Here is a 72,089-nt window from a genome sequence, read left to right on the forward strand (position 1 = left end):
CTGAGAATACAAAGACAAAATGGAAAATGGTTTCTCAAGTTATCTCTTGAAGGAGATGGATATAAACAAGTAAATAGGCATATAAACGTGATTGTTTGGGAAGGAAAAACTACTAACAATTAAGGGGAATCATGAAAGGCTTCCTGTAGGAGGGGGTACATGGTCTGAGTCATGTAGGAAGCTAGGGATTCCAAGAGGTAGACATGAAAAGGGAGTGCATTCTGGGCATAAGACATAGCCTGGAGGTGGAATATTGCATTCAGAGAAAAGTAAGTATGCCTGTTTTGGTTGGAAAATAGTGAAAGCAGTACAAAATAAGACTGGAAAGGTCAACTGGACTGTAAAGGACTTTAAATACCAAGTCAGTGAACATTGGACAGGTTGATTAAAGCCAACAGATACTTTGTATGCCCACTGAGGACAGCTAGGTTGCACAGTGGATAGAGTGTTGGGTCTGGGATCAGGAAGACTCATCTTCTTGAATTCAAATCTGACCTCAGATATTTACTAGCTCTGTGATCCTGCACAAGTCACTTAACCCTGTTTGCCTCAGTTTCCTCATCTGTAAAATGAGCTGGAGAAAGAAATGGCAAACTACTTCATTATCTTTGCCAGGAAAATCCCAAATAGGGTCATGACAAGTTGGACATGACAGAAAAATGACTGAACAACAACAAATGCTCATAGAACACTGCCTATGTCCCTCTCTCCAAGCCAGCCCCATCTATGTCTGTAGCTGTGCCAACAAGGCTTAGGTGAGTTTCTACCCATAGATTCTTGGAGAGTTTGCTCTCTCTGCTTTAACCATCATCATCATGATCATTTATTTCTGATTAGAGATCTACATCTTCAGCCCTGACCTCACACTTTCTATATGTCCAACTGCTAAGCTGACTCTTCACTTTAAGTACCAGCAACCTTTGTGACCTTGGGTAAGTTGCTTAGGTCTAAAATGAGAAAGGTAAATGAGATCAAATGCTATTCCTCTGAACCTTGATCTTCAGGAGGTGTAAAATCCCCAATTTAGAGCTGTAAGGGAACTTAAAGATCTCCTAGTCCAACTCCTTCATTTTACAGATGAAGAAACTGAGGCCAGAGAGGATAAATGACTTTTCTAAGGTCACATAGATCTAAGGTAGGTCTGGGGTCTCTGACTCTAAATTCAGTACTCTTTCCACTACACCACATCCATAAGAGGTGAGAGGGCAGGTCTATGAAATAGTTTTGGTATTAGCTCTGACTGATCCATGATGTTGCAGTCAACTTGGGAGCCTCTACTTTTATAAAAGGCAGGGACCGAGGAGGTGTCTGGATGGTTGGTGTGCGTCCACCTCAGCTCCCAGTCCTAGAGTGCCATCTTTACACAGCTCCAGGAGCTTGTTGATTAGGGTACTTCTTATAAGATGACCTGTCCCAGACAGTTTTATGCCCCTAATTGACACCATGATTCCACAGACGCCACCAGCCATCGCAAGGTAACTTCCTTTCTCTCTTATCCGTTACTTTATATATCTCAGGCCTGTGACATTATGGGAAAGCAAATTTTTCTAATTAGCTCATGAGGTAGATGGTGCAATGGATAAAGCACTGGGTCAAGGTTCAGGAAGCCAGTCTCAGACACTTAGTTGCTGGCACAAGTCTTAACTTCTATCTACCTCAGTTTCCTCACCTATGAAATATAGGGCCTACCTCATGGGGTTGTTGTGATGATCAAATGGGATAATATTTGTAAATCACTTAATAGATGCTTAATAAATGTTTATTTCCTTCCTCCTTTAGTATCTCCAGTGTTGAGTGCCGTGTCTGGCAAAAGTAAGACCTTAACAAATACTTGTTCCCTTCTCATTTTCCCCTTCATCAGATGAATCAATATTTGTTGATGGAGTGTTTATATTTGTATTTTCATTTGGGACACTCATTGGACATACTGGCTCCTTTCCATTATATCTGCCCTCATTTCTTTCAGCGTTTGGCTTATATCAACCTGTAAACACACCACGCTGTTGCCCACAAATAATAACAGCCAATATTCTCAGCGAGGGTACATTCATCAAGTCTTAGTCACTGACATTTAAGTAGGCTGAGTAAAAAAAAGTCTCCCTCCTCAAGCTTTTCACATGGCTCGAGTAGGTGCCTCATGTTCTTTTATTGTTAAAGCTCCAGCTCCCTTCTTTGCTTCCAGTTTTTCTGCAGATGCCAAATATAGCAGAGAAATTAAGGTGTATGTGAAAGAGAGACAGAGAGAGAAAGAGAGAGACAAAGATGGATGAAGGGAGACACAGAGAGAGGGGAAGAGAGAAAGAGAGACAGAGTTAGGGTCAGAGAGACAGGAAAGAGAGGAGAGGAGAAAGAAAGAAAGAGAGAGAAAAAGAGAGAGAGAAGACAGACAGAGGTAGACAGAGACAGAAACACAGAGAGGTGAGGAAACACAGAGAGAGAGGGAGGGGGGAAGAGAGAAAGAGAGAGACAGAGTCAGGGGGAGAGACACACACAGAGAAATAGAGACAGACAGAGATAGAGGAATGAGACACAGAGAGGGGGAGAAGATAGAGAGAGGGAGGGAGGGAGGGAGAAGAGAGAAAGACAGAGACAGAATTGGGGGAGAGACAGAAAAAAGAAAGGAGAGGAGAGGGAGAAAAGGGGAGGGGAGAAAGGGGATAGGAGGGGAAGGAAAAGGAGGGGAAAGAGAGAGGAAGAGAAAAAGAGAGAGAAGGAGGAGATGGGGGGGAGACAGAGAAAGGGATTGTGAAGAGAGAAAGACAGAGACAGAATTGGGGGAGAGAGACAGACAAAGAAAGACAGAAGCAGAGACAGAGAGATAGAGAAAGAAGCAGGGAGAGAGAAGGAGAGAGAAAAGAGAAAGAGAGAGAAGCTGCTTTAGGAATGCTTAGACCCCAGCTAGCAGTCTCCCCGGTCCCCTTTCTGGTTACTTATATTTCTGGGCTCCATTCGTAAACAGTCCCCATGGACAGCCTGACTTATACTTATTTTCATGGCTGGTATATCTAAAGGAATAATAATGACAAGAATATGAAGCAGAATGACACCACAGGAAATGGATTGGAACCACAAAGAACCAGGTTCAAGTCTATCTTCTGACACCTACTGGGTGTGTGACCACAGATCAGTCACTTAACCTCTCAGTGACCTCAAGCAAGCTCACTCAGAATAAGCTGTTCTAGATGAATTGCCAGTCTGTTATCTGTGGAGAAAATCTCCACACTGGGAACTTGTTGTACCAATGAAATAACTGAGGTGGCTTTCCCATCTACTGCTGCTGCTGCTGCTGCTGCTGCTGCTACTGCTAGTGCTGCTGCTGCTACTGCTAGTGCTGCTGCTGCTATTACTACTGCTGCTACTATTACTACTGCAGCTGCTACTGCTGCTGCTACTGCTGCTGCTGCTGCTGCTGCTGCTGCTGCTGCTAGTGCTGCTGCTGCTACTGCTAGTGCTGCTGCTACTATTACTACTGCAGCTGCTACTGCTGCTGCTACTGCTGCTGCTACTGCTACTGCTGCTGCTACTGCTGCTGCTGCTACTGCTGCTGCTGCTGCTAGTGCTGCTGCTGCTACTGCTAGTGCTGCTGCTGCTATTACTACTGCTGCTACTATTACTACTGCAGCTGCTGCTGCTGCTGCTACTGCTGCTGCTACTTTTACTATTACTCTCCAACGTTTATGAGTGTTATGAATGCCTTATGGTTTCCAAAAAAGGTTTACCTACTTAATTTCATTTGATCATCATAATGACCTGTATGAGGTGGTAGCTAGAACTGCTGCCTCCACTTCCAGCTAAGCAGTAGAGGCACCCATCACAAGTGTGCGCACACACACACACACACACACACACACACTTTTCTGTTGCTTTTGCCATCTGTAGAAACACTGGAACTGAAGAAGGATATGAGATAACGTAATACACCTACTCTTGGCCATGTAAAAAGGGAGACTTTACTCAGCCTGCTTAAATGTCAGTGACTACAACTTGATAAATTTACTAGCCAAGCACACTGACTGTTATTTGTGGGTAACAGCAGAGATGTTGACCCCCCCCAACCTCCTGTGTGGCCTGTTAGCACATAACTATACCCTCTCACTTCCACTCCTGCCATGTCATGACCCAAATTATATCCAGATTTTTACTGTATCTGCTCTGAGTTACAGGTGCAAAATAAACTTGAACTATGCAAGAGAAAATTTTTTTTGTGAAACAAGGATGTTGCCAAAAAGATCCCTGGGGTTTACACAACCATGCTCATACATCCGGTAGAGAAGCAGCCTGATGTAGCAGATAGAGCCCTAGACTTGGAGGTAGGTAGGAAGACCTGGGCTCAAATCTTGCCTCTGAGACTTACTAGCTGTGAAACTATGGACAAGTCACTTAACCTCTCTGAGACTTAAACTCTCCAAGGCTGTAAAGAAAGGAGGCTGTGTTTTGAAGCTCAGAGGGTTGTGATCTGTAACTGCTAGGGAGTTCCCAACCTCACACCAGTGAAATCACTGTCTTTGACCTATATTTCTTTACAGACAACTACAGTCTGAGATCCACGCCCAGGAATTTGTGTTCCATAGGCAAAGACTGAAGATTGTGCCTCTGGAGACCTTTCATGGTATTACAAAATAAATAACCCATTATCAATTGTGCATGGAATTTTCTAGCATTAAAATATGTAATGATAAAAAGTAATACTATAGTAATTGTAAAAATAACATTAAAAAGAATTCCTCATTGCAGTCTCCTTGAATGGGTCTCTTCTATTAAATTGTAAGTTTCTTGAGGGCAGGGACAATCTTTTTGCTTCTTTTTGTATGCCCAGAGCTTATCACAATGTCCGGTACATATTAGGTATTTAATCAATGTTTCTTGATTGATAGATTGTGCTTTAAGCTGCTGCCTCCTTTGCTTACCCCTGGTCCTAGCCTTTGTTATATGGTGAGGATAATCGGCAAAGCACCTTCCTTCCCCGAGTAAAACAGAATTCTGGTAACTTAATTCATTTCTCTCCCTCCACCTTCCTCCCTCACTGCCCTTTGAAACTCCTTTTAAGTTTGAGATTTTTCATCATTAAAACTAAAGTGATTCCCACCCTCCTTCAGCCAGACAACTGCTAGTCAATACACATTATTAAGCATCTACTATGTGCCAAGCACAGGGCTGAATTTTAGGGATACGAAGAGAAGCAATCACATTGGACCCTAGGAGAAAGCGCCATTTGATCAGCAGGAACATCTTCTAGGGGCAGAGGCTCTTTATCATCCAGGAATTTTGTTATGGGACCCTGGAGCCTTCTTAAGCTTATTTCTCCTAGGATAATTTCCTCACAACACAAGAAACTGAAGCTTAGAGACTTGTCCCCATGTCTCCTTCATCGGTAGTAAAAAGGGTCAGGACCAGATGCAAAGGGCCAGTCCGCCATTTTCCCTGCTCCATTTTACTTAAGGGAGCCCTGGGTTTTCTAAAGATATAGGAATTCAGATGCCCAAATTCTCCAGGATCTAAGGAAATTGCCTTTTGTGGTCCTTCTCCCTCAAGTGATGGCACAGATAAAACTGTCAATCAATCTACCACCAATCAACAAATAGGAATTGGGCATAGCTTCTGTCCCAAGCATCTGCGAGGCACTATAATATATATACATATATATATACATGTATGTGTATATATAATCAGATTTTATCATTTTTCTGGTTTGAAACAAGGCAGCATAGCAAATATACCCACTGAGTTCTTTCTGGGTCCAATCTGGGGACTCTGCCTCCTGTTTTCTTACAGAAATGCCAGCTCTTTAGCTAAATATTGCCATCCGTTCCTCATGGCACCCTGCCATGGACCAACTAAATGCAATTGTGCCAGCAGCTTATTTTAGGGTTCATTAATGCCTCTTTTCTTTTCCAAACAAGAAGCAGATTGGCAGACAAGTACCAGCAAATGGAGCTCGTACTGGAACCAACACCTTCAGACTCTAGGCAGAGGGCTTGGTTCTTTCCACTATCCTATACTGCCTTTAAAAAAAAGAAAAGAAAAAAGATGCTCCTCAATTAACCTAACCTAATATTTATCTGATTCAGCTAATTGAGTACTTCTCTGCTGTTCTGGAATGGAAAAATATTAAAAATTGAAAAAATAAGAACATTGCCTTCTTTTGTCTTTTTTGAGGCAATCGGGGTTGAAATGACTTGCCTGGGGTCACATAGCTAGCAAGTATCTGGGTCTAAATTTGAACTCAGATCCTCCTGACTCCAGGGCTAGCTGCCTTCTTTTCTAAAAGGTTACAGAGTCTGAGAAGTCACTCTCTCAAATAGATTGTGTCCAATTTTTAAATGCATTTTCATAAAAATAACTGACTAAAACCCCCCAAATCCATAAAATGGTTCACCTTTTCAAAAATGAACAGTCACAAAACCATTAAGGTGAAGGTCTGTTTATAGCATGTTCCTCAAAGATCTGAGTTCTGCCCAAACCATATTTCCCTCAAAGACTTTGTCATAGGATACATTAACAATACCTTCTAGAAGATGAAGGGGATGAGGATGAAGCTTCCCTTTGCTTCTGATCTCTTTTGTTTTATTTTATCCAACATACATTGATTAAGTACCTACTACACACAGAACACCCAGGTGCTAAATACTGAGGGCATACAAAATTAAAATCAAACAGTATCTGCCCTAATAGAGTTTATATAATAGAGGGGTGGCATTTTTATGTATGTCTATATCTATCTATCTATCTATCTATCTATCCACATAGGTACACACATATGCATATATGTATGTATGCACATATACATGCAGATATATACACATATACACACAGTACATTGTTATTGTAGGGCAGAGGGGTCAAACCTGTGTCCCCAGGCTGCATGAGACCCATAACACTCCTGAACAGAGCTTGAAGCAGATTAAAATATTATTGGGAAATACTTAACAAAATAAATTAAAGCCCAACAAAACATAGAGAGTAGTAATATGTGGTTTCCTAAGTCAACATGTGCCCTGCAAGGATCCTTATGTATAATTTAGTGGCCTCTTCCCCGCTGCTATTTGAGTCTGACAGCACAGGGTAGGGGTCCAGAGTGCTGTGGGCCAGGGAGGCAGATGGAATTCCTTGGCTCAGGGAAGTTTTCTTAGTCACTGTGGGAAAGCAAAGGGAGAAGTAGCTGAAGGTGGCAGTATTCTTCTTGGGGTATTTCAAGAAAGGGCCTGGTCTGCAGTGGTTTGGCGGTATGTGAAGACTGGTCTGTAGGTGTAGGTGAGCAAACATTTGCTAACAGGCAAGGCATGGTGACAGTGGTAAGAGCAGTGAAATGCATGAAGAGAAGAGAATTAGAGGCATCAGATGTTTGTGGCAAATGCGGTGTTTAGTCCTGGGTTCTCCCTTTTGTAGTCATTGTGGTGTGTGCTTGGGGAGGTGGGGGGTAGGAGTAGTGTTTGTGGTGTACTGCCTCACTGCCCACACATAGTGGGAATCAGAAATGGGGAAGTAGGTGATAAGGAAAGGCATGGTCAGATCTGCCCAGTTCCTGCTCATAAATTTAAAAGGGTTTGGGAATTGGAAGACCCTTGAGAGCATGGGCTAGATAAATCATTTAACCTCTTCTTGCCTAGTTAAAATGAAGGAGCTGGATTTTTTAGAAGAATATCTCTGGACAAAAGTGACAGAAATAATCCAGCAATCTTACTTTATCTTAATTACATTTGATCCATGAAACTGGCAATCTTTAAAATATGAATACTGTAACATTCAATGTTTTCTTGCATGATGGAGTTTGGAACATTCCTAGACCACCCAATATGAGGAACCTACTTCTTAGAGACAGGAAAACTGGGTGCATTCATGGATATTCTGTTTCAGCTTATCATGTGGTTGGAAATAGCCTCTTTCCATTGTCTACACAGTTGGAACCTGCTGCTATTGGACTGGGACAATCTCTGCCTTTAGTTCAACATTCATGTCTTTGAGTGGACTCATTCATTCACAGTAGGCCAAATAGCACAGTAATGAAAGCCACTCCTCCCCCGGGCCATGTGGCCCCAAACAAAAGGGTTGGGGTTTTGATGTCTTTGTCCTTTTAATTTCTAGGTTCAGGGAGTCTGTGATTCAGGCTTGAGCCCAGGAGGTGTCAGAACCTAGGATTCCGGGTCAGATGTTGCTGCCAGTCCAGGAGGGAAGCCCTGAGAAGTCGGGGTCCTAGGAGCTAGCTCAAGGGTTGGATAGTTTGACCATGGCGAGACTAATGCTACGTAGGAAATACATTAAGCTCCTGCCCTAATCTCTCTGGTCTTTTGTGAGATAAATGTGGTAGAGGGGAAACTATGTTTGCAGCTGAGGTGTTGGAAGAAATGTTTATTTGTTCATGTTATATCTTTGAAGTAAATGTTCCCTTGTAAAAGCTAATTGGATTGTCAAATGGTTAAATGGTACTGGTGAGGTTGGGGGAGCATAATTGGTGCTAAAATTGAAGGAGCACAACTCATAGAGGCTTGAGCCTATGGTTAAGAAGAGAGACCCTCCCAACCCCTTGAGGGTGCTGGAGAACCCTCGGAGAAAAGTGTAATGTAACACAATTGTAGTAGCTAGCTTTTCTCTAGCACATCAAGGTTTGCTGAGCTTTTTACAAATATTCTCTTGTTTTATCTTTTCAACAATTCTGGGAGGTAGGTGCTATCATTATTCCCATTTTTGCACAGGAGGAAACTGAGGCAGACAGAGATTAAATGGCTTGCCCCAGGGTCACAAAGTTAGTAAGTGATTGAGGCTGAATTGGAACTCAGGTCATCCTGACTGAAAGTCCAGCATTCTATCCATTTCACCACCTCTCCACCAATCAATGAAAATTTATCAAATACTTATTATGGACCAGGCACCATGGTAAGTGCTGAGGTTACATAATGAGGCACAAAATAATTCCTGCCCTCAAGGACTTTGCAGTCTAATACTAGACCCTTAGGCACTAGAAAGGAGTGTGGAGGGGTAATATTTGTTGCCTTTGACTTGTATTCTCTAAAAATGTTGTAAAATATTTGATTTAAAATAAATTAAAAATAGAAGTATGAAAATAAAATAAAATAAGGAGGCAAGAGAGGCAGCATGGCTTAGTGGGTAGAGTTCTGGGTCTTGGAGTCAGGAATATCCTACAATCGGACTTCAGACAATTATGAGAGAATTAGGAGAAGGGAACAAGCATTTTTAAGTGCCTATTATATGTCTGGAACTGTGCTAAGAACCTTATAAACATTATCTCATTTGACTCTTACAAAGTTGGAGCTATTATTAACCCCCATTTTACAAGAGGAAACTGAGGCAGACAAGCTTAGTGACTATGAGTCACTGAAATATATTCAATTCAAAGAGAAGATAGAGTTGTCAGCATGGCTACTTGAGGGCTTGGACATGGTTTCTATCTTTCTTTGTGTCCCCAGCCACATTGCCTGCCACATAGTAGGTACTTAATAGATGATTGTTGATTAACTGATGGACTGACTACATTCCCCAGGGTTGTCTTCTGGAAAGCTGAACCAGGAGTTCTCCCCATTGATAAGTCATCCTCTCTGGTATAGGAACTTTGCCTCTGCCAATCAGCCCCAACCAGTTGACCCAGGATCTTTGGACCTCTTCCCAGGCTTGCCTCCATGGCTGATCCATCTCAGGATCACCTTTGGTTAACTATACTCAAAAAAGTAAACACAAAGCAGAAAAGCCAACTGGGCACTCAAAGACCCAGTTTCAGCTTGCATAACTGAGCAAATGTTCTGGCTGCCATGTGAAGGACAACCCCACTCCTCATGGTCACTCCCTTTTAAAGATCCTCTGAGCCTGGTCCGGGGCATTTCTGCTCACTGGTCACTAAGGGAACTACTTTGTCATCCCCAAATGCCCAATAGCACTGAGCTATGTCCCCAGAAATGGCCAGGATATGAGTCTAGCACTCTAGAGATATACTCTAATCTAACTATCACTATGTTACCACTTCAAATTTCCAGGCTTGCACCCAGAGTTACATATGCTTAAAAACAACTGTACTTAACTGAAATTGACAGTGCTTTTACTTTTGGTGTAGAATCTATAAATAATAAATAGTATGTAACAGGAAATGTTGTCGTCCAGTAGTTTTAGTTGTGTCTGACTTTTCATGACCACATTTGGGATTTTCTAACAAAGATACTAGAGTGGTTGGCCATTTTCTTCTCCGTTCTCATTTTACAGATGAGGAAAATGAGGCAGAATTAAGTGATTTGCCCAGGATCACATAGCTAGTGAGTATCTGAAGTCAGATTTGTACTCAGGTCTTTCTGACTCCAGGCCCAGTGCTCTATTCACTGTGCTCCTAGCCAGTGAATGGTTGCACATATATCCCTCTCCTAGACCCTGGAATTCCCAAACAGAAGCTGCTTCTAATCCTGGAGGTATAAGAAATACATATCCAGTCCCCTGTGAGTAGGCAAAGGATTGTAGGTAATTTTAGCCAGTTAAAAACTCAGTGTTCAACTCATGATTCCAGTGAGGTTTACATTCAGATGAAAATACCCAAACCATGGACACAAGACTTGTCATAAGGGGGAAAATGGACACAGGTACTCCCAGTGTTTTGTGTTTTTCTTGGTCTTGGTTGTCCTGTGGTAGGCAGAGACCTCATACTGCTCTATCTGGGGCAGGGTCAGCCTCAGGGATCAGAGAAAGAGGTGAATGTGCCCAGTGATGTAATCCAGCAAGGACGCTGACACCACCATGCTCATCATCATTCCCCTTCATCTCAGTGCTCTCTCCTACTTCCCTTTCACTTCCTGGGAGCAACTAACCCAAATCCTAAGGGTCCATGAAACAGAGAGAAGGCGAGGGCTGGAGCTACCAATCAAGGGATATTACACACAGATGTACACAGGTCAAATTGATGCAATTTAAGAGGTTCAGAGACCCCTCAAGGACTGAAATATGGGAGAGGGTCATCTGGAATGAACTCATGGACTGGCAAAGGTTTATTGTAATGCCAACATGGCAAGTAGAACTCCTTAAGGAACTTGCATTCTTTAAGGAACTTGCAACTTAACAGGAATGATGCTAAAACTTATATAGGAAATGTAGTAGATTATCTGGCAGATATGCTAATTAGGTGATAACATAGAAGCTTGATCACAGGCATTATTCACTACTGGAAACCAGGGGAAGGGGTTTCTCAGGGGTGTACTTTCGATCTGCTACATCTGTAGCAAGATAGCTTTGAGAGCTGGTGTACATAGCTTGATCTCTGGATTGAATATGATAACTTTGGGAATCAGTGCCTGATAAGTCTGTGATTATAAGTTAGTTCTGTTTTTACAAGAGAAATTCTACAGAGGTCAGTTTGCAAACAAAGATAGTTTGTTTTACTGGGGTCTGTTCATGAGTAATTGTGAAAGACAGTTTGTCTTACTGGGGCCCATTCATGAGTTATTGCTAGGCACAGCGTCCTTGGGCTGAGGGGATAACTGTCAAGAATAGTGTTTTGAAGCTAGGGAGAAATGTAATCTTGGAGTTGGGTTCCAAGCACAAGACCCAAACACCCCATCAAAATGATTCACCTAAGGTAACACTGAAAATAAGTACCAACAAGGGACTCTGAGACCAACATTCTTTCCTCTCTACCATGCTTCCTACCCCTACAATAATGATGCTATCTACTTTCCCCACATTTATTGTATTGAAGGATACCCCAGCAGACACAATTTCTTCCTATTCAAAGCTTGAATTCTTTCAGGACTCCCTCTTGCCTCTAGGATAAAATGCAAATTGCTCTGTTTGGTCCTTGAAATTCTGGCTTAATAGTCCTTTGAGATTGTCCTGGATCATTGTATTGCTGAGAATAGCCAAATCACTCACAATTCTTCATCTTACAATATTGCTATTACTGTGTACATCAGGTATCCTGGTTCTGCTCACTTTGCATCAGTTCATGTAAATTTTCCAGGTTTTTCTGAAATCATTCTACTTATCTTTTCTTATAGCATAACTTATCTTTCTAGACTGTTTTTACAATTACCCCTACTGCATGCATTCGAGAGTCAGGTAAAAGGTTCAGGGATAGAACACTGGACCTGGAGTCAGGAGGACCTGAGTTCAAATTTGGCTTCAGATACTTACTAGTTGTGTGACCCTAAGAAAGTCACTTAGCCTGTTTGCCTCAGTTTCCTCATCTGTAAAATGAACTAGAGAAGGAAATGGCAAACCACTTGAATATCTTTGCCAAGAAAATCCCATGGACAGTATGGTCCATGGGGTCACAAAGAGTCAGATATTACTGAAAAACAGCAGCATGCCCTTGAGATTAAGAGCAAATTGGTCTGTTTGCTGTTTCCAGCTATGATATTCTGTCCACTCTTTTGAACTTCCTACTATTCCTAGACTGAAGTATTTTTCCAGTTCTAACTTCATTTGCAGAAATGAGATGTGCTGGACAGGTCTTGAGTCCATTGCATGATAAGATTTTAGGTAATCAACCCCATCCTCTTACCATCTTATCATTTAATAATTCATTCACATTCTCTTTATCCTCTCTTTTCCTCCTACTTAGAAATAGCTTCCACTTCTAGTTTTCTAAAATACTCTTATTATGGGTTTATCATTTTTTAAAAAATCTTTTAACCATACAGCAATAATCCAGACAATTTCCACCAACAATAAGGGAAGGGTCTGTTCTCTACAATCATTGATAAGAAGTACTGGGTAAGCCACTTCCTACACATAAGGATAAATATAGTTTTAACATTTGGTGCCTGCTGCAGACATCACCTGCCTGTCCTTGTGCTGAGAGACTTAAGGAAGTGGCTTGTCAACCCACGTTCCAACAAGAAAATGCCTGTCATGAGGTAACCTTTTGCTCATACAAACATAGGCAAAAGCCCCTCCTCTCGTCCCCAGGGAGATTTCAAATCAGGCATTCTCACTTCTCATGTGAAAACAGAGATGATCGTTCCTCATGCATTTTCATTTCTCATGCATTTTAATTCTCCAATTTAATATCCAGGTAATTTTTACACCTAGTTGCCTAACCGAGGCAAGTTCTTCCATCTCACCAGATTGTGCAATTTGTCCCCTGAAAGTGGTCTTATGATACTCAAATCTAGCTATGGAGTGGGCATGAATGAGCCACTGCTCAAGGTCCTAACACTGCAAGGGACTCTGAAGCATTGTACCAATGTCTCACTAAGAAGATGAACCTAGTGATGCTTCAAATTATCCCAATAATAGATCTGACCCTGTCATCCTCTGCTAAAGAAGCTTCGACAGCTCTCTCTTATCTCTTCGATAAAATACAAACTACTCTGTTGGGCATTTTGTTGTGGTTATTCAGATGTTTTTCAGTCATGTCCTATTTTTTGTGACCCCCATTTGGGGTTTTCTTGGCAAAGATATTGGAGCAGTTTGCCATTTCCTTCTCCAGCTCATTTGTAGATGAGGAAACTGAGACAAACAGGGTTAAGTGACTTGCCCAGGGTCACAAAGCTAGTAAGTATCTGAGGCCAGATTTGTATTCAGATTTTCCTGATTCCTGGTGCTCTAGCTATAGAGTATTGAAGTATAGAATAGGTAGACTCCAGACCAGGCTACCCCTCGTGCCACATTAGTCACTTAACTAATGTTTCTTGAATGGAAAATAATTTGAATCTGGGAATTGACTACCTTTGTGACACTAATTTAACCTCACTGGGGTATTTCTTCACCTTGAGCTCAGGCTCTCATCTCTTGCCTCAGCTTTTGCCCAGGCTGTTCCACATACCTCTTTATGTTAGAATCCTTAGCTTTCTTCAAGGCTCACTTCAGGTGACATATTGGCTGAGGCAGTTTCTAGGACCTTTTGGCCTCTAATGGAGGCACTAAGGTAGAATGGATAAGATACTTGCCTGGGAGTCAGAAAGACCTAGGTTCAGATCTTACCTCAGACACTTACTAAGCTATGTCACCCTAGGCAAGCCATTTAACCCTCAGTTTCCTCATCTATAAAATGAAGAGGTTACTGCCTCTAAGGTCCTTCTCAGTTCTAAATCTATGAATCTTCTCCTATTATCTTCCCTTAGATGGTAGTCTGCTTGAGGACAGGCATTCTTCTTTGCTCTTTTTGTCTCCTCAGCACTTAGCATAGCACATAATAAGTGCTGAATAAATGTTTATTGATTGATCTGTTGTATTTACATATCATTGGTATAAATGTTGTGCCCCCAACCACCCCACCCCACCCCCAGTAGCATGCAAGCTCCTTGAGGTCAGGGATTGATTTTCTTGTTGTCGTTCTATTCCCCACACCTAGCATAGTTCTTTGATACTTTCTGAAGAGAATTGAATGAGATGTATGAAGAAAGGAGGTTGGTCTAGAGTATTTCTAGGGTTTTCACTAATAATAAGATCCTATGTTCTGGGATTAAACCATTCTGCCTTTTTAAGATTTCTTCACAGACTGGCCATTTTCATCTACTGTTCTATGCTGTGCTATTTAATTCAGATCAATAAAGGTTTCCTCTCTTACCCTCAGAGAGGTCCATTACTAATGGAGAAACAGTCCTGCCTGGTCTTCTGCTTCTGACTGAAACCTCTCAGTGCCTGAGTCTTCCTCAACCTGGGACATCCAGAATTGTCTGCAGCCTTCTAGCCCTGAAACTTCCCGCATTATGGCAAGACCTTTCTCCCACTGGAGACTTCCTCTGGGGCCTCTATTTTGGTGAGGGGTTCAGGCCAGCAAACCTTCATTCCCTATGGCCTGTGCTTCTGACTTTCTATACTTCAACATCCCATTGAGATCTCCCTTGCCTTACCTACTCTATACCCCAAAGCTCTCCACATCTTTGCTCTCCTCATCTCCTTTGCTCTTGTCCCCAAACATCCCTTTTGTGTCCTCTCTCTTCGAGACCAGGGCCTCTCTTTCTTTGTGCGTTTATTTGTACCCCCAGTGCTAAGGACAGTGCCTGGCACACAGTAAGGGCTTAGTGAATACTTGCTGCCCTATTTTGCGTTTTCCCACTTGTCTGAACCCAAGCTACAAGAGTTTGGTGTCTTCTGCTTTCTCTTCTCCTCTCCATCCTTCCCTTCTGTCCATCAAGGGATAGGAGCAAAACTGAGTCTTCAGTAAACACTACTATCTTGCACACTTCATAAACGAAGGCCTAGGAACAGACTTTGGTCCTAGAAGGCTTCCATCAATTTCTGCCCAAAGTTAAGGACATTATATATACATGACTTAAGAGAGAAGAGATGCCTTGGAAAATTCTCTTCTCTTTTTCTCAATCCCAGAATGTACCTAAGTGACAAAGGGGCATTTGGACTAAGGAAGAACTCTCTGGGACTGAGTCAGGCAGATGACATCTTCTTCCCAAAGAACATCACCTCTAGATGCACTGTTAGGAGAAAAGGTGTCAAGTTCTCTGGCACAGTTACTTTCCTCAGGATACAGAGACACTTCAGTAAATATACCGCACAGAGCAGAACTCAAAGAACTCACTGGTTTACTCCCTGCCTGACTGTTCTTCCTAAACCCCAGGCAGAAAAAGACTAGTGAAGAAAGCCTAGGAGGAAGCAACAAAAAATTAACAAACAAACAAAAAAGGGGTTGTCTTGAAAACAATGTGTAATAGTTGTTATATGGGTTTTCATGAAATAGAAATTTGTTTTATACTGAATCCTCTCTTATGTTCTGCAGTGTTCACAGAGATGTTCTTTTTTTCCTTTTCTTGTTTTGTATTTAAGTTTAAAATGAATAAAACATTTTTAATAATAAAAGGACTAGTGAAACTCCTGGAGCCCTCCCTCAAGGGAACTGACAAGAGGTTCATCCCCTGGGTGTGTGAGCAAGTCAAGGCCACCCTCAGCCCCCTCTCAGCAGGTCTTCTCCCTTCAGCACCATCTCACTGGAAGCTTCCTTGCTTTTCGTATTCCACACCTCAAGAGGTCTCTACACCTTTGCTGTCCTCACTTCCTTTGCTCTAGGCTGTGAGGAAGAAGAGGCCCTTCTCTTGGACATTCCAAAGCCCTTTACTGCGAGTTGGCTAAGCACTGCATTGGATAAACTGTTGGATCTGAAATAAGGAAGACCTGAGCTCAAATCTAGCCTCAGATACTTCCTACCTATGTGATCCTGGGCAAGTCACTTAACCTCTATCTAACTCAGTTTCCTCAATTGTAAAATGGGGATAATAATAGCAGCTACCTTGCAGGGTTATTGGGAGGATCATATGAGATAATTATTGTATATTCAGTATAGCTAACACATAAAGGCACTTAATAAATGCTTTCTCCCTTCCCTTCATTTTGTTGGTGCGCTTGATTCTGTTTTCTCCTCCATCTCATTTTCAGTCTCTCCCCATATATTTGCTGGCTCCTTTCTCACCATCTATACACATTCCCAGGGAGATCTCATCTTAGAGGCATCTTCTTCATCCTTTACAAACTGCAACTTTCCATCCTACAAATTCCCCTTGTCCTTTAGACCTACTGTTTTTAACAGTCAAGTTCCTGGCTATGCTCACCATGTCCAAGGAAGCCTGTTTGCATAGGTTGTACCTTATTTTGACTGTGCCTTATTTTCATGCACCAAGATGCTACTGAGATATGGATCTCTGTTTGTGAAAATGAGGCTAAGAGATGAATCAAACATGTATTATTTTTACTTTTGCTGTTGTTACAATTACTGATTGCACACCCAAACTTCAAGCACAAACCCCATTTGGGGAGATGACTTTCCAAAGTAGCAGACCCTTTAATATTTCCTTATTAATATTATTTATATTAAGTGTGGTTGATTATGACTTGTTTTGCTTCAAAGTTCATTTAATACTTTTCTTTGAAACATCATTGCTCTAGCCTTTTAAGTTTACTTGTTGGAAATGTAATTTTTTTTTCTTTTTTTCTAACTTCTGCAAAAGTTTTTCCTTTCCCTGCCCAGGATTGCAGTTGTTTTTTTCAAGATTACTCTTAGGATATTGATCAGTTATTTGAGTTGAGGACACTGCCTGTCCTGGGAGAAGCACCCCTTCCCAATGTCACTGACTTCTCCTCATACTGACATCATCCTTAGATTAATTCTAAGGGCTCGTTCACTATAGGTTTCCCCTCTGGACAGCAGGAGCTAAGGCTCCTGAGTGTCACAGACCAATCATGAGTGTGGAAAGGACCGTGTGTGGATTAGGCTCTTGTGCTTGGGCCAATGAACACTCAAAAAAGACTGGACACAAGTTTCAACTTGTGCCACCTGGCCAGCTAACACTCGTAAATCTCCAAGAGCACTTAAGGAACAAGGTGCCTCATGCTAAGAACTGATGCCAAAAGTGAGGCTTTTTCGCTAAATAATTGGATTTCTATCAAACACATCCTGATACCCTCTATCCGATATGGGTACTTGTGTTCATATAGAGAAGGCCGGCAGATGACGGGAAGAAACTTATAGGCCCAAAGTTACAACAATAATACTTAGAAGCAAATTTGACATCAAAGAAAAGAATAAAGAACTCAGTACCTCACCTGGAAATACTCAAAGTAACTATGAGTAGCATTTGCCCTATAAGTTTTTAACATCCACCTGAGGTCCATTTTGCTGCAATTCATCTCTATGATAACATATATCCTTCAATAAATCTAACTGGAATATGTGAATTCTGTTTTGAATTTTGTTTTCACATTTTAGAGGTTGTTGGGCTAACATTTATCACATTCACTGCTAAATGTTGGGAAATGGTAAGGAGAGCATGGTCGTCTCTCCAACTCTTGGAATTAGTTCCATGAAGTTAAAAACATGATGCCTCCACTTTTGTACCACTCACCCATTCCCTTTCTCAGCTCCTTACAACTTGACTTCTGATGCCAGCACCCTAACAGAACTATTCTCCCAAAGGTTATCAACAAACTCTTACCTACTAAATCCAGTGACTTTGTCTTAGTCCTCTGGGACACCTATGCTGCTTTTCCCCACCAGGGTCAACCTCCCTTCCTTCTGGAATGAGGACGGCACTCAAATCTATATATCCAGCCCTAATCTCTCTCCTCAACTTTAGTGCTATATTTTCAATTCTTTTCTGTCCCTCTGAACCTGAAGTTTCCATCAGTATCTCACACGCCACATTTCCAAAATGGAATTGTCTTCCTTGCCCCTTAAAACCATATTTTCTCAAAGGTTTCCTGTTTTTCTTTCTTTTTGCCATCCTCGTCACCCAGGTTAGCAACGTTAGCATCGTTCTTGATTCTCCCTTTTCCTTTACTGTGCTCCTCCTTACCCCAATATCCAATCAGGTGCCAAGTCTTGTTAATTCTGTCTCTACAATATCTCTTCCATCCACTCCCTTTTCTATACATATACAGTCTAGTTCAAGCTCTTATCATCTTTCACCTGGACTATTGCAACAACATCCTAATGTGTCTCTTTGCTTTCCGTCTTTTCTGTATCCCATCTTTTGCATAGCTGCCAAGTTAGTGCATATAAAACACAGGTTTGACCTTATTCAAAATTTTTAGTGGCTCTCCATTACTCCTAGCATAAAATGCAAATTTCTAGCCCAGCATTTAAGATCATCTCTAATCTGTTTCTCTACCTTTCTGTTCTTACTTCACACAACTCCCATCCACATGCTCTTTGTTCCAGTCAAATAGATGACTTTCTCTTGAACTCAAGATTCCATCTTTTGCCTCTATACATTTGCACAGTCTAACTAATTTATGGAATAAAATGAGCATTTCCATAACATAGTATTATAATAAAAAGATGGCTCCACATGATACTACTTCTGCTTAACCTTCACCTCTCATAATCCTTACCTTCTTTTAGCTCAGGTGCTCTTTCTTCTGTGACACCTTCCCTGAAACTCTCAGTTGCTACAACTTTCCGGGTAGTTATTTATCTGAGTATTTGTTGAATCTCCTAGTAAAATATTAGCTGTTTTAGGGTAAGTCTTTTGTGTTTTTTCTTTGCTTCCTTTGGTTCCCTAGCACAATGTATTGTGCATAATAGTTCATCAATAAATATTTGCTGAATTAAGTTGACTGGAACCCCTAGAGAACCAAAAAACATTCATATAAGAAGGTAGGAACCGAAACTTCTTGATATCACCAATGCTATCCTGAATTCCTGAATCAAAGACTGCTCCCCAATCTCTCTTGAACACAGACTACACTCATTTGTATTTGGCCTTGGCAGAATGGTGGTCAGCTATTCAGTTCAACACACAATTTAACAAGTATAAAACGTATTCGATATACTATGCTAGGCATCAAGGATACAAATATGAAAAACAATACAATCTCTAAAAGAAAAAATAAGAAATGTACAGGATAACTGTATTCTACATTTTAAAGGAACAGCAAGTTGTAGATAATAAATCTGTAGTATCATGTGGAGCCATCTTTTTATTATAATACTATGTTATGGAAATGCTCATTTTATTCCATAAATTAAAAATAAAGTAAAAAAAACAAAAAAGGAACTTATAATGTAGTGAGGTGGGGGGAAGATGAGACATGTACACAAATAACTATAGTATACATTAAGAAATGATTAAATGAATAGGAAAGGTCAAACAGGACAGAGAGATTCAAGTGCGAGAATGACTTGCAGCTTGGGCAGAGGGGTCGGGGGAGTTTCATGGGGGATGTGAAAATTAAAATGAAGAAAGGAAAGGATTTCATTTGGTAAAGGCAAGGGTCATGGGGTATCTGGTCTAGGTATGGATACACAAAGGACAGAATAAGAGTATACCAGTCTCGTTTGGCAGGAATAGGGTGTGAAATAGAGTAAAACAAGGCTAGAAAGAGAAATTGAAGCCAAATGGGGGGGAGGGGGAGAGTTCCAGGGTTCTTGGATCCTAAGGGAATAAATTTCTATTTTATTTGAGAATAATGGGATTTTTAAAAAAAAAGGCTAAAGGGAAGCCATTGAAAATCTTTGTGAAGAATAGTTATGTGACTAGGTTTGTCTTAGTTTCAAATCACTGGCTGCCTTTTGCTTCTGTAGCCCACATCAAACATCCTTTAGACATCCTATGGTTCCTTCCTGACCTCCGTGAGGCAGAATTCTGATAGGCGTCCTTGTCCAGTGACAGCACCTGTGTCCGTCTCCTTCCCTTTCTGGTGCCCCCTTCAGATTCCCTACATCCCCGCCTGCTGCTGACTAAGGAGAGCAGTCTTCAAACTAATGAACTCATTGGACAAGATAGAGAGGGGCCGTTGCATGACAATGAACTTTTTCATGAAGCTCACTGCACAGAGCATTTGCTGGCCAATAGATAGTATTTGCAAAAACTCCACCGAGTCTCTTCGGCGTGTCTGATTGATTTCTATCATTGCGGTCCTCTCCTCCACCCTCCACGGTAGTAATTCTGACATTTAACAAGCCAGAGGGGACAGAAATCTGAAGACCAGGACTTTCATTCTTTCTCTTGCATGGCCCCCTTCTGTTATATGGGGATTAAAGCCATCATCCTGTTCCAAGGCAGCTGTCATGAGGATCCACTAACCTCCATGGGACCATTGGTAAGGGAACTGAGAGGGTCTGGATGGAGGCCTGCCTAGGATCTTGGGTGAGGGCAGCAACATTTACTTTAAAATACTTTTATTAATATTGTTTGTGGTTTAAAAATATATTTTATTGAAATTTTTTTACATTACCTACATTTCCCTCTATATCCCTCTCCCCCAAGAGCCATCAAATACAACTAATAATTATTTAAAGGAAAATTTAGTAAAACCTATTAAACATCAAAAAAAATTCTGATACATTACCTATTGACCTCTCACCCCTGCAAAGCAGGGAGAAAGAACAGGTAGGGGGAAGTATCTTCTCATAAGTCTTCTTTGGAGCCATGTCTGTTCTTTGTAATTTTGCATTATTCATTTTCTTTTCAAAAATATTTTGAATAAGTAACCTTTGTTTTTACGTTATCTAAATTTTTCCCTGTACCCTTCTCCTTCCAAAAGAGCCATCTCTTAGAATAAGATTTTTTAAAAGAGAAAAATTCAGCAATGATGATCAACATAAAGAAACAATCTAACAACATAAGCCATGTCCTGCATCCATAGCTCCCCTACTTCTGCAAAGGGATGCATATCTTTTCTTTAGGGCCAAACTTGTTCTTGTGATTTTGTCCATTTACGTTGTTGCTGTCATCGCATATATTGACTCGCTTAACTCACTGTACATCAATTCATGTAGATCTTTCCATGCTTCTCTGAGATCTTCACATTAATCATCTGTTTAGCTATTCCCCAATACATGGACATCTTTGCAATTCTCTGCTACTACAAAAAATGCTGAGGACAGCAGCATCTTGATGTTCAATGGCAACAGCTGTAGGAGATCCTAGAGCAATGAATCAGCCATAGGGCACAGCTATTCCACTCAGGCTTAGGTATAATGGTTCTGCTTTCACTTTTTGGGGGTTTTTTCTTGCTTATTTGGTTGTTTTTGTGCTGGTTCACCAAGACCTAAAATCCACAATGGGAAGGAAGGTGAATTCTTTCCCTCTTCATCTCAGTGTTTATCTACCCTGGATTAAAGATGATGAGATGATTGAGTTTAGAGCAGAAAATCTAAAGAAGTTAGTTCATATCCATCTGAAGAAAGTATGAGTCCATAGCCTACAACTGGTCAGATGGATGAGGTGGAGGGGTAAGACTCTACACAATTTAGAGACATCAGCTCAAATCTGATAAGATGAAATTTAATAGGGATAACTTGGGTTCCAAAAGACCAACTTCACAAGTCTATGATGGAGGAGGAATGACAAGCTAGCAATTTGCCCCAAAAGAGGCACATTTGAGTGGATTGCAAGCTCAGTACGAGTCCTTGGTGTGGAAGCCGAAAAGCCTAATGTAATCTTTAGGAGATGTGTATCCAAATGAGAGAAGTAATATTCCTCTGCCCTCACTGGGTCTTCTTTAGATAATGGTGGCCAGTTGGCTTTAGGAAGGATATCTTTTTTAAAATTAATTTATTTGTTTTCAGTTTTCTACAATAACTTCTATAAGTCTTAGATTTTCTCCTTTTCCTTTCCTCCTCCTCCCCTCCCTCCCCAAGACAGCGTGCAATCTTATATGGGTTCTACACATATATTCTTATTAAATACATTTTCACATTGGCCATGTTGCATAGAAGAATTAAAATGAATGGGAGAAACCATGAGAAAAACCAAACCAAAACAACAGAAAATTTTCTGCTTCATTCTGTGATCCAATTCCATAGTTATTTCTCTGGATGTGGAAGGCATTTTGCCTAAAGAGTCTATTGGGAATGTTTTAGGTCCTTGCATTGCTGTGAAAGGCTAAGTCTATCAGAAAAATTCCATGCACACTGTGGTTGTTACTGTATACAATGTTCTCCTGGTTCTGATCCTTTCACTCAGCATTAGTTCATATAAGTCCTTTCAGGCCTCTCTGAAGTCTTAGGAAGGTTATCCTATAAGTGTAGAGCTTAAAAGAATAGGTTGAAAAAAGGGGGAGATGTTTAGCGTGAAGAAGAAAAGACATGATAGCTGTGTTTGAGAATTTAAATGCTGGTTATGTAGAAGAATGACTAGACTCACTATTCATGGTTCCATAAGTCAGAAGTAGGAGTAAATGAATGAAATATGGCAAAGGAAGACTTGGGCTGGTTGTATCATTTAAGGAGAACCTCTGTAACAATCAGAGCTACCTAAAAAGATACCTTAGGAGTTTCCCTTCTCCAGAGGTTTTCGAGTCAAGCCTCAGTGACTACTTATCAAGTACTTTGTGGTGAACATTCTTTTCCAGACGTGGGTTCCTCAAGATGGCTTGCTGTGGTGCCTGACAATTCTGCGACGATGTGGTTCTGTGAAGCACTCTGGGGTCTTAAGGTTCAGGCTCATAAAGTCAGTTAGGTTGTGTTAGAACCTACTTCCCCCATCAGCCCACCTGCTATAGGCAATTTGAGACCTCTAGTCATTTCAAAAGGGCAAGAACACCTCACAGAGGGGGTGGTCTAGGGTAGTGTCAAACACCTCCAGAAATATATTTATTACTGTTATTGTTAATAATAACAGCTCCGAGCTGCATTCAAAATTCTTTCAGTTCCTGCTGAGTTAGTACAACGGATTTAGGAGCTGCACCTGGGATGGTGAAAAGGTGACATTTGAGGTTGCTATGGTAACTCCCCAGGCTGCAGCCCTGTTGTCTTTTTTAGTGAAGTGAAAGAATGGGGAGTGGGTTGGAACTGTTGGGGGAAAAGATGTTTGGGAGTGGGTTGTAGCCCCTGCAGGATGTACTTGGGCATCTAACTCTATGCAAGGAGGAGTGAAAACTATGGAATCTATAAAACATGCAGGTGAGGTAAAAAAAAAATCAGAGAGGAGACATCAATTCAGTTAAACAACTGTATACTAAGTACCTACTATGTGCAAGGCAAGGCAAGTTAATAAAGATTTATTAAACATCTACTATGTACAGGACAGGCACTGTGCTGAGCTCTGAGGATATTCAGACAGGTGGGAATTTATTGTAATTTGAAGCAACTCATCCCAATTTCAGTGTTTTTGAATGTGCCCCTCACATATTTCATCATCCACCATCCACCACACCAAACCAAAATGTTTGTACTAATGCTTGGGTTTGATATTTTAATAGATTCATAATTTCATCAGCATACTTACTCCATCTACTAGCAAAGAGCATAAGATCTCAATAGTGAGATACCATAATCCAGAAAAGTTTATCACCAAATATCTGGTCATGAACCTTTTTCTGACTTTTCTAGTTTGATCATAGACAACAGATATCACCCATTGCCAGGCAAACACTTGAAGCTTTTGTAACTTTGTAAGACAATGGAAACATAGATTCTCATAACCAGAAGGGATTTCAGGGAGTCATCAAGTCCAGCTCAGATCTTAAGCAGGAATCCCTTAGTACCATCCATGATAAGTGCTCATCAACCCATCATTTAACATCTATTAAGCACCTACTATGTGCCAGGCATTATGCTAAGTGCTAGGGATACAAATAACAGCCCCTGCCCTCAAGGATCTTATACTCTTATCCAATTTCTGCTTGAATTCCTCCAGGGATGTAACGTACTATATTTATAACACGGCCCATTCTGCTTTTGAACATTTCTAATCATTAGGAAGTATTGTTCCCTTTTACTGAAATCTGACTCCCTATAACTTTTACTCCTAGGTCTGCCTTTGAGGAAAAGCAGAGCACTCTGGTTTCTCTCTATCACGGCCTTTCAAATGCTTTCACAGAATGATGTCTTTTCTTAGACTCTCAGAATCTTGGAGAAAAAAGATACAGTAGAACCTCAGTTTACGAGTAATCTGGTTTATGTATGCTTTGCTGGAGGATGAAAATTTTTTTTGCAAAATTTGTCTTGCAGGAGGAACAATAATTTGCAGTGCGACCATCATATTTGAACTTGCATGGCTTGCAAAGGGATAAACTCAACTAGGGCAATGGGTTTCTTTTGAACCCATATAAGATTGCATGTTGTCTCGGGGAGGGAGGAGAGAGGAAGGGGGAGAAAATTTAAAACTTATAGAAATGATTGTTGAAAATTGAAAACAAATAAATTAATTTTTAAAAAGTAAAAAAAAAAAATTGTCATTAGATTCCTAGTCAGAAGCGATCATAAAGAAAAAAAAATCAGTGAGCCAATACATGAAAGTGATTCTAAAAAATGAAAAATAAGTGAAGGCAATGGTGTTAGTCTTACTTTTAGTGAAAGCAGCATGAGAGAGAACACTCCTGAAATTGAAATCCCCGATGTCCTCATAGAAAGAGATTCTCCTTCCAAGCGATAACCCTTCCTCCTCTTCCTCCTCCTCCTCCTCCTCTCTCTCATCTCCCTCCCTCCAACCACGACTCTTCTCAAAGGTAAAGTGCAGGTTTATTTATTTTATTTTCGGTTTATAGTGTGTACTAATCATTGCTATTGTACTTCAGGTACATTAGGGACAAAAAACTTACTTAAAATGATAAATAATTATTTTTAAATGAATATTTTTGGGAATCTGATACCGATCATTCGACTTTACATTATTTCCTATGGGAAAATTCGCTTTGCAATACAAACAAATTGCATGATGAACAGAATCTGAGAATGAATTAAATTAATAAACCAAGGTTCTATTGTACTTGAAGACTGTAATCACATCCTGTCCTCCACACACCCCCCCCCCCAACCCCCCACCCTGTTAATTCTTCTCCATGCTGAACATACCTACTGGCATAGCCTTAGAAAATCCAGAATGAATTCCATGCCATAATGAAGGCCTGGAATATAAAAAAGTATAGTATCTTTACTATTGCTTTTAATTAGGCAGTATTAATAGCAGTACTGCACTGATGCTTGCCTGTGTGACATCTCTTGGACTTAGTTTCCCCGTTGGTAAAATTAGGGGGTTGGACTAGTTGGCTTCTGATCTGATTATACTATGACATTTCTTAAATGCTTACTATGTGCAAGGCATGATACTAAGCTCTGGAGATACAAGGATGAGATAATATATGGAAAGCACTTAAGTGCTAGAAAACATGCTGCTATTATTATTTTTGGGGTCTGTAAATTAATGTGCTGGTAGGGGTCATTGTCCTTCGCCATGATGTAAAACTCTTAAGGAGCAGTGATTGTGCCTTTTCTCTGGATTGCTACAAAACTCATCTCTGGATTAATGAGGTACTAATTAGTGATAGTAGAAGATCATTTCTTCTCACTTAAAGTCATTTAATTAGAAATGGTATTAAGTGGTTGGATTGATCTGTATTTGAGAATATTTTGTATTAATTTTGCCTTTAACTTCTGTGGAAGACAGTGGATTTTTAAATATTATTCTAGAAATATTTCTAAAAAGACATTTTTCAATTTCCTGACAAAAGTATTTGATTGACATTAACTTGCAGGTAGAAGGAAATAATGTGGGATTCTTTTCTCTTATGTTACATGGTTGTAACTAAAGTTGTAAATTAAGAGTAAAGATAGAATTAAATGACTTAATTGAAGTAATTAAGGCTTAAGTATTCGAATTTCATGCAATTTTATTAGTGTATAGGGGGATCTAAGACTTTTATTCTGCTTTTAAAAGGTTCAAAAAGATTTTTTAAAAGTCAGTCAGGATGAGAAGGGCCCTATCATGAGCTTTATTCGGGTGGATTTATTCACCTGAGCTTGCGTTATCAATAGACTACATATTATAGCTCAAGATTAAAGTGAAAGGAGAGTGGGTACTCAGCTTTTTGTTCACAAATGATTGTGCGCTCCATGTATCCTCTGAGACTGAGATGCAACAAAGTATGGATTGATTCTCTGCTGTTTGTGTTAATTTTGGCCTAATAATTCGCACCAAGAAGAAAGAGGATCTCCACCAGCCAATTCCCTACCATCCATATGTGGAACCATCAGTTACAGTAAATGGAGAAATATTGAATGCTGTGGATAAGTTCACTTATCTTGGCAGTATACTTTCCAGGGATGTACACATAGATGAGGCTGACCCACGCATTACCAGAGCTAGCTCAGTGTTTGGGAAGTTCCATAGGAAAGTTGGGAGAGAAGAGGTATTAGACTGCCTACTAAAATGAAGGTCTACAGAGCCATTGTGCTGACCTCATTGTTGTATGGCTGTGAAACTTGTACAGTACACCAGCACCATGTCAGGAAACTGAATCACTTCCATTTAAATTGTTGTAAAGATTCTGAAGATCACCTGGCAGGATAAGGTACTATTGAGCTGAACTGCCAAGCATTCAAACTCTACTGCAGAGTACAACTCCAATGGACTGGCCATGTGGTTTAGATGCCAAATGTATGCTTGCCTAAAAGACTACTTTACAGAGAACTTATACAAAGCAAGCTCTCACATGGTGATCAGAAGTAATACAAGAACATTCCTAAGGTCCCTCTGAAGAGCTCTGGAGTTGATTCCACCTAGCATGGCGTTCCCTCATCAAAGAAGGCACTGTAATCTATAAGCAAATCAGAATTGCAGTAACTCAAAAGAAATGTAAGAAGCATAAATTTAGAGACATTTTGGCTCCAAACATTCACATGGTCTATTTGTGCCTGAACTGTGATAGAGCCTTCTCAGCTTGTATTGGTCTGATCAGCCACAGTTGGACACACTGTATCTTGACCCCAACATAGTTATGTCATTTTGGTCCTCCTTGAGAGTAAAGGAAAACAACTAGCTGACCAGCATAGTAGAGCTGAAATCTGGTGGGATTTTAAAAAAAATACCTGGATGCTAGTAAAAGGCATTTTCAAATATAACAATTCAATTTCCTCTTATGCTCCTAGCCAACTCTTCTGTTTCCCTGTATGACTTTAGGCAAGTCATTTAATCCCTCTTGAAGTCAGTTTCCTCACCTGTAATGAGGAGGTTGAACCAGATGGTTTCTGAGTTTCCTTTCAACTATGTTGTTCTGTGATCCAATTTATTGAGTGTTAACAGTGCAAGGCACCGTGCTAAGTTATGCGTGTGTGTGTGTGTGTGTGTGTGTGTGTGTGTGTATGTGAGAGGGAGAGAGAGAGACAGAGAGAGATCAAGAGATGCATGAAAATGGTATAATTCTTACTATCAAGGAGTTTATAATCTAGAAAGGGGGAGATGAGACATGGACACAATTCTTATGCAAATTAAGACATATTTAAAGGCATTGGAGAGGTCAAAGTGACATGAAAGATCTAAGGAGATAGGGGTTACTCCTAGAAGGAAAGACCTAAGAAGATGGGAAGTGGCCCCTCGTCTGAGACTTGAGAGTTACAACCAGAGGAGATGAGGATGGGGGAGGGGAGGAAGGCTAGTCATTCCAGGCATTCTAGGCACTAGGGATGGCCTATATAATGTATGGAGGGGGAAAGGCATGGGAAGAGTAGGGAGAGATTAGTGAAGTGCATGAAGAGAAGACGTAGGAAATAAGGCTGAATGGTGGATTAGAACCAGACTATAGAAAGCCTTGGATGTCAAGTGAAGGAATTTATCTTTTTATTTTGTAGAGAACAGGGAGTCACTGAAGGTTAAATGCAGATATAATTGGTTGGGGGTGAGCAGTAAGCACCATCATACCTGCCTTCTTCATGGCTGGTGGTGAAACAACTATTGTCATTCAAGCATGGATGACCTGGCCTTTTGCCAGCAAGTTCTGTGGCTGAATCTGGTATAGAAACAAGATGAAGAATTGTGCTGTTTGCTTCTCCTAATAACCACGTGCAACTGACATGCTAATTGTACATAATTATTAACCTTCCAAGTGCCATGATGATGACAGACTGAGCTGGAGCTAAACGTTGTATCTCACCCAGTGACAAATGGGGGCTCTGTGAATAGTAGGTGTTCTCTTTGTAAATATTTAATTTAATCTAATTTAATTACCCTGAAATACTCTTATCTCATTCTGAGAAAAATGGTGTGGTCATAATTACAGTGGGCAGCTAGGTGGCACCATAGTGGATAGAGCACTGGGCTAGGAGTCAGGAAGACTCATCTTCCTGAGTTCAAATCTGGCCTCAGACACTTACTAAGTGTGTGACCCTGGGCAAGTCACTTAACCCTGTTTGCCTCAGTTTCCTCAAGTGTAAAATGAGCTGGAGGAGGAAATGCCAAACCATTCCAGTATCTTTACCACAAAAACCCCAAATGGGGTTACAAAAAATAGAACATGACTGAACAACAACCACATAATCAAAGGAATGAGAGCTGCCTTTTTTTTCAAGAAAGTATTTGGTTATAGAGTCTAGGGATTAGTTCTTATCTCTATAAGGGAGAATTAGAACAGGAATTAGGAGGAATAAGTGAAAACATGCTCTTTTCAAAGGTGCAGTATTTGTCTAGATTTAGGGTGTGGAATTAGAGAACAAAGGTCTCTCATTAAGCAAATATGGAAAAAGTTACTGGAGGGCAATTTCAGAGATCTGAATTTAGCTCCACCTCTGTCAGAAATTGTCTGATCACATTCACTTTAGTTTTCTCATCTGTTACACAATGGGTGTGTACTACAGAAGTTCCAAGGTCTCTTCCAGCTTTAATATGCTTGGATCCTCAACCTAATACTCCAGAGATTCATCATAATCCTGAAAAGAATTACTTTGGAATAATTTCTTTGTTGCTATGTTCACATCTGGTCTTCTATGTAGATTTAAAATTGCTAAAAAAAAAAAACAACAACAAAAAAAACTTGCCTGTTTTGTTTATTCATTGACTTGGCTTCAACATCTTTACTGTTAGAGTCATGTCTTTGAGTTGAGAAACTGTCTCCAGAAAGTCTCTATAAAATTTTATATACATGAATTACTATTATTATTACGTGGGAGGAGTAATGTGTTATCCCATCAGCACCCATTATTACATCAGTAGAAAGGTGTTAGAGAATGAGACATAGGACAGATAGGTTTTGATGAGGATGTAGGCAACCAGAATAAGTCTAGAGAATGAAGTACTACCAAGGGGAAAAGTGGTAGATGGGAGCCCCAGGTACCTAGGGCAGGGCTATTTGAAGGTCCTGAGTACTTGGGTAAGTCAACTCAACCAACATTTTTTAAACATCTCCCATCTACTAGGCATTAGAAACACAAGGACAAACATAAATATCCCTGTACTGCAGTGGGAGGGGAGCATTCAACAGGTACACAGTTAAATATATACAGGATGATTTGAAGAGGAAGAGAACATTAACTAGGAGGAATTTGGAGAGACTTTGAAACGGAGGGAACTCCTGAATTGAACTTTGGAGAAATCTAGAGATTTTAGAAGGCACAGGTAGGGAGTGAGTGCATTTCAGGTATGGGGAAGGAAATAGGGAATGGAAAGATAAATTCATAAAATTGCTACTAGTTTTGGTTGGAATATAGAGTGTGTTAGGAGGAGTAACAGTCTTTGGAAAGGTAAGTAGGAACCAGATTATGGACATATTTAAGTACCAGGATGAAGAATTTGTATTTCATCCTAGAGATCATCGGGAGCCACCAAAGGTTTTGGGGGGGGAGGGGCAGTGTTTTTGCTTTTTAGCAGGTTTCACTTAGGTGGCATAATGAATGGAGCATTGAATCATTGAATCAAGAAGATCTGGGTTTGAATCTCACTTCCAATATTTACCAGCTGTGTGACTCAGCAAATCACTTAACCTCCCTCAGCCTCAGTTTCCTTATCTGAAAAATGGAGATAACAGTAGCAATTATCTCACAGGACTTCTGTGAGGATCAAATGAGATGGGATATATAAAGCGCTTTGCAGACTTTAAATGGTTTATATGATTTGAAGAGCAGCATAGTGTAATGGTTAGAGCGCTGAACTTGGAGTCAGGAAGACCTGTGTCTGAATCCTGCCTCAGAGATTTACTAGTCATTTGACCCCAAGCCTTAGTTTCCTCCTCTGTAAAACTAGGGGGTTGGACTTGATGAGATCCCAAGTACCTTCTGTCTCTAAATCTTCAAATAGTAATTTGGCAATTAGGCAAAACTGCTTGGGGACCAGAAAGACCGAAAGAGAGAAAAAAAGAGAAGAAAAACAACAGGTAAACAATAAGTCACAGGCTTGGGGTTTTGAAGGCAAATTCTAGAATGGATTATCGAAGTGTTGGTTGGTGAACATGCAAAAAAGGAAACAGTGATTATGAGTCATCATAGCTTCATCAAGAACAGGTCATGCCAGACTAACCTTATTTCCTTTTTTTAAACAAAGTAATTAAGCTGGTAGATTAGACATAAAATGTTATAGATGTAGTTTACTTAGATTTTAGTTACATATTTTATAAAGTGACTTAAACGACTCTTGTGGAAAACATGGAAAGAGGTGCCTTAGATGATGGGTTTGAAGTAGGTTGAATGACTGGACTCAATGAGTAGTCATTAATGGTTCAATGAGAGGTCTCCAATGGACTGCCCCAGGGATCTGTGCTTGCCCCTGTGTTATTTAACATTTTTATTAATGGACATGAATAAAGGAATTGATGAGCATTCTTATCAAATTTGAAATTGACTCAAGGCTGGGAGGGACTGCTAATACCCATAAAGACAAAGTCAAGATGCAAAATAATCTGTTTAGGCTGAAGCATTGGGGTGAATTGAACAAAACGAAATAAAGTGTAACATCTTATATTTTGGTTGAAAAAATCAAATTTATAAGTATGAGATGGGGAGGCATGGTTAGTCATCAACTTGTCTGAAAAATATCTGGAGATTTTAATGGATTGAAAAACTCAATATGAGTCAACAGGATGCTGTGGTCATCAAAAAAAAAAATCGAACGTGATCCTAATGCAGGCTGCATTAAGAGGGGAAGAGCTTCCAGGAATGGAGAGGCTATAGTCCCACTGGACTCTTCCTTGGCCAGACCACATTAGGAATATTGTGTGGTCAATTATGGCCATCACAATTGAGGAAGGATGTTGATAAGCTGTGGAGTATCCAAAGGAGGGTAATTAGGTAAGTAAAGGGCTTGGAATTCATGTTATGTGAAGATTGATTAATTGGAACTGGGCACATTTATCACAGAAGAGAAGATTCATGGGGACCTGATGACTGTTTTCAAGTATTTTAAGAGTTGTCAGGTAGAAGAGTTATCAGATTTGTTCTACTTGGTCCCAGAGGACAGAACCAGGAGCAATGGGTAGAAGTTAAAGAAACCAATTTGCAAAGCTTCCTATTAATTTTGTTGTTCAGTTGTTTTGGCTGTGTCCAACTCTTTGTGATCTCATCTGGAGCTCCCTTGGCAAAGGTACTAGAGTAATTTGCCATTTCCTTTTGCAGTTTATTTTACAGATGAGGAAATGGGCAGACAGGGTTAAGTGACTTGCCCAAGGTCACATGGCTATAAGAGTCTGAAGCCAGATTAGGACTCAGGAAGAAGAGTCTTCCTGACTCCAATCCTTGCACTACCTATCTGCCTCATTTAGATCAATATCTTCAGACATATCCCATTTTTCATCCTCACTGGAATGGTTTACCTTCATGTCTTCAGAGTTTCATTATTGAGCAAGTCTTCCTGACTCCAGGACTGGTGCTCCATTCACTGTGCCTTGTAGATATCTCCTATTAATTAGAGCTATCTAAAAGTACTGCTAGAAGTGCTGAGCTGAGAATCAGGAAGATCTGAATTCAAATCTGTCCTCAGAAATGTTAATAGCCGTCTGATCCTGGACAAGTTACTTAGCTTCCTTTTGCCTCAACTTTCTCTTCTGTAAAATGGGTACAACAAAAGCACACTTCCTAGGGTTGTTGTGAGGATCAAATGAGATAATAATTGGAAATCACTTAGCCCACTCTTGACACATAGTAAACATTATATGAATATTGTTATTGTTTTGTTGATGTTGATGCTTGTCCTCACCTGCTAAATAAGCTGGAGAAGGAAATGGCAATCCATTCCAGTATCTTTACCCAGAAAACCACAAAGGGAATCACAAAGAGCTGGCCATGACTGAGAACAACTGAGTCCAGTGAGGTGGTAGGCTCTGTCTTCTCGAAGGTCTTCAAGCAAAGATTGGATGACCAACCACTTGCAGGGTTGTAGACGAGGATTCCTTTTCAGGTGTGGATTGCACTATGTGGTTGGTAAGATCTCTTCCAACTTTACAATTCTCTGATTTTGATGATTCTCTGAGAAGCTGGGTAAGGGGGTGAGGGGTGCAGAATGAGAAATGGGAAGTACCTAAAGGTGTGGCAGGACAGGTGAAAGACAAACATGACCTATTTCACTGTGTTGCCAAGGTGAGCCATGAGGTTAATGAGGTCACCATTATTCACTTGCCTGGTTATTCTTGTCATCTACTATTTGACAATGAACCAGATTATAGGATCAGAGTTTTAGAGCAAGAAGAAGGCTTTGGGATCATCTAGCCCAAGGGTAGGAAACCTTGAGGCCCCAGGCCACATGAAGTTTTCTAGGTTCTTGGATGCAGCCTTTTGACTGAATCCAAGTTTTACAGAACAAATGGTTTTATTACGGGGATTTGTTCTGTGAAGTTTGGATTCAGTCAAAGGGCCACACCTGAGCTCCCAGGAGGCCACCTGTGGTCTTGAAGTCACAGGTTCCCCACCCCTGAACTAGCCTAACATCCTAATTTTGTGCTGGTGGAAAGTGAAAGCCAGAGAGAGTCAGTGGCTTGTCCCAACTCTCATAGGCAGCATGGGACTCATTCATTTGTTTGTTGTTTGTCCTTCATTCCCAAAGAAGACCATGTCATCAGGGAGGTGATGCCATGACATGCAAGGGGATTGGATTTAAGTGAGGGAGGGTTATGCAAAGACACCAGCCTCACCCTCTCCTCTGGAGCCATCTGGGTCCAGTGGCAAGATATAGATCAGGACAACTGAAGATGGCCCTGGATGCAGTGGGAGACTTTGACCTTTTTAAGTGGAAGACTTTCCCAGGTCTCTAGAGCAAGATACATCTATAGATACGGAAGTCTTCATCTGTAAAGTCTGATCAGAGGGACTGATTTGGAAAAAAGAAGGCTAACGGGGAGCCAAGGTGAAAGAGAGTGAGTGGTGGGAACATAGGCCGATTTCTGATGGCTGTGCCCACTCCAGCTTTGGCTTGTAGACAGGGTCCCTCTGCTCCTTGCTCTCCTACAGACTGGTAGCATCGGTGAGAGCAGCAGGAGGGAGACAGAGGTTACTGAGGTCCCTGACAGCCGATCCATCAAAAATGATTAAGTGATGATAAAGAATTCCAGGGAGCATCTGGTTCACACATCAAGCTCATTGTAGCCCAAGTCACCAGCTTTCTCAGAAAAAGCAGTGGCTGAGAAATCTCCCTCTTCCCATTACATGAAGGAAGGGATGGTTTTACAAGGAGACATATAAGTCCTAATTTCCCTCTGCAAGAGAGAAGCAGAGAGTAGGGAAGAGACTGGACTCATGACCACCTGACCCTGGTGTTTTGAAAGAGACAAAGGAGCTTGCTTGGGCCAATGTGCAAACACTAGGAGTGCTGGTGTATTTCCTTCATGTCCAAATACTAGCTAATAATTAAAACTAGTTTAAGCAAATGACTCTTGTTCTTTACTACTGATAGGAAGTTTAAGCAATTTGTTAACACAGGTGGATCTAAGGAAAAGTGAGGAGTTTCTAGTGGGATGGGGGTGAATTGTGCCAATGAGAACATCCAGAAGGGAGAAACAGGGGGGAGAATACTCAACAGGGTCTGTGTACCCCAGTTACATACAGATTAAATGCATAAGTGAGGGGAGGAGTTTAAAGAATTAATTTCATGTTGAACTGGAGTATGGCTGGGAAAAGTTAACACTTCCTAAAGAGATTAATTTAGGAACGCAAAAATAGCCCAACACAAGGCTGCCTGGGACTTCCAAGGAAAAGAACACTGTGACTGCCATGGCTTTATCAATTCAGCAGACTTCTGCAGTGATAAGAACTGCTTCTGCTAATGCAGACAAATGCAACTTTTGGGAACTTGAATAGAAGAAGAAAGCCAACAAAACCCAGGCTTGGGTCCAAGTGGGACTTGAACCCAGGACCAGAAAATGAAATGCCACTGAGCTTCTCCAGGTTTCCTGATTATACCATAGGGACAAGACCTGAATGTTTTGGAGTGTAGTGTTCTTAAATCAAGTTATGGGAGAGGGGCCATATGGTAGAGCAGTATCCCAAGTATGCCAGACATCTGAGTTTAGAATAGAGCCCTGCTGTCTCTCCTGAAATTTTGGGTGCTCAGGCAAGTTAGTAGGCGCAAGAATAATCATGATAGGACTCTCTAAAATGAAAAGGTTGCACGAGGTGATCTCTAACGTTCCTTCCTGTGCTAACATTCTGGGATTCTGTCAACAAGCATTTACTAAGCACTTATTATGTGCCAGGCACTGGGCTAAGCTCTGATTCCCTTCCCTGAAGGAGCTCACTTTCTAGGAGGAGGTCTTTATTGTTTTTTGTCATTATTCAGTCCTGCCCAACTCTTCATGATCCCATTTGAAATTTTCTTGGCAGAAATACTGGAATGGTTTGCCATTTCAACTTGAACTCATTTTACAGATGGGGAAACTGAGGTAAATAGAATGAAGTGACTTGCCCAGAGTCACACAAGCTAGTAAGTGTCTGAGGCCAGATTTGAACTCAGGTCTTCCTGAATCCAGACCCAGCGCTCTATCTCCTGTGCCACATAGCTGCCTTCTGATGAAGGAGACATGAAAATAGTATGTATACGTGAGGTAGGGTAAATGGAAGGTAATCTCAGGAGAAGGGAATGTGCGTTCATATAGTACTTACTATGTACCAGGCACTGGGTTAAGTACTTTCTCCTTTGATCCTCACAACCCTGTGAAATAGGGACCATTATTATTCCCATTTTACAACTGAGGAAACTGAAGCAAATAGTGACTCACTCAGGTTCACATAGCTAGTAAGCTTCTGAGGTTGAATTTGAATACAGATTATCCTGACTTCAGGTCCCCAACAGCTGCCTACCTCTCAGAGAGAAGACGCTAGCAACTGATACATATGTGCATGTGTGTTTGTGCATGTGCGTGTGCATGTGTGTGTGTATGTATGTGTGTGGTCTCTTGACGAAGGTGGGATTCCAGACAGTATAACAGTCACCAAATGGTTCTAGGCCTGGGATACTTCTCCTTCCACCAACTCTTCATTTTCTGGACCTCCTAAACTGTTCTCCTTTCTAGGAGATGGATTAGAAGGATAAGAAGGTTTGGGAATGACTTTTAAAATTCCAACACCTCTTTGAAGGGATCAGATTAAAGCCTTTCCAGATGGGAGTGGAGTGCATTTTCAGCACATTCCATCCAGCAGAGGAATGTGAATAAGTTCACTGTCAGTCCCTCCCCTTGAAATGTGACAATGAGTCCTTAGTCCATGGAGTTCAAAGTTTGGAAAGCGGCCCCTTTTTGTCAAGAGACAAAAAGTAGGAAGTAGCTACTCAAAAGACCAGAAAGTTGGAGGAATGAACAGTAATGGGGAAAGAGGAAGATATTTTTTTTGCTTTGGGAAGTATTTGATTCAGTTCAACAAACATTTGCTAAAGTGCTGGGCCCTCTGGTAGACAAAAAAAGTCAAGTCATCCCTGTCCTCAAGGGGCTTATATTCTAGGGGAGAGAGGAGAAAATATATTCACAGGTAATGCTAGGTACTTTGAGGAGGGTGGATCAAGAAAGGCTTCACAGAAGAGGAAGTGAAGTCTGAGCTGAGGCTTGACAGAAGTTAAGAACTGGAAGAGGCAGAAGTGAGGGTGGAGGGGACATCCAGCAGGGGTGGTCACTATATGCAAAGGCATGACAGTGAAAGATGTATCATTGAGCTGGAGGTATGGTCAGTAGACTAGGGGGCAGCTAGGTGGTGCAGTGGATAGAGCACCAGTGCAGGAGTCAGGAGGACCTGAGTTCTAATTTCACCTCAGACACTTGACACTCAATAGCTGTGTGACCTTGGGCAAGTCACTTAACCCCAATTGCCTCATCCTGGGTCATCTCCAGTCATTCTGATGAATATCTGGTCACTGGATTCAGATGGCTCTGGAGAAGAAGTGAGGCTGGTGACTGCACAGCCCTCCCTCATTCAAAACAAAGTCAAGTGCAAGTCATGTCATCATTTCTCTGATGGCATGGTCTTCTTTGGCAATGAAGGATGAACGCACTATAATGATCAGTAGACTATTATGAGACATGTATGAAGAGCAGAAGACAGCCAGGTGTCACCATAGTGCACCAGGCCTGGAGTCAAGAAGACTCATCTTACTAGCTGGATGACCCTGGACAAGTCACTTTATCCTGTTTACCTCAGTTTTCTCTTCTGTAAAATGAGCTGGAGAAAGAAACGTCAAACCACTCCAGTACATCTGCCAAAAAAACTCCAAATGGGGTCACGAAGAGTCAGACGTGACTGAAACTATTTCACAATAACAAATGACTAAATGATGACTATGATGTGACTCTGACTGGGATGAAAACTATGACAAAAGACTTGTTGACTGACTGACTGATGTTACAAAGAGGACTCTTGTTCAAGTATAGATGGAACTAAGTGGCTTCAGATCCCTTCCAACTTTGAGATTCCTATGAGTCTGTGATCTAACTTTATATCTCTGTCAGGCCCTAATAAAGTGTTCTGCACACAAGATGTACTTAATAAATGTTTCTTGAATCATTAATAACAAGTATTGAAGGCTAAAATTTGTATGATCTCTTATTAGGTACTCTAAAGAGTTAAGCAAAAAATGATATGGCCTTTGCCCCACAGAGCCTGGTAAATAGGATAAATTTAGCTCATCCCAAACACAAAAGAACATGTAATTAGGATCTGTAAAGACCATGTAATACCTGCTTATGTTGAGCTCCATCAGAGTATTTAGGGCTCTTTGGGAGAGAAGCGCTATATAATGGAGGGTGATATTAATATTCTCATCATTATAATTAGAAGCTGTAAGTAAGATCTTGAATGACATTAATAGCATGTCCTTACTTGTTTAGCTCAGCTTCCCAGAAAGAGAAAACAAAATAGAGCTAAGCGTTAATAATCCAAATAAGAAATAGATGTGTGCCATGTGTCACGGCTGCTGCTCTGGGATGGTCCCCAGCTCCGTTATTTTAAATGTGACCTTTGGGCTTGGTTATACAGGCTAGTTAGAGAGAGCTTAAATAGCACCCACGTGGAAGATTTTGCATGTGATTTTCTGGCATTGAAGAGATTTCTAGAAAGGGCCAAAGTTCTCCCTTCTTTGAGTTCTAAATCCAGGAATGGCTAATCCAGGAGTGACACTTCTTAATCGGTGTTTGCTAGTACCTTAAGAGTACTGTTATTATCCCTATTTTATAGATGGGGAAATTGAGGCCAACAGATCAAGCGACTTGCCCAGGGTCACACAGCTAGGAAATGTTTGAGACTGGATTTGAACTGATGTCTTGCCCACTCCAGGCTTCAGCCACTGTGCCACCTAGCCGCCTTCCTTCTGTGATTATTTCCAATATGTCCTGGTTCGCTTGCGTGTGGTTATTTGCATATTGTCTCCCCAATTACATTGCAAACTCCTAGAGGTCAGGGGCTAACTTTTACTTTCCTTTGTATCCTCATCACTGAACACAGTGCCTGTCACACAGTAGGAGTTTAATAAATGCCTATTGACTGACTGAGCTTATCAATAATGCTTATCAATGGTGGTGCCCAGAACTGAGCACCAGACTCCAAATGTGGTCTAACTGAGGGCGATTTGAGGGGAAGAGTTGAAATTGATGTTGCAAATGCATTTTTGGGTATTTTCTTGATTTAAATGACCTGTTCTTTCCCCATTTTCTATGACTTTGAATCATCAATTAATGTCTTGATGGCTTGATGACCTAGCACTTGATGTAGTTATAAAAACAAAAACTTAGTCCATGTAAAAATATAATGAAGCTATGGTGTGATTGATACACAGCTTTTGAGGTGACTGTAGTGCTGAAGAAAGAATGCTGGATCAAAGGCTTCAGCTGCACTCCTGGCTCTGTCCTATGCTGCCAGGGACCATCTGCAGTCATCCTGATTATGTCTTGGCGCTGGATGCACATGACTCTAGATGAAAGAGTAAGGCTGATGACTTTGCACAGCCCTCCCTCATTTAAATCCAATTCACTTGCAGGTCATGATATGACCTTCCTGATATCATGGTCCCCTTTGAGAATGAAGGACAAATAACAGTCTGTAAGTAGTAGTAGCTGCCCACTGGGGACGCAACTGGCTAGCTCCAGTTGGGCAATGCAGCTCTTTCCTTCTTTCTTTCCTTCATTCCCTCCTTCCTTACTTCCCACCTTTCTTCCTCTTTTCTTCCTTCTTTCTTCTCCCCCTCTTTCCTCCCTTCCTCTCTCCTTTCCTTCCTCCCTCCCTTTCTTCTTTCCTCCCTCCCATTCTTCCTCCTTTCCTCTCTTCCTTCCCTCTTTCCCTCTTTCCTTCCCTTCTTCCTTTCCTCCCTCCTCTCTCTCTGTCCACATAGAGAATCATACCCCTACCTGTGGGTGCTCTGCCCAAAGGAATATAAATTTTGACCGCTGAAACCTCACAAGGTATCTTGGAGTTTATGGGCTAGATTTCTTTTCTAAGAACCATGCCTTAAACCCAAATCACTCTGGTTCTCATTGACTGACCAACTATAGGCCAACTCTAGCCTTACTTGGGCATTGTTTGGATGATGATAGCTCAGAGTGAATGTAAATAGCAATTGTTTTTGTTTTGGCCAGAAACCCTAGGGATCTTGCCCTCTCAGATTGATTTTGGTTTTGGGTTTTTTTTGTTTTTTTTTAAAGAAGCTATACTTTGCCTCATTTCTAGCCTAGCCTTAATCACTGTGTAAGTCAAAATGAGAGCCTGAGCTTGCCCTAACGCTAGGCTGTGGAGGTGGGGGGAGACATGGTCCAGAAATTTCAAGTCCAAATCCAAATTGGTATACCCTCTACATTAACATGATGTAAACATTGTTATTTGGGGTAGGGTGGGGGGGGTCACGGTTTACAGACTGACCTTGGGTGTTCAACTCATCCTATGCTCTCACACTGAATATATCAGAATACCCAGGGTTTTAGTGAGCAGGGATATTCTTTATTTTGCTGAAGACTTGAGATTACCTGGGGATATACAGCGATGGGGAAGAGGCATTGTCAGTAAAATCCCTCATCAGAGAAGGGGCATCATCACAGGCCTTGTCAACAGGTATTTTGGCAAGTACAAGAGAGTGTTACATGATAAGAGCATAGTTAAGTGGTAAAACAACCAAATTAAACCAGATTAACCAGATACTGACTTAATGATTGGGAACCCTGGGCAGACAAGCCCTCTTGATGACTGCTCTTGTCCATGGTTTCTCTCTTTGACTGGGACTTCCACTCCCCTAGAGCACATTCCCAGACTTCTTTCTCTTCTGAGTGTCTCCTCCTCATTTAGATTACAAATGAGGACCTTGTCCAACTCTGGACATACAGAATTCATTGAATAACAGTCATGTTCTCATCACCATCAGCTCACTGTGGACATCTGTACAGCCTTAGGGCATTATTTCCTCCATGGATGAGAGGACTCAGAAAGGGCTATTGGCATTGTCTTTCAGATACTATTGTGCTTCTCAGCTGTCCCTCCCCTCCCTTTCCCCCTCTCCTTTCTTCTCGCCCTGCTCACATTTCCAGCTCCAGAAACTTGGCACAAGAGACACGGAACCTGGTAGACTCCACAGGGAGCAAAATCAATTTTCATGATTATAGATGATGTGGCCACTTTGATCTGGGCCCTTCACTTGAAGGAGGGAGGATATGGAGATAGCTACAAGTAGAATGATGAATCTCCACAGGAATGATTCCTAACTCCAAAGAATTCTACCAGTTCCTGAGTTTTAACTTATACGTTTGATCTCTGATTAGATAATTTAACTAGACAACTAGAGCTGGCTCAACCTAGGTTGAAGCATCTGGGTCCCTTTTGTTTACCTCAATATAGCCTCAGAGCCTCTTAGCCTACCAGAATTAGAGCTGAAGATTGTTCCTGGGATTCTGCTCTAAGGATTTTAGGCTGCTGTGTGCGTGTTGTAGAGAGACTTGAATTTAGGAAAACAGCTTTGAATTCTAACTTATACTTACAAGCTGTGTGACCCTGGCCATTCCACTTGGCCTCTCTCTGCCTTAGTTTCCTCATCTATAAAGGGGGAACCATAATAGAAGCTACCTCACAGGATTGTTGTGAGAATTAAATGAGATAATACATTCAAAAGGTTTTGAAAACTTTAGAGCACTGTGTAAACGTTCGCTATTATGAAAGCACTTTGAAAAACCTTAAACCAAACATTAATGTTACTACTGATATTATAATTTCCCTACACCAGATCAAAGTAGAGACCTGAGCGTAATGGTGAAAGGGAAAGCGCATCTTGTGGTCTTTCTTCTAGGCCTTAATATGCCCACTATTGGTTTGCTTATGTTTCTAGCAATCCCTGAACCTGACTATTACAACAGACCATTGTAAGGAGTGGGGATAATAACAAGAATATCTAGCCTTTGTATAGTACCTACTATGTGCTAAACACTTCACAAATATTATCTCATTTGATCCTCACAACAACCCTGAGAGATAGGTACGATTATTATCCCCATTTGACAGATGAGAAAACTGAAACAGACAGAGGTTAAGTGACTTGCCCAAGGTCACACAGCCAGTAGATGTCTGAGGTCACACTTGAAGTCAGACCTTCCTGACTCCAGGTCCAGCACTCCATTTATTGTATCACCTAGCTGCCCAGAATTAGAACACTACTAAAGCATCCATCCTCCCACTATCTTCTTGTTCCATCTCTAGAAACAAAATGCAGGTGACCTCAAAAATAATTATCCAAATGTCCCCATTTTTGACCTTCTACAGAAAAACTGCATATCTGCCACAAACATTCTGCAAGATTGTGATTCCAAGCAGTGACTAAGTTGTTAAATTGCATGAAGTTGGTGCTGTGTGAGGAAACAGGAGAGGAAGCCAGATTTTTCCTGTCTGGGCCATGGAATTGGGCTGCTCTTGGCCTTCTGTAGAGAAACTCTAGGTAGTGTTTACTTTCTATAGAGCACCAGCCCAGCTCCTACAGGTTTGTCCACCCTCTTCAGAGTTCTAGGTTCATAGTGCACTCAGGTGGAATCATTCATGAATGAGACAAAAATTTTCACTAGAGAATGGTGAGCCAGGCATACTTCAAAGAGAAGTATCTGCAAAGGTAAGTCACAATGCATCTGCCATGGATCAATATAACAAGAAACTGAAAAAAAGTTGGGGGGAAAGAAGCAAAGAGATAAGTTTCTCAATAGAAGTTGATAAATTTCACTATTGAACTAAATTCCTCAGTTTGTTCTCAGGGTAGATAGAACTTGGAGAGGTTACTATGACATTACTAAAAGCTGGCAGGGTACACCTGAGTCCTTGATGATATGGTAATGTGTCATCTTCAATGACTTTAGGGTTCTATGGGCCATCCTGTCATAATTCAGTAGCGTGAAGATAACTGAAAAATATTTTTATAGTAAGTTCTCTATTACAAGAGAAAAAGCAAGAGTTATAGCCTTAGACTCAGAAGACTTGGGTTTGAGTTCTTATTAGTGTAATCTTGGGCAGGTTAGCTAATCTCTGCAAGCCTCTATTTTTTCATCTGTAAAATAACCTTAGTACTTGCACTGCTTATCTCATGGCTTGCAGGGAGAATCAAAGGACGTAACCAGGAAGGGCTTTGTATCTGTAAAGCATTACACACACAGGTGATTTCTTATTAACACCCTGACCCTTTTTCCTTCCTGTCATGCATTATATAAATCCCTTTCTCAGTCAGAAACATGACCTGTCTTTCCATGCTCCTGCAGTAGAAATTCAGGAGAAACAAATGCAGAAACAGCCTAGTTCCCTTACTTCCATTTGGTTTCAGCAGCACAGTGGGGTTGGAGGTACACAATGTCACAGTGACATCAGTTTATTATTTCTAAATTACAGTTTCAGAGCTGCTTTCCTCCCCCCATCACTGCACAACCCAGACATCCTCCCGCCCACCTTCCATGTGCTGACCATGTGTGGGTTTGGTGTCTGTCCTTAGCGCCTCAGTGGGGTAGCAACCATTTCACCCAATCAGGAATCAGTTGCAGAAACCCCACGGCTCATCAGCTAGTTAGAAATATCTCCTGAGTTGTCCACGTACTGTGAGGAAGAGATGAAAAAGAAAATATTCCAAACAGAATGTTTCCATGAGTCTGTGCATATGATCTCTCGCCAATGTCAATAGGGGCTGTCCACATGCTGGGGAAAGGAAACATCCCCACCAGCTCTCACCATGAGCCCATTACATACAGGATACTGGCCCCATCGGTTCAAATTCTCATCCCTCTCCCTCCTCAGGGTGGCTCCTTTCCTGTCTTTGACAGCTTTTGTTTTTAATGCCACCTTGTGTGTTTTCCCCGATAACTCCAGGAGACAGCACTTGTCATTCTCAGAACTGGATGTACTGGGAAACTTAGAGAATGAAGGTATATCTATGGGCAAAGCACTGGTTCCTTCTCCTTCCTCTCTGTGCTGTAGAATAAGCATTTGGGAGGAGGGGAGATTAACTTCTTTCCTCACATTCTTTGGTTTAATTGCTTATCTTCTGGAGAACTCTAGGATCTTTTATCTATTCCCACTCTTCAAAGTTCCTCTCTCCAATGTTTCTGCCAGAATTTAGCGCTTCCAATTCTATTTTTTTCAACTCTATTCAACTGTCCTTTGGATCCCCCACCTCACTACCAGGCATAATCCAAGAGCTTCAGGAAAGAGGATATAGATGAGACATATGCATCTAATTTCTGCATCACTGTCATTTCCCACTTCACTTCAGATTAAACCCTCCCTTGTGAAAAAAGAAAATGATGAAGTAAAAACATCCAATATAGAAACCTTGTACGACAATGTATGTAATATTCTTTATTAGAGGTCCCCCATCCCTCTCTTTGAGGGAGTACAGTACCTGTATTATAGGGAGTGTCTTTGATAATCATGGCAGGGCAGTACAGTTTCAGGTTTGGTGCAATGGATGCATTTTTAATATTTCAAAGTGTTTTCTCAATACCACTTATTACTGCTCAGTTCCATGAGGAACCAATTTCATTTGGTGGAAAGAGAAAAGGAAAAGCAGAAATGCATATAAGTCATCAGGAGGGACATCAGTAATGGATGGAAAAGGATTTTGAGAATTAGTAGTCCTGAGTCCTTTTCTCATTTTGTCCTGAATTTATTTGGTGACCTGAAGCCACGTATCCTCCATACATTTCAGCTCTCCCAACCATAAAATGGAGTGCAAAGAGTCATCCAGATACTGACATTCCTCCTCATCAGGTTCTGTTTGTCACACTCAGAAGTCTTTGATCTGAAAACTGACCTTGTGAATGCCAAATAGTTCAATGTCAGCAGGTCACACAACAAACTCCACACAGGTCACCTCACCTGCCTTTAATCTTTCTCAACTTCCTACCTGCTTCCTCTCTGACTTTATAAATGATCCTACAGTCATCTCTGAAGACCTGACTCCAGTTTAATGTCATCTCTTCCAGGGTATTATTAATATTTTCTATATGACATGAAATGATGTGTGATGGACCATTCAGTAAGATAAAGAAGGTTCTTTATATGACAGAGAAGTCTTGTGTAGTTATCATTCTTTGCTTAGTGTGCTTAAAGTAAATATAGGTCTCAATTTCTGGAGGCTAGGGCTCTTTCTGGTTCATTCCTACATCCCCCTTTCCTACATTCCTTTCCCCCAGTCCCTAACCACCATCTTCCTACCTTTGGTATCATAACTTGTGAAAGGGATGAACTCTAGTTTTAGAACATAAGCCTGTGGATAAGCCTGGGATGGGCTAAGCTAGAACTGGTACAAGGGTAGAGAGGGAAGGGGAAAAGTTAGGTCAAAATCAGGATCCAAGAGAATATAAAACAAAGACTGAGTTGGGTCAAGAATCTTGGTTTCTCTGAAGAACTGAAATGAACAGTAAGTTGAAAGCAAGAGGAGAGAGTTAAGCCAGATTGAATAGTATTTGATCTTCAGACATATTTTAGACAGCACTAGAAAGCTAACCTTTGTCTGACTTAGAATTTCATCCTTTGACTAGGATCCTGAACTACCATCTAGATATAGTCATGGATCAAATCTGCCACAGTCCCTCAAAATTCAACTATGTCAGAGAGGGCAAGAGTGTGGACACCATCCCTTCTAGCAGAGGATGACTCCAGGACTGGAGGTCATGTCACAGTAAAGGAAGACCTTTATCAACTTTGGAGTGTGTGCTGGCTCTGATGTCCTCTCTGTGGGCCTGGACCCACATCAGGCTAGTAGGTACCTCAGCAATTTCATGACTTTAAGATATCCTGATCTAGGTATCCTTTTTAAAAAATTTTTTTAATGTTAAATTATGTTATGTTGTTGGTCTCTACTTTATATCACAGCTGTTTCCCCACTCCACTTCAGATTAAATCCTCCCTTGTGACAAAGAAAAACAATTAAGCAAACATCCAATATAGAAACCTTGTCTGTCAATGTATATAATATCCTGTACAAGAGATCCCCCAGCCTTCTGCTATTGGAAGAATACAGTAGATATGTTTTATTCTATTTCTTCCATCCTTTGCTTTATGCATTACATGGAATTCAACTTCATTTTATTTAATTTTTATTAATTATTTATTTTTTATTTAATACCCAGCCATAATTTTAGAGAATCAGCGATGAAACATGCTTCTCTCCTAACAGAGAGGTGATAGACTTAAGGCATAGAATGAGAAATACAATTTGGGACATGACCAACGTAGAAATTTGCTCTCCCTGATTATGCATATTTGTGGCAAAGCTTTTCTTTTTCATTTTTCTTGTGTGGGGCGTGATATTGAGAGGCGGAAGAAGGATGGGTTACTCCCCCCAATCAAGGGTCATTGAATATTTTTATTTTAATTAATAGAAAAGAATAGAAAGAAAGAATGCCAGAAAGAATTAGACATACAGGGCATCTTTGAAAGTGCCATACTGAATTTGTTATGTTTGAAAAAAGAAAAACAAGTAGTCCATGACAGAAATTTGAAGCTTCATGTACAATCCTCTTTGTCTGTTTGACTATGTGAAGGGAAATGTTTATTTTATTTGGTGTTGAAGTTCAGAAAAAATCTTTTAAAAATTCATTAACATTATTGTAGTAATTGTGATAATTATTTTGCTGGTGCTTTTTTTTCTGCATCAGTTCATACAAATCATCCCACATTTCTCTGAAATCCTTATATTCAATTTTTTTGCCTTGCCACATTAGTAATGGTGGGAAAAGAAGTAGAGATAATAGTTCACAGTTGAGATGAGTTTATTGTGATAAAGTCTAGGGAAATATAGAAGACATATAGAATGAGGAGGGTAACCCCAGCAGATGGCTGTTTGGCATACTGTCTTAGGGATGGTGTGGTAATTCCTAGGAAGGTTTGCTGGTGCAGAGGTTAAACAAGATAACCAGACCAAGTCTCTTATGCTCAAAGTCTCCAAGAATACAATTCCAGTTGGCCTATATTTTTAATCTTGCTTTGTCTATCCAGGGTGTACTGCAAATCATCCTGGATGCCTTCCAACTCTTCCCAGAATCATCCTTGACTTTAGTTTTTCCTTTACGCGTATTGCCACATGTGATATACATAAAGGGGGGAAAAGCATTGTTCATATATAAAAGGACATGTTCTAGGTAGGCAAGTATATGAAGTTTATTATAACAAACTCTGTGGTTGGGTATATTGGTCTAGTCATCATTGCAGCAAGAGATTTATACCTAGAGAAATTGTTCCAGGGTTTGGTTGATGTACTTCAACTATTCGAATGGAGGTGATACATGGTGGAACTTTTGTCTTAGAGATTATAAATAGTGTAGTCCAGAAATGTGAGACAAATTTGGGACCATGAGCAGAGGGGAATATGGGAAGGAAGACTAAAGATTTTGAAATTTTCAGATTGGAAAAAGAAAGCAACCTCAGTCATGGTAGAAGGCCAATACAGGGGAGGAAGCTGGGTATGCTGGGTGAGGTGGCATTGTATATGGAATTACTTATGTGGATCCTGAGGTGGCAGATGGGAAAAAAATGAAGTGGTATCTTTTGGGTGGCATGTGTATCCATGTGGAGGTTGGACGGTTGGGTTTCAATGTAAGCTTCCTACACCTGATCCTGATGGATTAACTAAAGGAAGTCTATTTGAAATTTAGCAGTGATAATGTTTATAGAAGGGTCTGATGCAGTGAATTGATCAGGTCCCCAAATCAGACTTCCATGATGGCATATATGCCCAAAAATTATGTCCAAGGACATATCTATGTTCAGGAACATGAATCATAAATTAAGCAGAACATACAGAAAAATGGTTCTCAGAAGATCTAGTTCTGATTAAGCTATCTTAGACCAAAGGTTTCTTAGTTCTTTCTTAATGATAAAGAATTCCTAAAGATGGCAGCTCCATACCACAAAACATGGCTTTGACTCTGGATTTTCAGATTTGATTTGACTTTTCTTGAATTGGTTTACTTATTGAAGTAAATGGAAGATAAGAGTGTAGGGAAAGGATGACCTCAGGAAGAATACTAGAGGTGTCTGTCTTCTGCAGTTTTACATTCAAAGTCATAGCTTTAGAGCTTAAAGGGACTAGAGAGGTCATCTACTCCAACCCCTTCATTTTACAGATGATGAAACTGAGGCCCAGAGAGATTAAGTGACTTGCCAAGTTGCTGACTTCTATTCTTTCTTTTTTTTAGGTGAATAAACATATCTTCTACCTCTGGTATTCACTAGAAAGCCCTGATCATATCTGTGAGAGGCATCATTAGAGCAGAGAATTTGGGGGTGCAGAGATGGTAGTATCCTGCAAAACCAAGAAATAATAGCTAACGTTTACATGCTGGGCACTGTGCTAAAAAATTTGCAACCCTGGGAGGTAGGTACTATTATTATCCACATTTTACAGATGAGGAAACTGAGACAAGCAGAGATTAAGTGACTCATCCAGAGTCACACAGCTAATAGATACCTGAGGTCACACTTGAATTCAGGCCTTCCTGATTCCAGGTCTGGTACTATCCATTGTACCACCTAGCTGCCTGAAAAAACAAGGTCTATGACAGAACAGTTTCCACTTCACGTAGTTCTATAAGGATTCCTTGTAAGGCAATAGAATGTTGTTTTGGGAACGTCATCTCATCTTCTTTACATTCATATCCTTCTCAAATTGAGATTTTCTTCAATTTGACCAATAGCTCATGTTGTTATGTGCCCAGATGGCCAGGATCCTGGAAGAGGGTGACGATAGCATCTAGATAGATGAACACTGGATTTATGAACATATGAAAAACTGCAAGGTGTCTTTACACACTAAATGGCAATCAGTATTCATACAGGCTATATCAAGTCTGAAAGGTCATCTTTCATTCCTTCATTATTTCCTTTACATATAGAACAGCTGTAGGCTCCCTAGAGGTCCAGTCTGATGAATACCATTGCTACTGTCAGTCCTTTAGGTTAGATACCGAGGGTAGAAGCGATTAGGTAGTGATAGCACTCAGACCTGGTTTGACAATTATGCCAGTTATAACTGCCTGCTTTTCTTTTTAATGATCAATACTAGTTCTCTGCTGGGGGGAGGTGGAAGACTAGAAGAACATCTTTTTGTTGTTTTCAAAGAACTCCCCTAAGGCCATTCTTTGGTCTTCCAATGAGTAGATCTCTTTTGCCTGGATATGAGCTTATGCAGCATCCATTTGTTTTAGACCAGCATTTGGCAATAGTGGAACTGCAACATGATCACCTCTGAATCTCATACAATGACTGGAAGATGCTTTATTTACCTGCTGGTCCCCATTAGTATTGAGAGAGAACAGTGTGGGTTATACGCAGGCTAAGCACCTTGAAATTTTCTCTCCCTTGGAAAACAAGGTGCTGGTTTGGATCATTGGTCCAGATCAAAGTGGGAACTTGTTAGTTGTTTCGCCTACCATGAGGGCAGTGCAGCATTTCTGAAGTTCTTGCTCTCTCCTGACCAGAATCAACCCCATAAAATCTGAAGAGAAACCCATGACCACTATAGGCGGTATTCCTAAAACCAAGGAGCATAGTCAGAAATAGATCTTGGAGTGGAGTTGAAAAGTGGCTAATTCAGGGATAGAAAGAAAGGAGGAAAAAGAGTTTCTCCCTCCCTTTATTGGTAGTGATAGACATACTGTCAGTAATGGAAAATTATTTACTGAAGTACTTGAAAGACACTCTGAAGCAATAACAATGGTTCTCAAGTATACACCTCACTACTGAATCAGTTACAGATGGGTACCTAGAAACAGTAGTGAGATTTGGAGAAATGGTTTCACAAAGGTAGTGGCAGGACTTCTCTGAAGACCCCACAGATTTTCTCCCTTAAAGAGAGGAACTCTTGCCTGGTTGACTACAAGCCACGAGGGGTAGGAAACCTGTGGCCTCAAGGCCACACTTAGTCTTTTAGGTCCTCAAAAGCAGCCCTTTGACTGAATCCAAACTTCAAAGAACAGGTTCCCCACCCCTGGATGAGACTATTTTACCTCTTGTCTAGCATGAAAATCTACTGCATCATTTGAAAATGTAGGAACCCAAACTTACAGTACCAAAAAAATTAAAAAACAAAAACCAAAATGTAAGGTTAATCTGATTCCTAAAGAGAATCTGCAGGACACCGGCCACAGAACATCCCTACAAAGTGTCTTTTTCTCCTTCCCAAGGGAGTTCTTCTGGTCCTTGAAGAAGATGCTTAACTGTTCTGTAGATCTTTCATGCAGCTAGATAACTTGTTTATGTGGAAAAGAAACAAACATTTTCAAGGTCCAGATAAAACAGAAAGAGATAGGAAACAACACAGAACACTTTCAATGCATTCCTACTGTTGGAAAAAAGGGAGCTACCAGTGAGAATTGTGTCTTCTGAACACAATGTATTAAACTTGAGTAGAGACAGGGTTTCTCTTCTTTTTTATTTGTTCTAGGAAGGGTGGCTTTATGTTGTTGCTGTTGGAGAGATCAGGTGTCCATTTACTCTTTCTCTTCCTGAGTTGGGACTCATTTCTCTGTGTCTCTGTTTCTCTATCTGTGTCTTTCAATTTCTGTTTTTCTTGGTCTTAGTCTCAGTATCTATCTGTGTTTGTCTGTCTGTCTGTCTCTCTCACATACACATATACAATTATCTCATATCAATCAATCAGGAATTTTAGCACATCCCAGCAGGAATGGTCATCTTATCCCACACCATGAGAAATCCCTAAGTGTAGTGGTCCCTGAACAACTCACTCTGGTCCAGGAAGCCATGCGAGGTCCTTTTCCCACCCATGTGCTGATTCCATTATCAATATATCAAAACCAAGACCTGAGTCTAAAGACTGCTTCTTGCAGAAGAGCAAAATGCCTGTTAGTATCACCACATCATCAGGGCTTCATTCTAATTTTCTGAGATCCCAGTAAGTGCCTCTTTCCTCAATACATTATGCATTATTCAAAATTGTACTTTATATTTCCAATGGGCTGAAACCAATTACCACATTTTATATAATTGTAACTTCAAGTAGTGTAAATTTGAATACATGTGACCATTTCAGAGGATTAATTATTTGTACTAACTGGAGTCTAGTTATACCATACTAGGATCTATTACAGCAAATGGAAAAATTCTGAATGCTGTGGATAAGTTCCACAAGTATACCTTGGCAGTATACTTTCCAGGAATGTACACATGGATGATGAGGTTGACACACACATTGCCAGAGCTAGCTCAATGTTTGGGAGGCTCCAAAGGAGAGAAGAGATATTAGGCTGCCTACCAAACTGAGGGTCTACAGAGCCATTGTGCTGACCTCATTGTTGTATTCCTGTGAAACCTGGACAGTCTACCAGCACCATACCAGGAAACTGGATCACTTTCATGTGAATTTTCTTAGGAAGATTCTGAAGATCACCTGGCAGGATAAGGTAGCGGACATTGACGTCCTTTCTTCAGCTGAATTAATCAAGCGTTTAAACTTTGATGCAGAGAACACAACTCTAATGGGCTGACCACATTTTTCAGATGTCAAATACACATTGGCCTAAAAAAACTATTTTACAGAGAACTCACACAAAGCAAATGCTCACATGGCGGTCAGAAGATGCAATATAAGGACATTCTCAAGGTCTCTCTCAAGAACTGTGGAATTGATTGTAAGACATGGGAAACACTGGCACAGGACTACCCAGCATGGAATGCCCCCTTCAAAGAAGGCACTGTATTCTATAAGCAAAGCAGAATTTCAATAGCTCAAAAGAAACAAGATTTATAAATTTAGACATCTCTACTCCAAATGTTCGTGTGGACCATTTGTGTCCGACTGACAGTAGAGCTTTCTCACCTTGTACTGGTCGATCAGTTACAGTCAGGCACACTGAAACTCGACCCCATTCTACTGGTGTCATTTTGGCCCTCTTTGAAAATGAAGGACAACAACCAACCAAATCTAAGGTTCAGGGAATTAAATCATTGATATAACTGATGCATAACTTGCATAAATGGCATAACTTAACTCACCTCTGCAAAGCTGTGGCCTTTTATCATGGTGGTATATATTCCCTGACCACGCCTTGGGTTGCTATTTAGCATAGTCATAGACCATGCATTGCATATCTCCTTTGGGTTCAGCTGCACTGGGAAGGCTGTGGACTCAGATACTTGAGGCTACTAAGGTCACCTTTAATGGAAAATGTCACCTTCCTAATGGAAAAAGAACATTCAGTTTAATTCCACAAGTATACACTGTAGGAATTAAAAAATAAAAGGTAGTCCTTGTCTTCAAGGATAATGCAATCTACTTGCAATCTAGATAAGGATGGTAAAATACTTAATACAATGCCATTTTGGCTGCCATCATTGTTGTTACTAACGTGTATTTTCATTGGTTCAGGGAACTCTTAGTAAGGAAAATCACACTACTAAAGAAGGTTATTAGCAATTACTCTTCAATCTATAATTTTAAAGCATTTTCTGAGACACTGAGGAGTTGTGAACTTAGCCAGGGTTCCACAGCCAAGATCTTGCCTTCAAAGGCAAGATTTGAACTCAGGTTTTTCTACTTCCAAGACCAAGCTCTAACCTCATTCAGCCATGCTACCTCTCAAAGTATACTAATTCCTTTAAATTTTGTGTAAAAATATATAATATCTATTGTGCTCTAAGAAATGATGAACAGGAAGACTTCAGAGAGGCCTGGAAGGACTTATATGAACTGACGCTGAGTGAAAGGAGCAGAACCAGGAGAACTTTGTACACAGCGACAACCACAGCATGCAAGGAATTTTTCTGGTAGACTTAGCCCTTCACAGCAATGCAATGACCTAAAATATTCCCAATGGACTCTTAAGGCAAAACAACTTCCACATCCAGAGACAGAACTATGGAACTAGATTGCAAAATGAAGCAGACCATTTTCTCTTGTGTTATCTTTTGTTTTGTTTTGTTTTATGGTTTCTCCCATTCATTTTAATTCTTCTATGCAACATGACTAAGGTGAAAATGTATTTAATAGGAATGTATGTGTAGAACCTATATAAGGTTGTGCACTGTCTTGGGTAGGGAGTAGGGAGGGAGCAGGGAAGAGGGGGAAGGAGGGGAAAAAAATCTAAAGATATACGGAAATGATTATAAAAAACTGAAAACAAATAATTTAAAATTTAAAAAAAGAAAAAAAGTACAATATATAGATATATAATATAGATACCTCCCCCCCCAAAAAAATAGGTGGGTAGTATTGATAGAGTGCTTGTGAACTAAGATTTAAAGATTGCAGGATTTAGAAGGCCTAATGGATCGTTTAGTCCAGCACTCTCATTTTACAGACAAGGATCAGAGATGATGAATGATTTGCCCAAGGTCACATAGTTGAGAAGTAGCAGAATCGAACTCTGAGTCCAGTTTTTCCTACACCAAAGCCCGGCCATTCAGACACAGGGCCGTTAGCTGAAAAGAGTCTTGAAGGGCTAGTGAGATCTGCTCAAAGTTTTTGGAGGGGAGAACATTTCAGAGAAGGGAAGGAACATGAGCAAAAGGGCAAAAACTAGAATGAGTCTGACATGTGAGGAACACATATGGAGGGAGAGGAGCCTAGTTAGGCTGAAGCAAGGGCAGGATCAGGGAAGACTGGCCACAGAGACAGAAGAATGGTGGCATAGCTTGGATATAAGGGTAAGGAGAGTTGGCGTAGGAACTAGCAAAGGTTCTTGAACCGAGAAGTGACATGAATTAAGCAGAATTTAGGATTAGTCTGGCAGGAGGGTGAAAAAAGGGTGGAAGGAGATGCACTAAAGACAGGGAGACCAGGGAGCTGCTCTAGTCATATAGATGTGAATTTTTACAGTTGGTCCTAACTGGAAACTGCAGGGACCTGGGTTTCCATGGGAACTGCCTCTAAGTAGAATGAGTAGAGTGGTTTTTCTTAGCTGTCACCTACAATGGGCGAGAAAGTGGAGTTCCTATCCAACTCTCTCTGTCTCTTTGTGTGTTTCTCTCTCCATCTCTGTCATGTTTCTATGTCTCTCTCTATCTCTGTCTCTTTGTTTTATGTCCCTCTGTCTCTGTCTCTGTTTGTCTCTAGCTCTCTCTACCTCTCTGTCTCTGTTTCTCCCTGTGTGTCTATCTCTCTATCTTTTTCAAGGAAGGGAAGCGACTATCTCTTTGTCTTTGTTTCTCTGTCTCTGTCTTTCTGTCTTTCTCCATCTTTGTCTCTCTGTCTCTTTCTGTATCTGTCTTTCTGTCTGTTTCTCTCTGTATTACTCTGTCTCTCTCTATATCTGTCTCTGTCTCTGTTTCTCTCTCTGTTGTACTCTTGTCTCTTTCTCTCTGTTCAACCCCATATCTTCTTCTGTTTGGGGAGTCCCAGTCTGGGAGGATAGTTGCAGTTGTCATAATGACTGGTATGTGTATAGGTGCAGAATTGTTGTATGTACTTCAGGGCTTGGAAATGATTGTCTGTGCTCTAACCCAAAGATATTAGACAGAGCCTGAAGTCTATCCACAACAATTCAGTATGTTGAACCAGATTAAAATGTAATTGGGAAATAGTTAACAAAATAAATAAAAATGTACTAGAACATAGATAATGTTAACATGTGATTTTCTAAGTCAACACATGATCTGCTGAGATCCATATGGATGGTTTAGTGGTCCCTGTTATTATCTGAGTGTGACTCCACTGCCCTATGCCATATTTCATGGATATAATTTTCCTACAATAAAGTGGCCCCACTTGTCTGAAAGTGGCGATGTGGTAGTCAGTACCTTTAAGATATAGTACAAGATGCCCTTCCACATTTCTTAGAGGTAGGTAGGTAGTATAGTGAATAGAGAGCTAGGTCTGGAGTCAGGAAGACCTGAGTTGAAATCTAGCCTCAGGCACTTACTGACTGTGACTCTGGGCAAATCACTTAACCTTTGTCTGCCTCAGTGTCCTCAGGTGTAAAATAGATATAATAATAGCACCTACCTCATAAGATTGTCTTAGGGATCAAATGAGATAATTTTTGTTAAGTGTTTAGTGTAATGCCTGGCACACAGTAGGTGCTTAATAAATGCTTGTTCCTTTCCCTTACCAAGAACCAGGTTCTTCTGTAGCCTATTAGATATGTCATTGTGCCTTAGGAGTAAAGTCCCAGACAAGTTAGTGTTTGGAGCTCTACTCAGGAAGCATCTGGGGACTGGGACTCATTTCCCTTGTTGTTAGGAGTCTGTGGGTTTCTTCCTGGAATGGTGTCTTGGGCTCTGGTCCAGGAAAGATAGGTTTAGGTTTTTGTATTATTAGGAAAGAGGAATTTTTCTTTTTTTAACAGGTCTCAACTTGTCTGGGGCTCTTTCTGGGGCTGCAGAAATTCCAAGATGGGTTCTAAGGTGTTCAAGTTACCAAGGTTAAATAGTTTGAACTCAGCCTAGTCCATAGACATGTGTCTAAAAATATGTTCCTGAAGTCTCACACGGAAACAATTGGGAAAGATATTCACTCATATCTTATGACCCAGAAAGAAAGGAGAAGCTCTACCACTCTGCATGAGTTTTCCTGTATCTCCCGTTTTCCCCTACACCCAAGTAAAAAGACTGTGCCATAATGCAAACAAGAGAGCTGTCCTGCAACCTCAACACTCAGCTCCTTCTCAAACATAGATTGTGGTGGTGTAATACACACTTTACCGGAGATCCAAGGTAAACCCAAAGAAATGTAACGACTAAATAACTACCACCCAAGGGTCAAGACCTATTATTTTTACAACCTTTCACCTGTGATCAGGAGAGTCTTTTAAAAATTGGTGTAAGTGCTGCAGAAATTGTAAGAGGCACTGAGATGAAAAATAGGTGTTAAGAGTAAGGTTCCAGAAGCAGAGTAAATGCCATTTTTTTCTGAATTGTAGTTTCCTTAGTCACTGTACAGAACCAATAATCCTCAAGAAGAAAGGCTGAAGAATGTCTACACTGCCAGGTCCACATCTTTCCCTTGGGACAATCAGGTTATGTCTGGTCAGACTAGCTACTTGACATTTTTCTCACGGTCTCTGTGATCTTGTGTTCTGTTCTCTGCCAGGGGTTACACTGATTTCTGACTCACTGCCTTACCTCCCAATGAGTTTTATACGAAAGAAAAAGAAAAGACAAAAGGGATGAAAGGTCAGGGGAACCAACAATACAGCTGTTGAGAATCAAAGCAACAGTCGAGGGAGGAACGAGGAGAGAAAAACCTATCTGCTTCGCCAGCTCCTCTCTGTTCTCTCTCCCTCCCTCCCTCCCTCCCTCCCTCCCTCCTTCCCTCCCTCCCTCCCTCCCTCCCTCTCTCTCTCTCTCTCTCTCTCTCTCTCTCTCTCTCTCTCTCTCTCTCTCTCTCTCTCTCTCTCTCTCTCTCTCTCTCTCTCTCTCTCTCTCGTCTTTCTCTCGCGCGCGTCTTTCTCTCTCTCTCTCCCTGTTTCTCTGTCTTTTCTATCTCTCCTGTTTCTCTGTCTCTCAAACGCACTGGTAGAAATTCCAAGACTGGGAAAAAAAGTATGTCTATGAGTGGGAAAGGTCACTGTTTTTAAATTCAGGGATAAAAAATAATTCTTCCTATCATAGTAAACACTGTCACTCTTTGAAGGTGAATATATTGGGTTGCTACAATTAAAACAAGCTTGCCATCCAATCAATTAATTAATAGGCATTTATTAAGTACCTCCTAGAGCAGCTTGGTGACTCAGTGGATAAAGTGCTGGACTTGGAGTCAGAAAACTCATCTTCCTGAGTTCAAATCTGTTTTCAGATACTTACCAGCTATGCAAACCTGGTGTGTGTAAGGTGAATTTTAGTGTAAGTAAGGTGGATTTTAGCATGTGTTAGTTAGAGTTCATTTTCCCAGGATTCATAGCCATAACAATCTCCTGTTTCCAGGTACTAGATATGCGTTCCCACAGTTATGGTTCAAACCATCTCCACCACGCTTGCACAGAGTTACATAATGGTAAATAATATAAAGATCCGCTGCAGCTACACAGTGAGATAGAGGGATGAGGTGATGTAAACTTGTAAGGCTATTGCTGGCAATATGCTTTCTTTGTGTGTTGGTCTACAAAACAGGTGGTCACTAGACAGTGAATGGCGTTGAATGTACAGATGCTGTGTGTGCCTCAACTGGCTCCCCATTGAGGCTTGGTGGGAACCTTAGGATTGAGCGCACAAGGTGGAATGCTGTGCATGCCTTGATCGGCCCCCATCAAGGCTTGAGAGGAATCTGTTTGTCTCAGTTGGCTCCCATTGTGGCTCGAGAGGATTTAGGGGAAGCACAAGTTGTGCCTGTCTCGATTGACCCCTTCAAGACACAGGAATAGCTGCCCTCCCTTCTCACCAGCCCTTTTGAGAAAGGTGATTAGGGAATGCTGTGGGAGTTTCTGTTCCTGTTATCAGTAATCCTGAGAAAACTAGACTAGAAGAAAACAAGATTTATTAACCCCTTCTTAGTGTCTTTCCCGTCTGATCAAATCAAGAGGGAACTGTGTGCTGTATTTATCTGTCTTACATTTGGACAAATCACATAACCTTTTGCCTCAATTTCTTCACCTGTAAAATGAGCTGGAGAAGGAAATGGCAAACCATTCCAGTATCTTTGCCAAGAAAACCCCAAATAGGGCACAAAGAGTCAGACGGGACTGAAATGTCTGAACAACAACAAAGGGCCTCCTGGTACTAGGGCTACAAAGACCCAAACCAAAGATCTCTGTCCTCAAGGAGCTTGTGGGTAGAAATCTTCATAAATAACAACATAGACAAAATGGATATGAAGTGATTTCCAGGGGGATGAGTGCTAGATCAGGAACAGCCTTATCAAGAGGGGATGGTACTTGAATTGAACTTGGAAAAGAGACAGACGTTCTATGAGAGGGCAATGAGAAAGTAACACATTACAGGTACAGGCGATGTGGAGGCACCCAGAGCTTGGAGATGGAATGATGAGTAGGCAGGCTTGGCTAGATCACATTGTGTAAAGGGGAGTAGCATGTAATAAGCCTGAAAGACTGAAAGGGTAGGCTGCCATCAGATGGAGAAAGACTTTAAACTCCCCAAAGAGGAATTTGCATTCCCAGAGGCATTAGGAAGCCACTAGAGCTTTTTGAGCAGGGGAGCAATATGGGCAGACCTGGACTTTAGGAGGATTACTGTGGTAGCTGTGTGGTGAAAGGATTAGAGAGGGGAGACTTGATTCGCAGGCACCAATTAGGAAACTATTGCAGTAGTCCAGGCAGCAAGGAATGAGGCACAGACATTACTAGCCTGCTATATTAATAGGGCATTCACTTGGAATTGTTTCTTCTAGTAGTAGTAATGAATTTGCTTGATCTGCTTATAACCTTTCAACCTTTCACCAGTGGTAGGCCTCTGCAAGCCTGTTGGCTGGAGTTATAAGGTACTGTCTAAGGCAAAACAAAAACCCACAACAATACAACAAAATATTAATGAGGTGAGGGTTGTGGTTTTGTCATCTACCTTCTCTGTTCCTAATCCTGTAACACCAAATGCTGCTGGAGAAAGAAGAGTTCACTACAAATTCATGCCATGTAAACTCAACTTGACCCTCCTAGCTGGACCAAATCTTTTTCTTCAAATATGATTGACTCCCTTATTACGTTCCCCATAGCCAGATGTTATGAATCTCTCTGTTCAAGCCCCTTCATCTCCCCACTCCTCCCACTTGTTCTCAGCAGATGACCTTGCCTCCTATTTACTGAGAAGATGAAAAACATCTGTCATGAGCTCTTTTCCCTCCTGCATATGTGAAAAAGCCTTCTAACCTTTCACCCATGCTTGCCTGCTTTCCTCCAATCGCCATAATTGTTTTATTCCTTCTTCTTGCTAAAAGGAACTCTTCTTCCTCTAAGCTTCCAAGAAATAATTCCATTTCTGCCAATCTCAATCAGTTAGCCAGTCAAGAAACATTTGTTAAGTGCCTTCTATGTGTCAGGCATTGTACTAAGTGATGGGGATACAGATATTGTCCTCAAATAGCTTACAATCTAATGGGAGAAGACTAAACAGAAAAGGAAGCTGAAAAGTGGGGAGGAGGTGAAGATAGGGTCATGATGTAGTCCAGTCAAAAGAGTGTAGTTGGGTAGGATATGAAGAGATGGCTGATGTGGAAGCCCTCTTTAAAGGGAGGCATTGGTGGGGAGAGTTCTTGGCTCTGCCCTCTCATCTCATTCAAGACCTTGCTCCATTGATCATCCCCTCCTTTTCTCTCTTTTATATGCTTTCCCTCCTTACTGGCTCATTTTACTCTACCTACATATACATTCAGGTATCAACAAAAACCCTTCTCCTGACTCTGAAACCCTCTCAAAGTTTGTTTCTTTTAACTTTCTGTTATGTAGCTTGTATGAATAGTCAGTCTCTACATCCCTCTCTATTTACTAATCATTCACTCAGAAGCCAAATCCCGTAGAATTAAGCTTTGTTCCCATTACTCAACTGAAAAAGTGATCATTGAATTAGTTGCCAAATTCAGTGCCCCTTTTCTTTACCTTAATCTTTCTTGACCTTGAAGTTGATCCTTTTACCTCAGTGACATTGCATCCTCTTGGTTTTCTTTCGAGTTGAAAGACTATTTGTTCTTAGGTTCTCTTATTGTTTCACCCCTTCTTTCTTCCAGTCCCTAAGAATGAGTGTGCCCAAGGCTATCTTCTTGGCCTTCCTCTCTTCTTCCTCTATAAGTTTACTCCTATGGATGTGGGGAGTAAGTGAAGAGAGGTGAGAGAGGGTGAGAAATCAAAGATGACACTGAGGTCAAGAGCCCCAGTGATTGAGAGAATGGTAGTATTGGGAAACAATAGTAATAGAAAAATGAAAGAGGGGGAGAATTGTGGGAGGAGATAATGAGTTCAGTTTTAGACATATTCAGTTTAAGATGTATATGGGACATCCAATTCGAGATGTTTAAAAAACAGTAGATGCAAAATAGGAAGTGGAGAAAAATGTAAGAGAGTATCTATATAGTTGTTCCTTGTCCTTCATTCTCAAAGAGGACCAATGATGTCAAGGTGATGTCTTGATTTGCAAATGAATTGGATTTAAGTGAGGCAGAGCTGTGCAAAGTCAGCTCCACTGTCTCCTCCAGAGTCATCATGGCAAGACATAGGCCAGGAAACTGCTGATGGCCCCAGATGCAGTGGGAGGTCTTTCTCAGGTCCCAATTAGTTAAAGGCTAGGTAATTGAGGCAAAATATGGCCTAGTTTGCTTTCACAAAAGAATCAATCCGAGAGTGGAAGGCCCTCAGAGTTTCTGGCTAGAACAGAAATAATTCCTATTTTACACTCCCTCTGAGCCAATAATAATTGAATCTATGAGAGCTGATGAGTTAGTAGCTACTTATGTAATAAAATCGGCAGGGGAGGGAGGTCCTTGACCTTAGCCCCAAAATATCTAATCATAAACATTTTCATGTACATACAAAAATATTTCTTAACAACCAGAAATGTCTAAAAGTCCTTTTCCAATATGGATGTGAATGAATGACTTCTGAGGTCCCTTCCATTTTTGAGATTCTATGACTCATGTTTTCTCCTTCCTTTCATCTCCTGCCTCCATGAATTTGTGCAAGCCATCCTTTATGCCTGGAATTCACTCTCTCTTCATCTCTCTCTCTCTCTCTCTCTCTCTGCCATCTTCCTTCCAAACTCAGCCCACGGATTATCTCCTCTGAGAAGCCTTTCCTCCACTCCCAGTTCTTAATGCATTTTCCCTTCTCAACCTTGTATTTATTTCTTAGTATATCTGTTTATACCCCTAGCAGAATGTAAGCCCTTAGCTCAAGGACCATTTCTTTGTTAATGCTAGTATTCACAACCCCCAACATGATTTGTGAGAGTAATAAATGTTTACTACATAAGAAATGTTTGTTAAATTATAGCTTAATTACTTTTGAGTCTTGGATGCTTTTAGAGGTCTCTAAGATTCTCCATCAAAATGCAAATACTCTTGGGAAGCAGTAGGCCTTCTCAAGGCTTTGTCAGCCTATTAGGGAGAAGACTGCTTTACTATTAGGTAAAAGCAAAAAACCTGGCAGAGGATAGGGCAGAGCGTACTTAGCAATTATGATAAGTTGAGAAAACCAAAAATTGTTCCCATGGTGGGCAGCATGAAAAAACTGTGCTTTTTAAGATAAATTCATGCTTTTTTGGAGATAAATTTAGGGGGGGTGGGGAGCAAAGAAACCAGGACAAAAGAAGGTGCCAGACTAGGGAGAACCTTTCTTGGAAGAAAGGGGTAGAGGAGGGAGGAAGAAACCATCTGCTAGTTTCCAATTTTTAGTAAATTCGCCTTCCTCAGTTGTTACTATGCTGCAGAAGTAATAGGAGTTTTGTCAGCACCCTTCATATTTGATGCCCTGAAACTAAGTTCTGTTTGCCCCACCCTAGTATAACTCTGTGATAGACCCCAGGAGAAAAAAAGGGTCAGGAATACTGAGAGGTATAATTGGGATTATGACAGGATGATAGGAAAGAGAAACTTGACAGTTTTTCCTAGGACCCTCTTTAAAGTGTTAGGTGCATTCCTGCTTAGTATGGGAAACAAATCAGATGGTATCTCAAGGTGTCTTTGGATCAAAAGAGTCTGAAATCCCCCCTCTATTCTATTTTATAGCTTCTCCACTTTGTGTGACTGCTCGCTGCTATGGAGACCTTCCTAGGGCAGCAACAAGGGTTGCTCTCCTGACAGTCCAGCGTAATGATGAAGTCAGCATAAACCATGAATTCTGAATGACTGGCTTGTTTGCTTGTTGAAAAAGCCTTCCTGTGGCTTCCACTCTCCCGCATCCACTCCCTGCCAGATAAAAAGTGGCATTCTGAGCCTCTGGCCTTCCTTTGAGGGCTATTTCATGGAAAGCAAACCCCACAAGGAAGCAGGCAGGTGCACCAGCTCAGGCACTGGCCAAACTGAGGCCTTTTGTCTGACTGCTGCCAGGGGAGGTGGACTCAAAGCTTTCAAATAAACCATTTTAAAGGGGATGAGTAGGACGGGAAAAAGGAGAAGAGCAAAAATGAGGAAGCGGGGAGGAGATCACTTCAACCTATTATACTTCTTTATTGACCTCCCATTTGCTGGTTAACTCTGCTCCAGACCTAAAGCTTTCTGCACAGCTCGAGTCTCACCCATCCCCATGCAGCCTTATAGAAAGGGCCCTGTAAGGAAGCCTCAGTTTGTCTCCTGAAATGCTGCTGGTCCCAGGCCAGGAACACACTGTAGATTGACTAACCCCTTTGTGTGATCGTTTCTCTGGCTGTAAACAGCAGCTGCCATCCTTTTTTAACCCTCCATTCTGCAAAAGAGTTGGCTGATCTTGTTCTTATCATACATTGGAAACTCTTTTCCTGCCGGCTACCTCCAAATTCCCCATTTCTCCATTTTACCCACACTAAAGTATTCTCTTCTGTGGTTTGAATTTTTAAAAATTTAATACAAACCTGTTGCTTGTAATTTTAAAAGTTTTTGAATTTCTCCATCATCAACAATCCCAAACATTCAATATATAAAACCATCATAACAATGAATAAGACGTCTATTATAAAAGTAAATTTCTATTATGAAGTTGCTGTTTTGAGGAATCATAAAACTTAACCAAGTACCCATTGGTTCTATCTATAATCTATAATAATAATAATATAATAATAATATACAATATATATAATAATAATCTATATTGCTTTTCAGAGTTTTTTAAATTAACTTTTTTATTAGCAACTCTACATTGAACATAAGAACAAACATACTTGCTTAGTAACAATTTACATTTAAAGTAATCATTTCAACATATAATGTATCCCAATACTATTTGAATCATTCTCTTTAAGCCCACTTATTTTCATTCATTTTTCATGTGACTATAGAGAGTATTTCATTCCTATTTTACTAATTTTTCCACTTTGTATTATTCCCTAAAGCTTTTTCCAGATTTTTTGTATTCCTCATATTCAGTAATCTAAATTAATCAAACCAAAAATTTTCATTTTGTGTCATCTGTGTGCCCTGAAGATACAATTACAAAAGTTGAAGTCAAGAATGAAACACCCCCAAGAAGTTTCGTTGTATCAAGGGAGACAATACATACCTAAGTCTACAGAGGAGAAATACAAAGTGATTTGGAGGAAGAAAGGCCCTAGCCGCTGGGGGACAAGGAAAAGGTTCTTGCTAAGGAAACAACAGTACTTCTCTTGGATTCAACACCTCTTTAAAAATTGTGGGTGATAACAAACTAAAGAATTCCAGTTTTTGGAATGAAACTAAATGGTCAGTAGAAATTTTCTTCCCAGATATATACATATACACACACACACATATACATGTGTGGAAATTTTTGTGTATATGTGTATACATGTATATACATATATACACATAGTATATGAGTGTGCACATGTATGTATGTATCACATCCTGTGCCTCTCTGCCTCTAGCTTTTCTTAAATCTCAGCTCAAGCAGCAGATCCTTCACATGGCCTTTCCTGATCTCTCTCTAACCTGACCCACTCCAAATTACTTTGCATATATATGAATCTACTCATGTATTCCCCTTAATAGAATGTAAGTCCTTGAGATCTTAGACTGTTTCCTTTTGTCTTCATATCCCTAGTGCCTAGGACACAATAGGAGCTTAATGTGGTGGTGGAATTGAAGATGGTGCTGGTGCTGACGTTGCTGGGGTGTAAGGTGTGCTAAGGGAAGACTAGTAGCTCTGGCGTGAAGGCTGGTGTGAAGCCCTTTACAGGATGGCTTTCCACCTTTGGTGTCTGCCTTTTTGATGCAACTCTCATCTGTGGCTCCAAGAAGCTGTAGCTGTTTCAGCACACAGGCTAAACCAGGTCAAGGGTAATCAAGGGGTCTCAAACTTGTTGGTGAGTTGGAAGATGTCTACCCTAAGCATGTGAAGACTTCCCCTGGTGGAATGGGTAGATGAAAACAGTTTGTTCCAACACCATGAAGGCAGTTGAAGCAGGGGCTGTGGAGAGCTTAGAGCTTGGTTAGACATTGAAGACACCGAAGTTATCCACAGCATCTTGAGTTGTCATATGGTGGTCAGAAGAAATGATACAAGGATGCTCTGAAGGTCTCTCTTAAGAACTTTGGAATTGATTGTGTGACATGGGAGACACTGGCACAGGACTGCTCAGCGTGGCATGCCCACATCAGAGAATGTGCTGTGCTCTATGAGCAAAGCAGAATTGAAACAACTCAAAGGAAACACAGGATACTCAAATTTAGAGAATCCACCCCAAATGTTCACAAGGACTATTGTGTCTAACCTGTGGTAGAGCACTCCAAGCTTGTATTGGCCTGATCAGGGACAGTCAGACACACTAAAACTTGACTCTAGCGTGGAGATGTCATTTTGGTCCTATCTGATAACAAAGGACAACCACCAACCAGGAGCTTAATAAATGCTTGTTGATGGGCTGACTCTTGTCTATCTTGTGCAGTATAATTTCCAAGGGGGAGAGGTCTACCTAACTTGCTGGGCACCTTCCTCTATGTCTCATATTTAGTGGGGAACACATTCTTCAGCACATATGTCTTGGGCAGATACTTCAGATGAACAATCAACTTGGCTGTATGGGCTTATAGGACTTTGCTCATCTTGAGCCAAAGAAGGCAATATTATAAGCAAGCCTTAGAGGGGCTTTCCTGTCCCCTCCCCCTTTAAGGCTATAAGATGGCTCTAGAGAACAAGGTAGCCTTTCCCTGGTTACTTTGTCAAACAGCAAAGAATTTTGCTTTCTCCATCAGTAACCAGCATCAGAACTTTCTCCCCATCAAGCCAGTTCCCCACGTTAAGGGTAAAGAGTGTCTCCAATTAGGTCGACTCGGCTAGTCTATGCTGCTGTCAGCTTCTTAGCTCCATTGAGCTAGTGTTTTGTGTTCCATTCTTTGGCTGCTGTCTGTAAGCATCTTCTCTTGTTTCTTTCTATGTTCTGATTTCCTGGCTTCTCATGTTTCAAATCAAGGACTCCTCATATGGAATGAGTGACTCACTTCTATCTTAGTTTTGTTGTTGTTGTTCAGTCACATCCACTCTTTGTGACCCTGTGGACCACGGCACACCAAGACTGACCATGGAGTTTTCTTGGCAAAGATACTGAAGTGGTTTGTCACTTCCTTCTCCAGTGGATTAAGGCAAACAGAAGTTAAGTGATTTGCCCAGGGTCACACAGTTAGTGTCTGAGGCCAGATTTGAACTCTGGTCTTCCTGACTCCAAGCCCAGTGTTCTGTGAACCACCTAGCTGCCTCTTAGTTTAAGGAATTCCAAACGCACGTTTTCATCAGACATGACACAGTGAACATACAATGGTCCCTAAACAGTTCTCTAATTTAGAGTTTCCCATCAATAATCATCTAGGTCCTAAAAATTAATATGTAAATTGTTCAATCCTGTAAACATCTGTCCATAGGGCTTTCTTAGCAAAGATACTGGAGGGGTTTGTTGCTGGGGATGGAAGCTCAATTCCATGTGGACAGTCTCGGGCGGGTAAAGGTGGGAACTTCTAAATCTTAGAGTTCTCACGAGGCCCCCCATAAACACCAGGGAATCGAGGAGTGAGACCGAGCAATCTTGTGTATTTCCACCTCTTCCCGTGAGAAACATGATGGGAGAGAGCTCTCCCCGCCCTCGAGATTGTCCCGGGTCTGGGCACACCTATTGTTATCTAACAGGCACAGTATTCAGGTGCAAACTATGCAGCTGGAGAGCTTAATTAGGATCAGGAAAGCCTGAAAGCGCTCTTAGCGCGGGAGGGGCGCAGACAGGACAGAAGGGTCCGCTTTCCCTCTCTTCGCTCTTCCTTCCCCCTCTCTCCCCACTTACACTTCTGCTTCCAATCTCTTATTGTAAGATCTTTGCCTCCTTGGGAGATTCTTCGCTCCCTCCTAAGGAAGAATTTCCCTGCACTTGTAACCAGAACCCTGAATAAAGCTTAACCCTTGTTCAACTCTGAGAGGTCTCTTCTCTCGTACGACTATCCGGTTTGGCCAGCCAAAGACCTGCGAGAAGTAAGGTAAGAAGACTCGGGTAGCCCTCAGGCCTCTAGGCCTGGCAGTTTGTCATTTCCTTCTCTAGTGGCAAACACAGATTAACTGACTTGCCCAGGGACACACAACTGAGGCTGGATTTTAACTCAGGTCTTCCTAATTCCAAGCCTAGCACTCTATTCCCTACACCACATAGCTGCCCCAAAATGTAAATTAGTTGTTAGAAAATGAAGCATTGAAGGTATTTTTTTTAAACCATCAGAAAGTACTTGTGCCTGGGGCAGGGATTTCAATCAGATCCTCTCACAACAGTATCTCTCCTCAAACTAGTTTTCTCTGTGTATATTACAAACGTATATATTTTTCCCCTGTACCTTCAATAAATAAATGTCCACACAAGAAAGGGGCAATACTTTATACTTGATACTTAAAGTATAATTTATACTTTATACTAAAGTATAATTTAAAGCACATCAATTTGACAAGATCAACCAGAACGTGTTTAAGTATATCTGGTCAGTTTCTTTCTAATTCTTGGACCAATCAGTATGTTATCCCACCCACCAACTTCAAATTACATTCATGCCCATATTTTATAAATATATATATTTGTTTGCTTTAGCATTTAAAATGGATCACATAGGTTTCTGGAAGGAATAACAAATGTGGTAGGAAGTTTTCCTTGAATATAATGTCTAATTCCTCAAAAGTTTCCATAATACTTAGCATCTTGCGATGTTCCTCGATACCAGGGTGGTAGGATGGTCTTGTTTGCACCCTTCATCATTGAACAAATGCAATAAGATTAACAGAATTAAATCTGAAAAGTAGAACTGCCTGACTTCTGTCCTTTGGGGACACAATCAGCACATACTTAAACAAGTTTAGGGGTGGGACCATGAGAGGAGAAGCTAAAGCACTCAAGGAATGGTGCATTTTATAGAATTCTTGAGGCATGTATTAATCTTGCTACAGTAAATGCTTCTTGACATTACATGAATACAAATGGACCACGCAAAAAATTATGGCCATCACCCTGGTGCAGACCCTCATCCCATCATAACTGGATTATTGTGGGTATCTGTGATGGGTCTGCCTACCTCAATTCTCTCCCCACTCCAATCCTTCCTCCATTCAACCACCACAATGGTTTTCCTAAAGCAGGAGTCTAACCAGGTTACAACCCTTCTCAATAAGCTCCATTTACTCCCTATTGCCTCCAGAATCAAATACAAAACGCTGCGTTTGACATCTAAAGTCCTTTATTCCTGTCTTTCCAGTCTTTGTACACCTTATTCCCCAACACATACTCTTCAATCCAATGACACTGGCCTCTTATAATGAGACACTCTCTCTTGGAGATCTGAACATTTTCTCTGAGTGTCCCCCATACCTGGAATGCTTTCCATGCTCCACTCCAACTACTGACATCCCAACTTTAAATTCCAGCTAAAATCTCATCTCCCACAGGAAGCCTTCCCCAATCTCCCTTAATTCTAGTCTCTTCCCTCTTTTAATTATTTCCTATTTATTCATATATATAACTTGTTTGTACACATATATTTGCTTGTTGTCTCACCCATTCAATTGGAAGCTCCTTGAGGGCAGAGACTGTCTTTTAACCTCTTTTTGTATCCCTGGGACTTAGGACAGTGCCTGGCACATAGTAAGTGTTTAATAAATGTTTATTGATAATCAATTGACTACTGATAATCCCTTTTTCTACATGACTATCCCACTGCCTTTTCTGATAATATGTCTCCTTAGTAACCCATTGTGTGCCACTTGTCCTGTACAATTTGTCATTGGTAATAAGCTGAAAACTACTTATACCCACCCTGCATTTTCCCCTGTGCAACTCCTTGAGATCAGGGACTGCCTTTTACCTCTTTTTGATTCCCCCTACACTGAACACAGGGCCAGGAACATAGTAGATGCCTAATAAATGTTTATTGACTGCTGGCCATGAAACTTTAATTCTTTGAAGACTGTGGAATTCCATGTTCTTCAGCCTTAGAGAATCATCAGAAGGATAATAGTGTTTTAAAAGATAAGATTTTGTTTCAAGGAAGAATTTAGGATCATTCAAAGCACTGAGGAATTTCCCAAATGCAATTTGACATTTTTCTATTGGTCATTGCTGGACAAAGTGACCAGATAAGAAACGGACTGGTAGAACAGTATTGGCTCCTGTTAGAATGAAAGCACTGGAGTTTATAGATTTAGAGTTGGAAGGGATCATCGAGATCATCTAACCCAATATGTTCATTTTACAGAAAAGAACAATGAAGCCCAAAGAGTTAAGTGACTTGCTCAAAATCACCCCAATAACAGGTAGCAGAGCTTGTATTTGAACCTAGATTCCCTGCTGAGACAGCTGGGTGGCACAGTGGATAGAGTGCCAGGTCTGGGGTCAGGAAGACTCATCTTCCTGAGTTCAAATCTACCCTCAGACACTTACTAGCTGTGTGACACCAAGTGAATAACTTTACCTTCTTTGCCTCAGTTTTCTCATCTATAAAGTGAACTGGAGAAGAAAATGGCAAACCCTTCCAATATCTCTGCCAAGAAAACCCCAAATGGAGTCACAAAGAATCAGACATGACTGAAAACAACTGAACAACAACAACAATGGTCTCCTGACATCCACTCTGGTGCTCTGTCCACTATATCTCACAGTCTTCATTTCTCATTTAAAGAAAACAAGAAATAAAAAAAACCATTCCTAGCCTAAAGGAGACCTCTCTCAAAATAGAGCCAAGTCAGAAGGTCAGACCTGAAATGACCCTCAGACATCAGTTAGTCCAAATCCCTCATATTAAAGAAAAGGAATATTTGAAACTTTATAAGGGCTTGTTTCAGGGGAGGTTCTTCCATTTAAAAAAAATCTTTTTTTAATGTTTTATTTTTTCTTTTAAATGTTTTTATTTGTTTTCAGTTTTCTACAATCACTTCCATATATCTTAGATTTTTTCCCCCTCCCTCCTTTTCCTTCCCTCCTCCTGCCCCACCCCCTCCCTGACATGGCATGCCATCTTATATAGGTTGTACATATACATTCCTACTAAGTACATTTTCCCCTTAGTCATGTTGCATAGAAGAATTTAAATGAATAGAAAAAACCATAAAACATAACATAACGTAACACAAGAGAAAACGGTCTACTTCATTCTGTGATCCAATTCCATAGTTCTTTCTCTGCTTGTTGAAGGTGTTTTGCCTCAAGAGTCCATTGGGAATTTTTTAGGTCCTTGCATTGCTGTGAAGGACTAAGTCTACCAGAAAAATTCCTCGCACATTGTGGTTAATGCTGTGTACAAAGTTCTCCTTTCACTCAGCATCAGTTCATATGAGTCCTTCCAGGCCTCTCTGAAGTCTTCCTGTTCATCATTTCTTATAGCACAATAGTATTCCATTACATTCATATACCACAACTTGTTCAGCCATTCCCCAATTGATGGGCATCCCCTTGATTTCCATTTTTTGGCCACCACAAAGAGAGCTGTTATAAATATTTTTGTACATGTGGGACCCTTTCCCACTTTTATGATCTCTTGGGGATACAGTCCTAGAAGCGATATTGCTGGGTCAAAGGGCATGTACATTTTTGTAGCCCTTTGGGCATAGTTCCAAGTTGCTCTCCAGAATGGTTGGATCAGCTCACAGCTCCACCAACAATGAGTTAGTGTTCCAACTCTCCCACATCTTCTTCAAAATTTGTTATCTTCCTGTTTTGTCATATTAGCCAATCTGATAGGTATGATGTGGTACCTCAGAGTTGTTTTGATTTGCATCTCTCTAATCAATAGTGATTTAGAGCATTTTTTCATATGACTATAGATAGCTTTAATTTCTTCCTCTGAAAATTGCTTGTTCATATCCTTCGATTTATCAACTGAGAAATGACTTGTTTTCTTGTATATTTAACGCAGTTCTCTATATATTTTAGAAACAAGGCCTTGTTCTTCCATTCTTTCATCTTCCCTTCTTCCCTTTCATTATTCTACTGTGACTAGAAAGCGAGGAAAGATGGTAACTTCACCAAAGTACTGAGATCATCCTTTAGGAATGGAGAGAATCACAGCAAACCTATTTTGGAGGTTTGAGGAGACCTGGGTTGTGCATAGGGATGAAAGTGAGATATTTCTAACCTCTTACCCAAATGAAATTGGTCTTATAAGTTGAGCATTATATCCCAGAGCTTTAAAAGAAATTAGGAAATTCTAAAACATGAGCAGCACCAGTGGGAGGTCCAATTTATTTGGCCAATGAATGTGAAGCTGGTAAATGCCCTGCTGTTTTCCTGAGCATTTCTTGAGTACCTCTTTCCACCTCCAAAGATTACTCACTCTAGCACACACTGGGTAACACAACCAGATGCAGCCCCAAGAGGCAAGGAGTGATTCAACACTGTAGGAACTGAGCCCATCGGTTTTCGAAGGGATTGGTCTGGTTGTAATTTCACATCTTGGTACCCACCACAATGCATTGTAACTTCCTGAGAAACTAACCCTAAGGGCTAATTATGGTGCAATCCCAAGAGATTCCCCCAGCTCCAAAATGACTGAGTAGCTCTTTGTACGTGGAGATGAATGGTTAGAAAGTCCTGTATTCAGAGTTACACCTTACTTCTCAAAGATGAATACTCTGAAAAGAACCTGGCACTGTTGTTCACACCCACATACTGTAGCAAAGGCAAAGCTTTTTCAAAGACTTGGTGGGCACGTCCACTGTAATTAACTTTCCAAGTATTGTTTTTTGCAAGTTGTTTTTGTGACAGTACCTGTGGTTTGGCTTTTATTCAAGGGGATTTTACATTTTTGGCATTCTCTAGTGAGAACAGCCAAAATATCAAAGGGTGAGGGATTCTGCAGAAGCAGCCCTCCAGGTAAGAATTTGCAGAATGTATTTTTCCTCATACCTTTGCCTCTTTTGCTAACAGTTGCTCTTCTCCCCCATCCCCAGTCTTATGGAAAAGTTTCATAGAATTTAAGAACTAGAAGGGATTTCAGGATCTTAGACAGAGTTAGAAATGTCTTAGAAGGCCACCTAATTCAAACACCCCATTCTACAAATAAGAAAACTGAAGCCCAGAGATGAGACCTATCCAAGGATATGTAGTTAATTAGTGGCAGAGCTTGGGCTAGGACCTGGGTTTCCTCCTCTGTCTTCAATCAATGTTGTCTCCACTATACCATACTTCTGCCTCCCTGTACCTTCCATTTTCCCACCTTCTAGGAACTTTTTTCTCCCATTGCCACTGTGGACCCAGGCATATATCAAATAGGGAAGAGCTCAAGGCTACTACTTTCCCTTGGTTCGGAATATGCAATGTAATTTTAAGTGGTAAGAATTTAGAATGAGATGAAAGGGATGTATGGAGGTCATAAGACTTGGTGAGGGGGTGTATAGAGAGAAACTAAGTTTGCAAATAGGAATTAGTCAGACACCTCAGACTAGCAACTAAGAATCACCCACACAAGTAAGAAAGAGCTATCAGTTTGTTAATCCTTTCCATATCTGGACTGGTGAGGCTCAACTCCATTGAGTGAAATATTAAAATGAAAATCAATTGACTCACTCATATTCATAGTCTTTCATAATACATCCAGGTTCTATCTATTAGCAACCTAGTTAGGGATGATGAGGAAGCTAAGAAATCTGAGCCAAGTCAGCACTTTGCAAGGGACAGCCAAGCTATATTGAGCTGCCAATATGGATATCAACTTGCAGCACAGGATTCAAGAAAGCAGAATGGAATAAAGCCCTTGAGGGTACTTAGACTGACTACTAGCATGGAAATGTAGAGAAGTTTGGGGTATCTTTGGAAGATGACTCTGGAGTTGGCAAAGAGCATGGTTACCTTGCTGAAATTCTCAGGAGAATTTTATGACATGGGGGCATACTGTGTGTTTTTTTAGACTACTAGCCTCAGAAAGTTGCCAGGATAGACAAGTGTGTTTGTTTTCCCAACTTTTATCACAAAACTTGTTCTCCGTGAGGCATGCCCCATACCCTAGTTCATCCCTGCTACCCAGGTGTTCCGCAATAGTTTAGGGGAATTTAGAATGCCTGATTCAGATAAAACTTAGAACAAAATCAGTAACCTCATCAGTTCCAGGCCAGTATGTAAGGTGGTAAAAGAGAAACTAGGAAATAGACTCCCATTTATATGATGTTTCATATAAGCTCTATACTTACCCTACCACTCACTATCTCTCTGTCATGAAGACTCACTAAATTCTCTCTTTGCATACCTTCATATAAAACCATGCCTCTGCCTCTCTCTGTCTATCTCTCTGTCCTTCATCTCTCTGTCTCTCTCTGTCTCTGTCTCTCTCTCTCTCTCATTGTGGTTATACTTGGTATTTCACTACTGGCTTGTGGGTAGTCTATTATTAGGCAAGTCTGTGATGACAAAACCTCTTGAGACAGACTGTGTCACTAAGCACTCCAGCACATACAGGGGGGCCTGCTATCACAGGTTCTTAGATCTGCATTCATAAAAGGAAAGGCAACTGTTGAGGGGTTAACAATCACTTTAATTAAGCACATATATCATTCCTTTAATCAAGCACATATATCATTCACCTAGTTCAGGGGAGTCAGCACCCTGACCTTCAGAGAAAATAAAGAGGAATCAAAGGTCAGTAGACATGGCTTCCTCTGTTTGACCACAATCAATACATATATGACAAATCAACAGACAGGTACAACTGTCTGACCATAGTTATCAGAGAGAGAAGTATCACCATCTGAGTTTTCAAAACGGGGGAGGGGAGGTTGTTTAGCAGCTTCCCAGAACCTCATCTGGCATTCAAACCTTCTTCCAAAAACTAAGCCCCAAAGTAAAACCTCACCCTCAGAGTATTTATACACCTTTCAGAGCCAGAAGGCATCACATCCCTAGAGAATCAGTGCCTCATTAACAAAAGGTGTGGGCCTTCCTACAAATCTAGCCAGGCCCAACAATGGGTGGGAAAGATCCTCCTTAATCATATTATTCAATAAGATGCATTATACTTCTTGATTATACCAAAACAAAACCAGTAAAAGATCCTACTTTACTTGCCATTACACAGACTTGGGCCTAGATATCTGATACA

The sequence above is a fragment of the Notamacropus eugenii genome, chromosome 1 (assembly GCF_028372415.1).
Source record: "Notamacropus eugenii isolate mMacEug1 chromosome 1, mMacEug1.pri_v2, whole genome shotgun sequence".
In the NCBI taxonomy this organism is placed as follows: domain Eukaryota; kingdom Metazoa; phylum Chordata; class Mammalia; order Diprotodontia; family Macropodidae; genus Notamacropus; species Notamacropus eugenii.